Source organism: Nicotiana tabacum, chromosome 8 (assembly GCF_000715075.1).
Source record: "Nicotiana tabacum cultivar K326 chromosome 8, ASM71507v2, whole genome shotgun sequence".
NCBI classification, from domain to species: Eukaryota; Viridiplantae; Streptophyta; class Magnoliopsida; order Solanales; family Solanaceae; genus Nicotiana; species Nicotiana tabacum.
In genome coordinates, this window is record NC_134087.1 from 145,918,344 (window position 1) to 145,990,432 (window position 72,089).

At 39.8% G+C, this 72,089-nt stretch overlaps 2 protein-coding genes across 3 annotated transcripts; one reads left to right on the plus strand and one right to left on the minus strand.

The window, feature by feature from the left end:
- Window positions 1–4,283: 4,283 nt before the first annotated feature.
- Window positions 4,284–6,869, plus strand: LOC107810356 (uncharacterized). Its single transcript, XM_075220623.1, has 6 exons — window positions 4,284–4,553; window positions 4,599–4,904; window positions 4,999–5,238; window positions 5,386–5,550; window positions 5,694–5,839; window positions 5,957–6,869. Exons 1-6 carry the CDS (start codon window positions 4,284–4,286, stop codon window positions 6,867–6,869), a joined length of 2,040 nt encoding a protein of 679 aa, XP_075076724.1.
- Window positions 6,870–37,258: 30,389 nt separating this feature from the next.
- LOC107825224 (cell division cycle protein 27 homolog B-like) lies at window positions 37,259–53,145 on the minus strand. Of its 2 annotated transcripts, none has more exons than XM_075219733.1 (16): window positions 52,849–53,145; window positions 52,034–52,106; window positions 51,800–51,909; window positions 51,619–51,665; window positions 50,526–50,623; window positions 48,084–48,382; window positions 44,516–44,671; window positions 43,209–43,425; window positions 41,739–41,953; window positions 41,581–41,646; window positions 39,967–40,086; window positions 39,765–39,841; window positions 38,914–39,033; window positions 38,557–38,776; window positions 38,191–38,472; window positions 37,259–37,636 (listed from the first exon to the last, which is right to left on the minus strand). In XM_075219733.1, exons 1-16 carry the CDS (start codon window positions 52,951–52,953, stop codon window positions 37,586–37,588), a joined length of 2,256 nt encoding a protein of 751 aa, XP_075075834.1. In that variant the 5' UTR covers window positions 52,954–53,145; the 3' UTR covers window positions 37,259–37,585. The 2 variants fall into 2 exon arrangements, with proteins under 2 accessions (XP_075075834.1, XP_075075835.1); XM_075219734.1 differs by having other exon boundaries at window positions 51,800–51,903; window positions 52,849–53,134.
- Between the last annotated feature and the right edge of the window lie 18,944 nt (window positions 53,146–72,089).

Sequence of the window (72,089 nt, forward strand, 5' to 3'; positions counted from 1 at the left end):
ATATATATATATATATATATATATATATCCCGCCTTGTCATTAATATTATACCCACTTAGTGTCCAAAATTTTAGTATTTAAAGTTAGCTACTCAAATTAATATACAAGAGCAAAGCATTAAAGAAAATCATAAAAGCTTACAATAAAGACAAAGTCTTGGAATCTCTCCAAAAAGCTCCAAAACAAGTGGTGTATTCAATACTCTCAATGTAGGACCTTTTTCAAACAAGCTATTCCAAAATAACCCTAGTTATTCTATTTATAATAGCCCAAAAGTCACAGATAAAATGTGACAAACATAGCCCTTCAGGTTAGTTCGTGGTCTCAGAATGGATTGCGGATGTGATCCATGGTCCGCACAACAGTAGCAATGCCACAAATTCGATCTTCAGTCTTTTTTCCATCACATATCAGTTATGTCGTCCGCATAATGATTCCACCGCCGCATAATATATTTCAGATTCGTCTTCACTGGAATTCCTCTTGCATTCGTGCGACAATTCAACGGTCCGCAAATAAGTTATGCGACCGCATATTGAACCACATATTTGACTATTGAAACTGAGTTGGATCTTCAAGTCCGATTTCCTGCAAAACACCAAAACTACATACGAAATGACTCACAATGCTTAAAAATATGAGCTAATGTCTATGAAATTAGTATCAAAAGTGTCGCATTTCTACATCACATCAACACCCCCAACTTAGACTCTTGCTTGTCCTCAAGCAACTAAAATGTTGCCCTACTAGGAAACTAATCTAATTCTGATTGATCACAAAATATCAATTACTATGGATGGATCTAACTATTAGCTAACAAGCATGTAATTTCATTTATTTACCCTTCAGCAAAGACAAGAATCATTTGAATGTTCAGATAATCAATTTGTGAGCTCCGAGCCTCAAAAGCAATAATAGAGTGCTACTAGTAGCTAGATATGCACTTGCATCCTACTTCAAGAAGCCTAAGTTCTGCTAACTCTTGCAATTCACGCATTCTCACAACAAAGAAAATCCCCAACTCAACAGATTTAAATATGTAAAGGGATACAATCAAACACTCTCGCACTACCCTAGAGCCTCCGTTGTTGCTCTCCATTTCTTCCTTCGGATCTGAGTTGGGGATAAGGACTATGGCATTAACTTATATCAAATCATTGAGAAATGTTAACTTTCCCAAGGAGGTTATTCAAATAGAAGGCTGCAAAACATTTGTTGTTGGGGGTGGTAAGAAGAAGGGTGGAAAAGGTGGCGGAGCTTCAGATGCTCCAAAAGCATCATCGATTAGCAAAGAAGTCAAGGCCAGTACAGAAGCCGGGGCAAATATTCTCAAGGATGGAGCAGATCCAAAAGTGTTGGCTGACTCAAAATACCCAGATTGGTTGTGGCACATACTGGATAAACGCCCGACACTTAGTGAACTAAGGAGGAAGGATCTCGAGTCTCTCACTTACGATGACCTCACATGTTTTGTCAAGCTGTATACCCGAGCTAGGATCAAGGAAAACAACTCTATTGGGGCCAAGAACTGAAATTTCTGCAGGAAGTGGTGTATTTCTCTCTCCGCTCTCCTGCGATCAATAGTTTACGCCGGCGACTACCCTTCATGGCCTCCACGGCCGGCGGCCAGCCTCTTCCTAAGGTTGGTCCATTGTCTTCCTCCCCCCATCAGCCGTTACCAATCTCTACAAACCCTACCCTAATCTACCTAAAACCTATGCAAATTTATTAAACCCTACTGTCATAAATACGCCCATGCAAACCCTAACTACGCTACCATTGAAACCAGTTGAGTTCCTTCATAGAGACTAGTTGTGAAGTGGAAGAAACAAGAAGTGAAGCAATCCATCGTACAACAAGGGCTTCAACTTTCAGTTCTTGGAAAATTTTCATATGGGAAGCCTGTTATTGGTGAATTGCGTAAAGTGATTCCAATTCAATGTGAGATTAAGGGTCATTGTTCAGTTGTCTTGATTGAAGACAATCATGTGTTAATTAGACTATGTTTATTGGAGGATTATGTTCATCTTCTCTCAAAGCCAGCTTTTTATTTAAAGGCTCAATCAGACATGTGGCAGATGCGTTGTACAAAATGGAATCCATGGTGGAAACCTGATAAAGAGACTCCAATTGCCATAGCGTGGATTAGCTTCCAGAACTTCCTCCATATTTCTTTGGTAAGGAATGTGTATTTTCATTAGCTCGTGCAGTTGGTAATCCATTACATATAGACCTAGCAACTCAAAATGGGACTAGACCGAGTTGTTCTAAGGTAAAGGTGGAAGTGAATTTTCTAGGTAATTTCCCAAAACGTATTAAGATTGTTGAAGAAGCTGATGAATCTCGGCCAGAAGAATTTAAATGGATTAGGATTAAGTATGATTATATGCCTAAATATTGCAGGCCTTGCAAGAAACAAGGGCATAGTGAGGCAGAATGCTTGGTAATTCATCCTAAATTACACAAGAGATTTGATGAAGATGTTAGGGATCAAGGCAAGGAGAAGACAGTTGTGGTGAGCATTGAAGCAATTGGTACAGCTTCAAATTCAACAAAGGTTCTATCAAGTGGAAAGGTGGTTGGTAAGCCTGCTACTAATTATGCCTAAGCAGGAATGGATACAGGCAAGTAAGAACAAATACCCAAGGGATAATTAGGGTCACATTGCTGATAACAAACAAGGCAAGGAAGCTTACAAGGGTAAAGGGAAGGCCAAACTTGAGGAAGTAGCAACCAACAACACATTTAATGCACTAGAGGTTGAGGAAGTTCATCAACCTACTCTACAAATTACTAAAGGCAAAGGTGAAGATCATAGCAATTGTAAGAAGAAAGAACATGGGGAAAAGCAATCTAACAAGGGCCATGAGAAGGAAAAAGAAGGAAATACCGGAGTGACAAGCCCTAATCCAAAGGTTTCTGGGGTTAGGGTTGGGAAGGATGCTAATACTAAACAAGCGTGAGAAGGTAATCAATAAGAACTTAAGCATGTAAAGAAGGAAGCAGTTGAGAAAGTGTTGGAAGATTAGCATAATAGGAACTTAGCTAAGGCTAATCCTATAGTTCCTAGTGATCAAAGTACTGATGAAAAGGCTAATAAGGAATCCACAATCGACTGGGTTCATAGAAGGTTTGGAACTAGAAAAGAGGAGCTAAGGCAACTCAATGTGACTACAAACCAATCATGTCAAGATATTCCGTCTCAAATATTTACATATTCTCGGCAGCTTGAGATCCTTGATGAGATAAACTCAACAAAAGTTGTAGGTAGTTATGCAATTTAGGTGGAGGATGATTAACTAGGCACGACAAAGATAACAGGAGACAAAGTGAGGGACATCAGCCCACCTGGCGATAGGCTGGTGACGCCAGGCCTAAAGCCAGGCTCCCCAGGCGTTAGGCTGGCGATGCCAGGCCTAAATCCAGGTACTCCAAGCGTTAGGCTGGCGACGCCAGGCCTGGCGCCAGGGTCACCTGATGAAGCATCGAAAATAAACCTTATCCCTAGTGCAACTGGAAAGATTTTGGCCTATGTAGATGATGTTTCGGTGTATGCATTGGAGAACAAACTTGATGATAATGTGAAGGTTAGGGATGATACAGTATGATCAGAGAATAGCAAGGAAAAGAATGATGAGCACGCAATCGTTCCAAGAGTATCTGGGGAAATAGAGGAAGTGCCTATGGAATATGGCAGCGATCAAATTATGCAGCTGCATCCCACTGAAGACTCCTCTACAATATTTACATGATTTAGTTACACATAATGTGGCACCAATTGATGAAGACTTAATGAGACAAAATCCTATGGAGGATGAAGGAGATGATGAATCAACAGCAGAAAACTTCAAATAGGTGGCTAGGGATGGGGATCTATCACCTACAGCTAGTGCTAAAGGATGTAGGAAAACAAAGAAGAATCAGAATAAAGAGCCACAACAACCTTCAAGAATTATGCCCAGGAGGGCAGCTTCTCTATCTAAATGATGATCAAAACACTAATATGGAACATAAGGTCTGTGAATACACAACAGGCCTTTCCTAGGGTGATCAATATGAATAGGGAGCATAACTTTTGTGTAGTTGCATTGATGGAACCTTTTCAAAAGAAGAGATTAATTAATAAATATAGAAGAAGGTTGAATAAGGAGACGGCTTATGCAAATATTAATGGGCAAATATGGTTGTTCTTTGATGTAGTGGTGGAATAGGAATTAGTGGAGGATACAGAGCAACAGGTGACTGTGAGAATGCTTTACCATGACCTGGGGCAGCACATGATATGACATTTGTTTATGCAAAATGTTCAGCAATTGAGAGGTTGGAATTAAGGGATCACTTGTATTACTTAGCAAGTGATATGAAATTGCCATGGTTTGTAGGAGGGGATTTCAATGTGATATTACATGAAGATGAGAAAATAGGAGGACTACCAGTACACCCACTTGAATATGAGGATTTTGCATTTTGTGTATACTCTTGTGGTTTGTTTGAGCAAGGATACAAAGGAAGTCCATTTACATGGTGGAATGGGATATCCAATGTTGCGTGTGTATCCAAAATATTGGATAGGATCTTTGTGAATTTTCCATTTTAGAACATGTTTCCAACTATTGAAGTTAAACATCTAATCAAAACTGGATCAGATCATGCACCATTGTTAATGACATATAGGGAGCAGACCACCAATTTTGTCAAGCCTTTCAGGTTCTTGAACTTTTGGACTAAACATGCTACATTTATGGATGTGGTGAGGCAGAATTGGGAAGTTGATTTCATAAGGGATCCGATTTTTATGTTCAAGCAGAAGCTCAAGAGGGTAAAGGCAGCACTGTCAAAATGGAGCAGGGAAACATTTGGTGATATCTTCAAGCAGTTGGCTATTTTGGAAGACATTGTTAGGGTAAAAGAGATGTTGTTTGAAGAAAATCCTACTATTGAGAGAAGGATTGTGCTTCAAAAGGCTCAATCTGAATTGAAGAAATACTTGAGTATAGAGGAGCAGTATTGGAAGCAAAAAAGCTGGGATGACTTGGTTTGCTGAAGGAGATAGGAATACAAGTTTCTTTCTCAATCATGTCAATGGCAAAAGAAAGAAATTGCAATTGAAGAGGATCAAAAGTGGAAGTAGGGTATGGATTGAAGAATATGAGAAATTGGCTACAACTGCAGTGGACTTCTATCAAAAACAGTTCACAAATGAAGGTGATACATCTGACTTTTCCTTTCTCAATAATGTACCTTTGGTGGTCACTATGGAATAAAATTTGGAACTTAGCAAATTTCCAACAATTGAAGAGGTAAGGACAACAGTTTTTGAGCTTAGTGGGTAGAGTGCTAGTGGTCCAGATGGACTCACTAGCCTATTTTATCAAACATGTTAGGATGTTATTGGTGCTGATATACACAACATGGTGCTACACTTCTATGGAGGAGCTGCACTACCTAAATCCATCACTCACACCAATATAGTGTTGCTGCCTAAGAAACCTAGAGTTGAGACCTTTTCTGACTTAAGACCTATTAGCTTGAGCAACTTCATTAACAAGGTCTTGTCTAGGGTGTTACATGATAGATTGGAAAAAATTTTGCCTTCTCTAATATCTCCTAATCAATCCGAATTTGTGAAGGGTAGGAGCATACTTGAGAACATCTTATTGACTCAAGAAATTATCATTGACATAAGTTTAAGGTAAAGCCAGCTAAGGTGGTGATCAAGCTTGATATGGCTAAGGCCTATGATAGGGTTTCATGGAAGTACTTATTGCATGTACTAAGGAAGATGGGATTTTCTGAGCACTTCATCAATATGGTATGGAACTTGGTGTCAAATAACTGGTACTCAGTATTGGTGAATGGGCAGTCCTTAGGGTTCTTTAATTCTACAAGGGGTGTCAAGTAAGGGGATCCTCTATCACCAGCATTGTTCATTCTGTCAGTTGAGGTACTTTCCAGGTCTTTGAATAAGTTATTTGAAGATAGGTCATTTGTGGGATTTGGAATGCCTAAGTGGTTTGATCCTTTGAACCACTTGGCATATGCTGATGATACTATAATATTTGCTTCTGCTCATCCTCCATCCTTGAGGAAGATTATGGCAGTGTTGGGAAACTATGATAAGATATCATGCCAGATTATCAATAAAGATAAGAGTTCATACTACATGTATTCAAAGGTTCCTAATGGATTGTGTCAGGCGGTTGGAACTATTACAGGATTTGCAAGAGGTAAATTCCCCTTCACATATCTAGGGTGTCCTATTTTCTACACTATAAGGATGAAGGAATATTATGAGGATCTTATCAAGAAAATAAAGGCTAAATTGCATTCATGGAAAGAAAAGTTGTTGTCATTTGGAGGAAAGGCAACATTCATTTCTAGTGTGTTGCAAAGTATGCCAGTCCATATGTTATCAGTCCTGCAGAGACCAAAAAATGTCCTAGAGCATCTTCATAAGATTTTTGCTAGGTTCTTTTGGAGCACAAAGGAAGAAGGGAGAAGCAGATATTGGGCCTCATGGAAAAATCTTTGCCTTCCTAAAGAGGAAGGGGGCCTATGTTTTAGGTCCTTACATGATGTATCGAGGGCATTGTTTGCTAAACTATGGTGGAGGTTTAGAACCACAAAATCTTTGTGGTCTAATTTCATGTGGAATAAGTATTGCAAGAAGGAGATACCAATGGTGGTGCAGTTTAGACAGGGGTCTCATGTTTGGAGACAAATGTTAAATGCTAGGGAAGAAGTAGAACATGAGATCCTATGGGAATTGAATAGTGGAAAAACTAATATTTGGCATGAAAATTGGACTAGATTGGGTGCACTTTATCACGTATTACCTGAAGACTTTCCGATCAATGAAGATCTTTAAGACGGGGCAAAACTAAGGCAAGGTGAAACATGGGATGATCAGCTGCTAGATCAAACCTTCAATGAGGAAATTGCAGAACATATAAGGCTAAATGTGCATTATGAAGGCAATTAGGGATACTAGGATAGGCTATACTGGATGCCAACCCCTTCAGGCAAGTTCAGTGTTAGCAGTGCTTGGCAAATATTAAGGCATAGGGATGATCCTAATCAGGAATTCAGGTTAATGTGGATTAAAAGTTTACCATTCAAGATATTCTTCTTCTTGTGGAGATTATAGAGGCGGAAAATAGCCACTGATGACATGATGGTGATGTCTAGGTATTGGTGTTGTCAGCAGCCCCAAGAAGAATCTGTTGAGCATATCTCTAAAGTATGGAACTTGTTCATGAGGGCTGCTAGAATTACTGTGCCATTGATTCAATTGAAGCAAGTTATAAGGCATTGGTGGTATGCTCAATGTTGTCCAAAGTTAAAGCCATTGTTTCAAGCAGTACTAGCTATCATCACTTGGGAACTTTGGAAGAGAAGAAATGTAGGTAAACATGGGGGTTCAATGTCCACAAATAGGGTGATTCATGAGATCAATAGGACATTGCATCAACTGGCAAGGGTGAGGTATGCTTGGATGCCTAATATTCCATTGTTATGGCCAGACATAATTCAATATTTTGAAGGATATAAAGCTATATTGATCACTATCGACGCCCCCCTTTTTCCCTCCTAAAAGAAGGCGAAATCGAGTTTACGACATTATGGACAAAACAACTCTTATTCCCCTTTCGAGGAATCGGGATATGGAATTTGAAGAGTCGTCACCTAATTATTATAGTGCATTAGGACACTAAAAAAAGAGGATTTTGAAAGATAAACCAGAGTTCGGGTAAGGGCTTGAGATTATCTCGAGGGGAAGGTGTTAGGAACCCCTCAAGATCCACTAGTATGGTTCCCGACCGTGCTTAATTATGACTTTAACAAGAGTAGGAATAAACAAGCAAAGTTTGCATATAACAAGTTGAAAAATTTTGAAAGAAGAAAGACACAAGTTATTTTAAAAGGAGAAAGCTTAGTTGAAGAAAACACTAATTTAAGAAAACATTGATAACTAAAGAAGGAGAAAAGGGGTCCTAGGTTTAAATATAATATGAATCAGTTTGGTGGAATACCCAGCAATCATTCTCGCACGAGATATTAGCGCACCGTCATCATCTCCATATTCTACCCTTCCCGCCCCGTAAAGGTTAATTAAACGTGTGGATTGGTCGCGAGTGCTTATTGCGTGCTATTACTCGTCCCGTCCTATAAGTCCTATAGGGTATTTAGGACCATTATTCCTATAAGGTAAGGACTAGGTTGAACCCTTAGGTTTGAAGGTCAAAATACTAGGCGACATACAAAACAAATAAGACTTCATGTAAGGGATCACATAAAGGCATGTAAGAGGCTCAAATGTCCCTCCACGGATAGACATATAATTAGCACGTCTCAATCACATTTAAGGTCTAAAGAAATGAGAGATAAAAGCAGGAATATTAAAGATAGGTTTTGGCAGAAATCAAAAAGTTTGATCGAAATTTTCAGAAGTATAACTAAAAAATGGCAGTAGGTATAAAATAGTTTAGGAATTAGTAAAAGACATATTGAAACACTTTCAAAATATAGTAATGATGTAGTAAAATAGCACGATTCTGGACAAGCAAACAACCCAGTAGAAGACATGATAAAACATATGCTTGATTCCGAGAGTATGTCAAAATGGGACTGGAGTTTTAACAGAAATCAGAGTAATCCTCAGCGAGGCAAACAAGGAATGGAGTTCAGTAGTTTAAGAAAGAGACGGAGTAGTCTGAAAACTGGCAAAACAAAATCAATCAATTTTATTAGGCCTAAAGCTTGCCTAGGCGTCGTATGTATTGCCTACTTGAAAGGTGAGCATGCATATTAATCCAGTTTTAAGGAGAGGAGGCATAGTTCATCAGACTTATGTTGTTAAATTAGACAAATTAGTGAGGCGTTCAGCAATTGCAACTCAAACGAAGATCCTAAGTAACATGATGTCTAATGCACATAAAGCTCCTAAAACATGGTCCCTAAATGCAGTAGCAATTTGTATAACAGGTTGTTAATTAATCGTGATTACAAAGTGAGTATAATAACGAGCTGAAAGTAAAAGAGCCTAAAACATGATTTCTAATCGTGTGAGATGCATGTCCTATGCAGGATATCTATTGCACAAATAAGTAAGTAAAAAACTATAGACATGTTCTCTACCCATTAACCAAGCATGCATAATCCCACCCAATTTCACTATAGCCCCAATTATTCATTACAAGTTATTACAGACGAAGTAATCAGATTACAGTAGCGAAGAGTAGAAAAATAAGAAGTTATTCTATTGGGAGCCTTCAACCAGGCCCAAGTCTCCAATCCTCACTTCTTTCGAGTTTCACAACCTTTACCAAGGTTTGGGGTGCGGCAAAGCTCCCTAAAGGCCCATTGGGACCCTTGGCCAATACCAGGCACCCAAAACAAATTAACAAGACAAGTGCAAGTGTGGAATTACCCGCCTTGTGCATCAAAGTTCAGTGGGTACTCAAGGTACCCAAAGCAATGCTTACACTAAGGTGGCTGACCCTAAACTTCTAAGAGTAGTGAGATAGTGATGGAGTTTCAAAAGATTGAATTGAAAAGAAGTTTGAAACAGAAGATACAATGTCAGGTAAGCACAAGCTGGGGCAGAGGAGAAGGGGACAAGTAATTCACGAGTGAGAACACAGTTACATAAACATCAAAGAGAAGCACTTCAGCACTTAAACAATCAGGCAGGTTTCAACCAAAGAGGTCAGAACTTCATATTGATAACTACATTGGGGTTAGGGGATAAGGAAAGACATGCATGAGACATATAAGGGGAGTAATGGGCATGCCAGATTAAGATAGTCATGTTAATCAACATAGAAGCATGCTAATTGCAGCAGGAAAAATAAAAGCATAAGTAGAAACATACGAGAAACAAAAGGAAATGCAATACCCATAGAAAACATATTGCTTTGAAGTTGTAAATCAAATAGGAGACATACCAGTTGAATGAAAAGTAATGCAGGACAGTAGTGAGTTATAATATGCAAAGTGGTGAAGTGAGCAGCAATATAGAGAGTGTGCAGCGATAGTAGTGAAGTGAGCAGCAATATAGAGAGCAATGGAACAATGAAGCAGCTTGAAACTCAGCCTGAGTTTCAAGCTAGTTGAGCAGCCAGTAGTCACAAGGGGAGAGAGATTGTGTGAAACAAAGAGAGAGTATTGAATTACTTCTTTTGTGTAAGAGAGAGTTCAGAAAATGATTCCCTCCTCCTATGCTAAAGAGAGGGTAGAGTATATATAGTCTTCAAATAAGTGAAAAATAAGGTAACACATATAGACTGATTATAATTATAGAAAGAAAACCTATTAGAATCAATTAAAACTCAAATTGCCTTCAATTAGGGAGTCACAACTCAAACGGTAAAGAAAAATGCATCAAATAAGGAAGGTACAACATAATTACAAGTAAGTAAAGTAAATAAGCATATAGTGTGCATATAAACAGACTGATTTTGAAAGCAATTAGTTAAGGAAAATCACGGGTGAGATGGAAAATCACAGGGAATCATCCTTAAGTAAGGAAAGCATCTCACAATCAAGGAAACAATTCAAATCAGTGGAGCATCTCCAAGGAAATCATATACGGATAATCAGGGATTCAAAGAGATGCACAGAATTATTTAGAATAACAATTAGACCTATAAACACAATAGGTGTGAAAATCATAGAACACTAAGCGAGAAGATCACAGTTTCAACACAAGACAGGAGCCCTAATAGAAACTTAAAGCATGGAACTAGGATTAACCAGAAAACCACACAAACAAGCTCATAACACAAACATAAACAAATAATACAGGCATAAGCACATAATACTCAAAAAGAAGCAGAAGATATAGTGATTTTTGAAAGGTCTAGCTTTTGAGAAAAGAACAAAACGTTTAAAATTTGAGAATCAGGCAGAAGGTAGTGTAAAACACAAAAGGATAAGTTAAAAATGCTTTAAAAATATAGAGATCGAGAGACTTAGGCGGAAATTAGGGTTTTTTGCAATAAATCGGTGAGGTAAGGAACCTGGCTGTGAAACTCGTTAATAATGGCGTTCATAGTGCCATCGGACTGAAAACCATCGGAGAAAAGGCCGGAGATAAGCCAAGCAAGGCTTCCAGTGACCATCTTGCATGGTGGAAGTCTCTGGAGCCTCAAAACTTAGAGAAGATCAGCGAGACACAGCTCCATGGCGACTGGTGGTCGAGAGAAGTGAGGACGGAGCATGGCCGGAGAGGCGATGAAGCTCGTCGGAGAACGAGGAGGGAACTAGAGGGTTCTAGAGAGAAGGAGGAGACGAAGAGACCAAGAGAGAGACCGGTCTCTATGAGAAATGAGGGGTCAAAGGGGGGCGTTTGATTTAATTTGGGAAATAGAATCTGGGCCGTTGATCTCATTTGATCAACGGCTCAGATCAGATCAAGACTGGATCGGGTAAATTAATTGGGTATGGGTCGGGTAATCTAGGAATACGGGTTGGGGTTGAAATTGAGGGTGCAATTTGGGCTACAATTGAAATAAAAAGGGACTACAATTTAAATAGCCAATTTTCCCCGTTTTGATTTTATAAAAATAGTAAATAGAGTTTAAAAACAAATTAAAAATACCAAGTTAATAAGCAATGCATAAGTATTAATTTAAAAATATTAGAAATAATTTTGTGATTACGAATGCTATTAAATCGAGAAATAGGCTAAAATTGCAATTTCATGCAATTTTAGTTTAAAAATACCAAATGGACTTGTAAAATTATGCCAAAATCATGTAAATTATATTTTGTGTAAATTCAAGAATAAAATAAATTATTCTCCAAAATGACAAGTTTTTTGGGAATAATTATTGGTTTTTTATAGTGCAAAATAGGCAATAAATTGGTTTTAAAAATCATTAAAAATTTGGGAAAATACCAAAGCCTTTGGGCGTGCTTGTATATGCATACATATGCTATTTTGAAAGTATTTTGAGTATAAAAATACATAGAGAAAAATTGGGTATCAACAGCTGCCCCTCTTTACCCGAGGAGGATGAAAGAGTTGTCGGATAAAGACAAGATGGCCAATTTTGACCGGAAACGGCAATTGTAAAAGAATTTTGACCGTTCTTTGGATTCTGAGCTGCCTACATACCCCTGGTTTTACAGGAATCAGGCCACATGTAGTTCAGGAACCATTGGCGGAATATGCCGATGGAAATTTAAAAGAACGGTCGCGACGGTCAGGTTTGAGAGGGTGCTTGGAATCGGACAGGCTGCGGAGAACTGGAGCGGGATCGCTGAGACAGCCGTGAGCCAGTCGGAGTACCTGCAAGTGCGTGATGTGCGTATATATTTGCGTAATTTAAACTTGATGCAAGTTCTCGTTGGACCATGAATGTTGTCTTCGGACGGTTAGGATGACGTCCTCAGACTATGATGTCTTGGGCCATGAAAAGCATAAAATAAAGATTCACAGGCCATGAAATGGTGTTATCGGGCTATGCAGATGGTGCCTTCGAACTATGACGCCTTTGAATAAGTTGGCGATTTTTCAGCACATGAGAAGGTGGCAATCTTTCAGCTGAATAAATGCAAAGAGTGGCGATTTTTCAGCCAAGGCGTGAATTTGAATGCAGGTGGCGATATTTCAGTCGAAGCGAGAATTTAAATAAAGTGGCGATATTTCAGCCATGCAGGATGGAGACAGAGCTTAGTCTCGAAAGGCAGATAGATAGCCTTATGCAATATGGAGGTAGAGCTTAACCTCGGAAGGCAGAAGATAGCCTTATGCAATGCGGATGGAGACAGAGCTTAGTCTCGAAAGGCAGATAAGTAGCCTTATGCAGGATGGAGGTAGAGCTTAACCTCGGAAGGCAGAAGATAGCCTTATGCAATGCGGATGGAGACAGAGCTTAGTCTCGAAAGGCATATAAGTAGCCTTATGCAGGATGGAGGTAGAGCTTAACCTCGGAAGGACGAAAAGTGGCCTTATGCAAGATGCAGATGGAGACAGAGCTTAGTCTCGGAAGGCAGATAGATAGCCTTATGCGATATGGAGGTAGAGCTAAACCTCGAAAGGCAGATAGATAGCCTTATGTAAAAATGCAGATGGAGATAGAGCTTAGTCTCGAAAGGCAGAAAGTAGCCTTATGCAGTATGGAGGTAGAGCTTAACCTCGGAAGGCAGAGAGTAGCCTTATGCAGAAATGCAAATGGAGACAGAGCTTAGTCTCGGAAGGCAGATAGATAGCCTTATGCAATATGGAGGTGGAGCTTAACCTCGAAAGGAAGAGAATAGCCTTATGCAGAAATGCAGATGGAGACAAATCTTAGTCTCGAAAGGCAGCAAGTAGCCTTATGCAATGCAAAAATGTAAAGAAACGAACAGTAGTAAGTTCTCTTAGCTGATAGATGATTGCGCTATCATGACTGCTGGGAAATGCTGGGTGTAGATAGTAGACTTTTGCGAAATGAGTGATTGCTTTGAGAGTTTCGACTCTAAAGAGTGGGTGCATTTTGCTTTTGCGGCCTGAATTCTGGTGGGCGGTTTGCGCTATTAAGACTGCTGAGGAGTGTCGAGTGCGGATAGTGACCCTCTGGAGGGTTTTTGATTCTGAAGAGCAAATATACTTTGATTCATTGCCTGAATTCCTGCATCCAAAGAAAAATTGTGAGTTTTATAGGGGGAGGTTAGTTCGTATCCTCCGGCTCTTGTTGTTGCGTATCATTGGGGTAGCGTTGCTAAACGATGCGATCCAAATGATATTCGGGCATGACCTAGTGAATATAAGGCAAGTGCATGTATATATATAGGTAAAAAGAATGCCTTGATTATTTCGGGATGAACCAACAACTGCAACGTGGTTCAAGATACGACAACCTCGCTTGCTCCGGAATTTTGAGGGTCCTCCTCAAAATTCTGCCCCAGTTTACTGGGCTGGCGCTGCTGACGGCTGTGCTGGATGACTGAACGCGGAACAATCCCAGAATTTTGAAGGCCCTCCTCAAAATTCTGCCCCAGTTTACTGGGTTGGTGCTGATGAGAAAACTAACGACTAACTTCGGAATTTTGAGGGTCCTCCTCAAAATTCTGCCCCAGTTCCAATAGCGGGGGGAAAGATGGAATTTTTATTAAAATGTGACCAAACCCATAGGGCTGCCTACATATCCACTCTTAAACAAGAATCAGGTCAGGTGTAGTTCAAAATATATCATGAAGGAAAAGCGTACGATCAAATGTAGTATTGCTTCACTACGTCTGCGTTGATAGGCTTCGGCCAAACTTCTCTGTCCATTTCCGCGAGAATAAGGGCTCCTCCGGTTAGAACCCGATGCACCATATACGGACCCTGCCAATTAGGAGAGAATTTCCCTTTGGCTTCATCTTGATATGGAAATATCTTCTTCAACACCAATTGTCCTGGTGTAAACTTCCTTTTTTGATGGTGACAAATGTACGCTGATACGTGTTTCCTTGACATTTTCTGCGTTCCCCAAATTGATGACCTCAGTTTCGTCTAAGTTAGACTTGGGCCTGTTCTCGAAATTCTTGACCTCTCTGACAACCTCTTCTGGTATCTCATCCTCTTCTGAGTCTATATCCGTTTGTCGCACTGTCTCGTTGCAAGTCACAGTCGTTGGTTCATCATCAAGATATGTAATAGTAATGCTGTGTAAAATAAAGTAAATGGTAGAGAAAATAAATGAGAGTGAAACGTAAAGATAAACTTGGAAAATGCTTTTTCATAATCGTTTAAAACATCGGAGCTCTTTTCAAAAGTAAAGACAATGCGGAGAAGTAAAATCAACTAATGTAAAGTGTGATACATATGCATCATTTAGCCTTGCTACCCCGAGGCTCTCCGGGCACTGGTGATCCTGATTGACCAATTGGCGAGGTGCTCTCCTTGGTTCATAGCTTGAATGGAAGGGCCTTCCTCCACTTCCTCCTCGAAGATAACACAACAATCCATATCATCTTCCAGAAACAGGTTATTTATTGCTTCTAGTGCCTCGTCTTCCTCTGATCCGTACAAAGTGTCGGCTGGCTGAAAAATCTGCTCCAACTGAGGAATAGGGTGCTCTAGCGGATAGTATGGTCCGCGCCATGGGGGTGACCAGTGGTTGAACTCCTCCTAAGTGTACTCATACCCTAGGCCAAAAGTGGTACCGTGCTTCTTCAGCTTGATAGGTTTAGTGATACCCTGCAGGTTCTTGCCAAGTCCTTTTCAGGGTTCATACCCGCTCCAATTCAGGATGCTCTCAATTTTGTCATCCCACCACTTGTCTTTGTCTATGGCGTTGACTCGCTCGATGTGATGGTATGTTTCTCCACCGATTTTCCTTCTACCTCCGATCATCGGGATGGCCTGGCGACTATATATAGGGTTGCTACCGTCGCCATGAATGATTACTTCCTGATGATTCCATTCAAATTTTACAGCCTGATGCAAAGTTGACGCCACAGCCCCAGCAGCGTGGATCCAGGGTCGTCCTAGCAACAAATTGTAGGATGCTGGTACGTTAATGACTTAGAACTCAACATCGAACCAGGTGGGTCCCATCTGCAGGCATAAGCTAATTTCTCCAATGGTGGACCTCTGAGATCCATCAAAAGCTTTGACACTGATAGCCCCGTCTTTGATCTCATGCAATCCCTTACCCAATGTCCTGAGAGTTACCAACGGACAAATGTTGAGGCTGGATCCCCCGTCGACTAGAATCCTGGTGACAAAGTGATCCTCGCATTTCGCAGTGATGTGCAACGCTTTGTTGTGACCAAACCCTTCTGGCGGTAATTCATCTTTATGGAAGGTGATCTTATGGATTTCCAGTACCTGCCCCACCATGTTTGCTATTTTGCCTCTTGTTATGTTGCTGGGAACATAAGCTTCACTCAGTACTTTTATTAAGGCGTTTTTATGTGTCTTTGAGCTTTGTAGAAAAGACAGAATAGAAATCTGTGCTGGCGTTTTGTTCAGTTGCTCGACGACCGAGTACTCTTTGGCCTGTACCTTCCTCCAAAGGTCATCGAGTCCAGTTTCAACAGCCCGCTCGGAGGCCTGCTTGCTGGACTCAGCCAAGTGTTCCGGGGTGTATACCCTGCCTGTCCTGGTCATGCCCTGTGCGGCAATCGCTTCCCCAGTATATGTCTTTCCCTTCCTTCTAGCCTCAGCGGTGTAATCCCAAGGTATAGCATTTGCCTTGAATGGGGTTACGTCTGTCATGGAGACTGGAATTGGTGCCTTAGGAGGTAACACGGTAACTTCAAATGGCGTAGGCGCCCTTGGAACTCGGAACTCAACCTCAATTGGTTTTGGCGCCTTTGAAGGTGGTGCTTCAAACTCGAATGGTACAGACACATTTACCACATCGCCCTCAGAGGGCTGAATCTGGACAACAATGGGATTGAGAGTAACTATTGGCTTTTTAGGCTCGTCTCCTTTAGCTATCAACCCGATTGACCCCTTGGGGTCCCAATCATCGTCGATCTCAATCATGTGGATGTCTCTACCCTTATGGTCAGGCAGAGGGTTGTTGCGGACATTAGGAGCGGGCTCCTTTGCTATAATGATCTTGTTGTCAATCAGGTTCTGAATCTTATCTTTCAACGAGCGACACTCGTCGATGGTATGGCCCTTCATCCCGGAATGGTATGCGCAAGTCTTGTTTGGGTTGATCCACTGGGAAGGATTTTCTGGAGTTACGGCTGGGTAGGGGTAACGTAACCAGCTGCCTTGAGTTTTTGATATAATTGGTCAATTGGCCCGGCTATGGCGGTATATTATCTGGGAGGTTTGCAGTCGAAGTTTGGTCTAGGTCGAGGGAAGTTTTGACGGGTAGGAGGTGATGGGTAGTGAGAAGGTTGGGAGTTATATGCTTAGTATATAGGTGCGGGTTGGGAATATCTGTGTGAAGCGGGTTCATACGTAGGTGGTGGAGCAGGTGATGGAATTTGGTAGGTGGGTGATAGTGCTTGGTAATTTAGGGTAGGTTGATATGTGAGTGGAGTTGAGGGATAGGTTTGGTACTTCATAGGGGAGTTGTTCCTTTGCGCAGCCATCACATAATTCACATCCTTTTTCTTTGATGAGCCACCAGACTGTAAAGCCTTGTTGGTAGCTTGCAATGCCTCGAGGTTAGTGACCATACCATTTTTGATGCCTTCTTCGATTCTTTCTCCCAACTTGATGATGTCGGAGAACTTTTGCCCTCTATTAGCATCAGCCTCTTGTAGTACTGCGGATCCTGAGCACGGACGAAGAACCTGTTCGTTTGTTCTTCCTCCAAGGCCGGTCTGACCTTAGCAGCTTCTGACCTCCAACAAGTAGCATACTCGCGAAAGGTCTCTGTGGGCTTCTTCTTGAGATTCTGGATATAGAACACATCTGGTGCGTTCTCAGTGTTGAACCTAAACCGATCCATAAAGTCAGATGCCATGTTCACCCAACTAGTCCATTTCTTTGCATCCTGGCTAATATACCATAATAAAGCATCACCCTTCAAACTCTTCATGAACAGCTTCATGCGAATCTTCTCGCCCCTTCCGACTCCTACTAGCTTATCACAATACATTCTAAGGTGGACCCTGGGATCACCTATACCGTCGAATAGTTCGAACTTGGAAGGTTTGTACCCTTCCGGGAGCTCAACATCTGGCTGAACACAGAGATATTCGTAATTTAACCCTCCAACACTTTTGTTACCTTCGAAATCTTGGACTCGGCTAGTCAACTTCTTGATCTTAGCGGCCAAATTCTGAATAAGGGAGCTCTTGTCATCTGTCTTGATTGCACTGGCGATTGGCTGATTGTAATGTGGCATGGTGTCCACAAAGATTGGAGTGTTATGGTCTTTTGTGGTATTTTGTGTTTCAGGAACGTGCAGTGGAGTGTTGTTGCAGGTGTTGCAGGCTTGGGCATGAGCGGGTTGTGCTGGTGGTGTAGTATGGTTCTGGTTGTTGGCATCAGTAGCGGCAAGAGTGATTGACAGACTTGCCAGGTTTCGAACTTGTTCCAATTCTTCTCGAAATCTCAGCAAAGTTTGCTCAAGATGAGCAGCAGTTTCCTTAGTGATTGAAGCGTTCTGAGAGGTTTCCTCGATTTCCTTTCTAGCACTTGTATCTCCCATTTTGCCTTTGTTCCTGTTTCTGGTAGGACTTGGAGGAGGAGGAGGTGGAGGACCCTTGGATCTTGTTGAGTACGCTGAAGGTGCCAGAATGCATGAACTAACATGTATTTTCACGTTCATAAAGTAAAGATTATAATAAATGCTCGGAAATGAAAACGGAATTGAGATAATGGTAAAGCAGTAAAGGGGAAAGCAATTAAAGGAAAAGAAAGCACGAAGAGTCAAGTTAGTATTCACGGAGAAATGATTAAAAGCAGGAAATAAAGGTAATAAAGGAAGCAATAAAGTCATAAATAGAATGTAATGGTAAAAGCCTTAAAGCATCTCCCCAGCAGAGTCGCCATGCTGTCGACGCCCCCGTTTTTCCTAAAGAGCGAAATCGGGTTTACGACATTATGGACAAAACAACTCTTATTCCCCTTTCGAGGAATCGGGATATGGAATTTGAAGAGTCGCCACCTAATGATTATAGTGCATTAGGACACTAAAAAAAAGAGGATTTTGAAAGATAAACCAGAGTTCGGGTAAGGGCTTGAGATTATCTCGAGGGGAAGGTGTTAGGCACCCCTCAAGATCCACTAGTGTGGTTCCCGACCGTGCTTAATTATGACTTTAAAAAGAGTAGGAATAAACAAGCAAAGTTTGCACATAACAAGTTGAAAAATTTTGAAAGAAGAAAGACACAAGTTATTTTAAAAGGAGAAAGCTTAGTTGAAGAAAACACTAATTTAAGAAAACATTGATAACTAAAGAAGGAGAAAAGGGGTCCTAGGTTTAAATATAATATGAATCAGTTTGGTGCAATACCCAGCAATCATTCTCGCACGAGATATTAGCGCACCGTCATCATCTCCATATTCTACCCTTCCCGCCCCGTAAAGGTTAATTAAACGTGTGGATTGGTCGCGAGTGCTTATTGTGTGCTATTACCCGTCCCGTCCTATAAGTCCTATAGGGTATTTAGGACCATTATTCCTATAAGGTAAGGACTAGGTTGAACCCTTAGGTTTGAAGGTCAAAATACTAAGCGACATACAAAATAAATAAGACTTCATGTAAGGGATCACATAAAGGCATGTAAGAGGCTCAAATGTCCCTCCACGGATAGACATATAATTAGCACGTCTCAATCACATTTAAGGTCTAAAGAAATGAGAGATAAAAGCAGGAATATTAAAGATAGGTTTTGGCAGAAATCAAAAAGTTTGATCGAAATTTTCAGAAGTATAACTAAAAATGGCAGTAGGTATAAAATAGTTTAGGAATTAGTAAAAGACATATTGAAACACTTTCAAAATATAGTAATGATGTAGTAAAATAGCACGATTCTGGACAAGCAAACAACCCAGTAGAAGACATGATAAAACATATGCCTGATTCCGAGAGTATGTCAAAATGGGACTGGAGTTTTAACAGAAATCAGAGTAATCCTCAGCGAGGCAAACAAGCAATGGAGTTCAGTAGTTTAAGAAAGAGACGGAGTAGTCTGAAAACTGGCAAAACAAAATCAATCAATTTTATTAGGCCTAAAGCTTGCCTAGGCGTCATATGTATTGCCTACTTGAAAGGTGAGCATGCATATTAATCCAGTTTTAAGGAGAGGAGGCATAGTTCATCAGACTTATGTTGTTAAATTAGACAAATTAGTAAGGCGTTCAGCAATTGCAACTCAAACGAAGATCCTGAGTAACATGATGTCTAATGCACATAAAGCTCCTAAAACATGGTCCCTAAATGCAGTAGCAATTTGTATAACAGGTTGTTAATTAATCGTGATTACAAAGTGAGTATAATAACGAGCTGAAAGTAAAAGAGCCTAAAACAGGATTTCTAATCGTGTGAGATGCATGTCCTATGCAGGATATCTATTGCACAAATAAGTAAGTAAAACCCTATAGACATGTTCTCTACCCATTAACCAAGCATGCATAATCCCACCCAATCTCACTATAGCCCAAATTATTCATTACAAGTTATTACAGACAAAGTAATCAGATTACAGTAGCGAAGAGTAGAAAAATAAGAAGCTATTCTATAGGGAGCCTTCAACCAGGCCCAAGTCTCCAATCCTCACTTCTTTCGAGTTTCACAACCTTTACCAAGGTTTGGGGTGCGACAAAGCTCCCTAAAGGCCCATTGGGACCCTTGGCCAATACCAGGCACCCAAAACAAATTAACAAGACAAGTGCAAGTGTGGAATTACCAGCCTTATGCATCAAAGTTCAGTGGGTACTCAAGGTACCCAAAGCAATGTTTACACTAAGGTGGCTGACCCTAAACTTCTAAGAGTAGTGAGATAGTGATGGAGTTTCAAAAGATTGAATTGAAAAGCAGTTTGAAACAGAAGATACAATGTCAGGTAAGCACAAGCTGGGGCAGAGGAGAAGGGGACAAGTAATTCACGAGTGAGAACACAGTTACACAAACATCAAAGAGAAGCACTTCAGCACTTAAACAATCAGGCAGGTTTCAACCAAAGAGGTCAGAACTTCATGCTGATAACTACACTGGGGTTAGGGGATAAGGAAAGACATGCATGAGACATATAAGGGGAGTAATGGGCATGCCAGATTAACATAGTCATGTTAATCAACATAGAAGCATGCTAATTGCAGCAAGAACAACAAAAGCATAAGTAGAAACATACGAGAAACAAAAGGAAGTGCAATACCCACAGAAAACATATTGCTTTGAAGCTGTAAATCAAATAGGAGACATACCAGTTGAATGCAAAGTAATGTAGGACAGTAGTGAGTTATAATATGCAAAGTGGTGAAGTGAGCAGCAATATAGAGAGTGTGCAGCGATAGTAGTGAAGTGAGTAGCAATATAAAGAGTAGTGGAACAATGAAGCAGCCTGAGTTTCAAGCTAGTTGAGCAGCCAGTAGTCACAAGGGGAGAGAGATTGTGTGAAACAAAGAGAGAGTACTGAATTACTTCTTTTGTGTAAGAGAGAGTTCAGAAAATGATTCCCTCCTCCTATGCTAAAGAGAGGGTAGAGTATATATAGTCTTCAAATAAGTGAAAAATAAGGTAACACATATAGACTGATTATAATTATAGAAAGAAAACCTATTAGAATCAATTAAAACTCAAATTGCCTTCAATTAGGGAGTCACAACTCAAACGGTAAAGAAAAATGCATCAAATAAGGAAGGTACAACATAATTACAAGTAAGTAAAGTAAATAAACATATAGTGTGCATATAAACAGACTGATTTTGAAAGCAAATAGTTAAGGAAAATCACGGGTGAGATGGAAAATCACAGGGAATCATCCTTAAGTAAGGAAAGCATCTCACAATCAAGGAAACAATTCAAATCAGTGGAGCATCTCCAAGGAAATCATATACGGATAATCAGGGATTCAAAGAGATGCACAGAATTATTTAGAATAACAATTAGACCTATAAACACAATAGGTGTGAAAATCATAGAACACTAAGTGAGAAGATCACAGTTTCAACACAAGACAGGAGCCCTAATAGAAACTTAAAGCATGGAACTCGGATTAACCAGAAAACCACACAAACAAGCTCATAACACAAACATAAACAAATAATACAGGCATAAGCACATAATACTCAAAAAGAAGCAGAAGATATAGTGATTTTTGAAAGGTCTAGCTTTTGAGAAAAGAACAAAACGTTTAAAATTTGAGAATCAGGCAGAAGGTAGTGTAAAACACAAAAGGATAAGTTAAAAATGCTTTAAAAATATAGAGATCGAGAGACTTAGGCGGAAATTAGGGTTTTTTGCAATAAATCGGTGCGGTAAGGAACCTGGCTGTGAAACTCGTTAATAATGGCGTTCATAGTGCCATCGGACTGAAAACCATCGGAGAAAAGGCCGGAGATAAGCCAAGCAAGGCTTCCAGTGACCATCTTGCATGGTGGAAGTCTCTGGAGCCTCAAAACTTAGAGAAGATCAGCGAGACACAGCTCCATGGCGACTGGTGGTCGAGAGAAGTGAGGACGGAGCATGGCCGGAGAGGCGATGAAGCTCGTCGGAGAAGGAGGAGGGAACCAGAGGGTTCTAGAGAGAAGGAGGAGACGAAGAGACCAAGAGAGAGACCGGTCTCTATGAGAAATGAGGGGTCAAAGGGGGGTCGTTTGATTTAATTTGGGAAATAGAATCTGGGCCGTTGATCTCATTTGATCAACGGCTCAGATCAGATCAAGGCTGGATCGGGTAAATTAATTGGGTATGGGTCGGGTAATCTAGGAATACGGGTTGGGGTTGAAATTGAGGGTGCAATTTGGGCTACAATTGAAACAAAAAGGGACTGCAATTTAAATAGCCAATTTTCCCCGTTTTGATTTTATAAAAATAGTAAATAGTGTTTAAAAATAAATTAAAAATACAGAGTTAATAATAAATGCATAAGTATTAATTTAAAAATATTAGAAATGATTTTGTGATTACGAATGCTATTAAATCGAGAAATAGGCTAAAATTGCAATTTCATGCAATTTTAGTTTTAAAATACCAAATGGACTTGTAAAATTATGCAAAAATCATGTAAATTATATTTTGTGTAAATTCAAGAATAAAATAAATTATTCTCCAAAATGACAAGTTTTTTGGGAATAATTATTGGTTTTTTATAGTGCAAAATAGGCCATAAATTGGTTTTAAAAATCATTAAAAATTTGGGAAAATACCAAAGCCTTTGGGCGTGCTTGTATATGCATACATATGCTATTTTGAAAGTATTTTGAGTATAAAAATACATAAGAAAAAATTGGGTATCAACAATCACTACAAGAGTAACATGGAAACTTCCTTTTCATGGTTGGTACAAATGCAATACATATGGAGCTTCAAAAGGAAATCCTGGTCCTAGCTAATTAAGCTTTTGTGTGAGGAATGATGAAGGTGATGTGGTGTATGCAAGGGCAATATACATGGGGGTGACAACTAATGTGGTGGTTGAAGCTAAGGCTATTCTTCAAGGATTGGAATATTGTGTGGAGCATGATCTTTACCCTCTCATAGTGGAGACTGACTCATTAGTGATGAAGAAAGTGATAGAAGGGGAATGGGATACTCCTTGTATAATTACAAATGATATGAAGAAAATTATAGAGATGAAGGGCAACTTCAATGTGATCTTTCAACATGTGTTCAGAGAAGGCAACTCAGTAGCGGATTTTATAGCTAATATTGTGTTTTCTTTTGCAGGTACATTTGAGTTTCACTCATTTTCTGAACTGCCTAGTGCAGGGAGGAGGTTGATTAATTTAGACGAGTCTCAAACTCCTAACCTTAGGGTTAGAATAGCAAAGAGAAGAGCCCCAAACTGATGGTTTCACATGATTGGAATCTGCACATTCCTACGTGTTTCTTTTATGTCTCATTCTGTATGCTATTAAGGTACTTTCCAGTGGTATTAGCATGGTCACATGCTCATTCTGGGGGTGCTTTTATAGTGTACATGACCAATGTGATAAGCAGGTATTGGATGGTGCAATTTATTCTACTTTCTGATATGTTCAAATGTTAAGGAAAATGTTGAATCTGTTATGTGGAATTTGTGGAGATTGTTGAATCATTTCTCAGTGGTATTAGCATGTCTTCATGCTCAATCTGAGGATGGTTTAGTAATGTTTAGAATGATTTCTACATTAAAGGTTCGATAAGAGAAGGATCTGAGCTTACAAGATCATAAAATCCCCAGCTCCACAGGCCTGGTGGCACCAGGCTAAAGCCTGATACCCTACGTTACCCTGGCATCGCCAGCTTAAAGCTAGCTCTGGCCTATATTTTGCCTTGCAAATCCACCTAAAGCCAGCCCCAGCCTGGCTTTTGCCTTGTAAAGCCTGCTTAAAGCCAGTCCCAGCCTGGCTTTTGCCTTGCAAAGCCTGCCTAAATCCAGCCACAACCTGGCTTTTGCCTTGCAAAGCCTGCCTAAAGCCAGCCCAGCCTGGCTTTTGCCTTGCAAAGCCTACCTAAAGCCAGGTTCAAGATAGGTGTAGCCAGGCTCTTTAACATGATAATATTGATGATCGACAACATGATTTATACTTGGATAGAGTCAGTATACTGCTTATGGAGATCATATTGTAGCAACTCTAATGATTGGAAGATTATGCTGGCTTCAATTCTGTGGTGGAGATGTTTGGAATTCATTTTAGCCTATGGACTGCATACCCTGGCACCTGGTTAGAGCTTGATAGGTGTTGCTTGGTATTTGCCACTGGCAATTCGATTCACATACACTGACAGGAGAAGGAAGCATTTAGTAGATAATGTTGTAATAGCTAGTTCATTAGACTTTAGCTTTTCTATCTTTTTAGTAGCTAGTAGCTTCATTCAACTTCTATTTTGATTTGGACATCTTGTAAGCTTTGGACCCATTTTGGGATTTTTTTTTATATATTAGCCACTAGGCATCCCTACTAGTGGTATATTTGCTGAAAACACTCTCGCACTCAAAAAGAAAGCCAAGTGCTACAAGTATAGTCCATATGTTTGCCCTTATTTTAACTCATTGCTAGCTCAAGAAGAAATTGGTTGTTGATCAAAAAGGACTTTTCACGGTTTGTAGTATAGGCTTGGGGATGGATTGGATGAATATTTGGGAAATTAGTGACTATAACCTCCTTAAACGCTAAACGAATTCTTTTTTGAATAGCACACATTGCCCTTGTTGATATCTAATTGCTACTATCAACCCACCTTGAAGTTCATGACCATCCGCTAGTTTCTTGTCGTACCACATTTCCTCAACACTCCATTTTTCTCGTGTTTGTTGAAGATTGAGTATTTTATGGTTTAGGATGACGTGAAATCTTTGGTTTAAAGTACATTGGCTCTCAACTTAGCGACTCGCTTCACAAGACACAACCCTGAAAGATTGGCCTTTACACATAATACATTCCTCTATTGTTTCCCAATTGATACCAACACCCCAATTTAGGCTTTAATGTCATTCATAACATTCAAGGAGGGACGGGTTCAAAAGAGGGAGTAATTTCATAGAAAGGGGTAAAGGTTTGTAATGTGGTAGGCAAAGGAAAGGTTAAAGGCTCCACGGGGGACAACTAGGGTAATAAATGCACAAGGGAGGTCAATTTGGCCAAAAATTAGTTAGCAATCACAAGGAAGGCCTAAGATCATTTCAACAACCAATCATCAACCTAAGATTTGCATTGATGAACCAACCGGGCAAGTTCTAGGCAATACAAGTTAATCACATGCATTATTCATAAATTCTCACCACTCATAACGCATGAAATGCTCAAATCGGTATATTTTCATCCCTGAAATAAATACAAGGCAATTCAAAACTTTATAATATGATATTGAGATTATAAGTAAGGACAAAGTCAAAGAACGAGCCTCAATTTCACAAAAATAACTATTTATTCACAAAATTTGAAGGGTACAATTTATTTCACAAAAATTTATCACATGCTGGAATCTAGAACAAAAGAACAAAATATGTCAAAACATTTCATGACTGTGGCAGTGGTTCAACTATTACACCCTTGGAAAAGAACCCGGCAAAAAAAACAAGGGGAATTCATTACTATCTACACTGCCAAGACTAATATCTATGTACAATTTGCAAAAAAGTTCTTTCTAGACCACCCCCAACATAGAAGCATGCATTGTCCCCAATGCATTGAAAAAGTAAGAGAAACATTTAGGGGCTACCTGAAGCGCACTAGGAGCTTGGAGGGGTTGGACTATCTGATGCAGTCGTAGGATTGGAAGCTAAAATTAGAGGGTCAGTGAGGTGAACCTCCTGCTGGACAGTGGTGTCCGAGACCAAAGTAGTAGGCTCCTCAAGCTGCAGAGCCGGGTCCCAGACCTGGGAGCTGCCGGCCTCACCTAGTGAGGGCTTTGTGGTAGTGGTGGTAGCCATGGTAGCCATATCCTCAAGGGAATATGCAATATCCCTCTGCATGTCTGCCTCCTCATCAACTTGTTCCTCTGTAGAGGCAACTTGTTTACCTTCGTTGGTTATCTGATTGCTTCAACTGAAGGAGGAGATTCAAAAACACAAAACCATGACTTTCTCTTGGCATTAATGATGGTACGCTAAGGTACCAAAGGTGATTATGTGTTTCGAATGTAGATGATCTCCGGGAAAGAATCATGATCGAGGCTCACAGTTCCGTGTATTCCGTGCACCCAGGCTCTACAAAAATGTACCATGATCTTAAGGAAGTTTACTGGTGGAATGACATGAAGAAGGATGTAGCGAATTTTGTGGCTAGATGTCTAAACTGTCAACAAATGAAGACTGAGCACCAGAAGCCAGGGGGCTTGGCACAGAATATAGAAATCACAATGTGGAAGTGGGAGATGAACAATATGGACTTTGCGGTAGGTCTACCTTGCACGTTTCGTAAGTTTGATTCGATTTGGGTGATTGTGGACTGACTCAAGAAATCAGCACACTTTTTACATGTTAAGGCTACCAACACAGTAGAACAATATGCTAAGTTTTATATCAAGGAAATAGTCAGGTTGCATGGCACTCCAGTTTCTATCATCCCAGATCGAGGGGCACATTTCACAGCTAATTTTTGGAAGAAACTTTAGCAAGGTTTGGATACTCAGGTGAATCTTAGTACAGCTTTCCATCCACAGAACCGACGGGCAAGCAGAGCGCACTATTCAGACACTTGAGGATATGTTATGTGCTTGTGTTCTTGACTTCAAGGGTAGCTGGGATTGATCATTTTCCATGGATAGAATTTTCTTATAACAACAGCTACCATGCCAACATCCAAATGGCATTGTTAGAAGCTTTATATGGTAGGAGAAGTAGATCTCACATTGGTTGGTTCAAAGTTGGGGAAGCATAATTGGTAGGGCCAGACCTCATGTATTAGGCTATAGAGAAGGTTAAGATCATTAAGGAACAGTTGAAAACTACTCAGATTCGCCAAAAGTCCTATTTGGATGTGCATCGTAGGGATTTGGAGTTCAAAGAGGATGATTGGGCATTCTTGAAAGTTTCCCCCATGAAGGGTATAATGCGATTTGGAAAGAAAGGGCAAATTGAGCCCAAGGCATATCGGACCGTAGAGAATCTTGCAGAGGGTTAGCAAAGTGGCCTATAAGTTGGAGTTACCTCAAGAGATGTCCTTAGTACACCTGGTGTTTCATGTGTCCATGTTGAAGAAGGCAGTTGGATACTTGTTGCTCCTTATTCTGGTAGAGACTATTGAGGTTAATGAAGAATTGACTAATAAGGAGATTCCGGTTTCCATTCTTGATAGACAAGTCTGAAAGTTGAGGGATAAAGAGATTGCCTCCGTGAAAGTGCTATGGCGAAACCAACAAGTTGAAGAGGCCACATGGGAGGCCGAGGAAGAGATAAAAAAGAAATACCCTCACTTGTTTGTGTAACCATATTGTTGTGCTTTAAAAGAATGTTAGGGGTTTACTTTTTTATGAGTTATGATCAATCTTGTACAATTTATGCTAAAAGGCCCTTTTTGGTTACATAATGCCTATGGCGTTATGGTTAATGTTATTTTCATACATTGTTGTGTTATGGATATGTTGTTAGGACTAGTTTCTGGGGCTCTCTAACAGGTGGATAGGCCCAATTACAGAGGAAATTTTGCCGAAATGTCCAGAAATTTAGGGAGTGATCCAAATTTGGAGCCCTTGGGGTATGAGGGAAGAGCTAAATCTTGTTGGGTATCCGTATAGACTCTATTACTCATTCGAGGACGAATGATCTTAAGCGGGGAGGATGTAAGGCCCCGTAAAATTTTGCCACGGAATTAAGGTTTTATGGTGCCGAAGTTGGCAAATGTGTTGGAAGGTTATACAGACTTTTTGGGTAGTGCAAAGCATTGTGGAGTTGGTGGAAATTATTACAGAACATGGCATTTCTGCGGTCTATTATGCGACCGCAGAACTGCTCCGCTGGCCCCAAAATTGCCGCGGAGTTGAACAGGAGAGGCTCAATTTTGAAGGTCATTTTGCGGTCACTTATGCGACCGCATTACCATTTCGTGGGCCACACTTCCATCATAGAATCGATATGAGGAATTTCGGAGGGAGGTTTTGTGGTCTATTTTGTGGCTACAGAAGTGATCTACGGACCGTAGATCTGTCGCAGACCAGACCATGCCAACCCAAATTTTGAAGGCCATTTCGCGGTCCATTCAGTGGACCGCACACGTGTTTCGCAGTCGCATCTGCGATCGTAAATATAGTTGTGAGGGTCCATTTTGTGTATTTTATAACCTGACCCAATTCTAATGAAAGACATAAGGGGGGATTTGGGTGCAAAAATTTGATGTTTTAAGAGGGAGGGGAGGAACTAGAGAGAGAAGGAGGAGCTCCAACATCTTCCACTTCAATTTCTTGCTCAAGCCTTAGAAATTCAACAAGGAAAGATTGCATAAACGTCTACTAAAGAGGTAATGTTCTATCCTTATCTCTAAATTTCGAAATTGGGATGAATATAGGTAGTGGATGGGTATGGTTCTTGAGAATAGAAGTTGGTCAATTGTGCATGCATGTGCCAATGAAGGTGGTAGGGAGGTTGTTGAGCAAACATGAATGACCTGTTGATGTAGGAATTGGTTGTGATGTGAAGAATCACCACCATAGGACCTTATAGACGAATTTTCACCCCTAATGTTTGATGAATTGCCTAAATGAGTTGGACCTATGAGCACCTTCCTAACTATGGCTCAACTTTGTTGTGCCTCTATAGATTGAAATTGCTAGGAGTCTTGAAACTTTGTAGTAATTCTAAGGAGATATTACTCGAGGTACGTTGGCTAAACTCCCCTTGTAGAATCGAATTCCACGAACTTATGTAAGCTCCAAGCATGGTTCTGTTCAAGGTCCTATTTATGTTGTTCTGAATTGCTTTTAATGATCTATTTACATAATTGCTTATGTACCCAAGTTATATTCCAATTGCCTCCATTACATCACTCTCATTTGAAAGAATGTTTCAAGTATGGTTAACGATCCAATGCTTATGATTCTTAATTCATATTTCAAAATTGCAAATCATTATGCTCTCTTTTGGGAAGAAGATACAATGTGTTTAAGACACATATCACTCATGTATTTAAAGTCATGATTTTTAAATGTTCTCTATTTTGATGACCTATGATGATCCTTGAAAGTGAAAGAATGAGATTATGAAATAATTGAAATGCGGCCATCGTGTCAAGAACAATGTATTACATGTATGGCCAAGGATGCCAATGAAGTGAAAGAGATTGAAAAAGACTATGAAATGCATTGTAAATCTTTTATATTATAAATATTTTTGGGAGTATCGTTAAGTCATCGAGGAAGGCTGGGTTACAAATGCCCAAGCCTGAAACTACATGTGCCGGTTAGGGATTGTTTAAGGGACAAGTTTTCGTTATATTGTGTTGAGATTATTTCCCTTGATTGGGATGAGTTGATACCTAGCAAGGACCATGTCGAACCAGATGGCATTGTGGTGAGACGGCTTAGCGGATTGGGCGGAGATCGAACGCCATGCCGCGCTCATGTGGAGTTGAGTTTCTATGTCAATCCTCATACTTTGGGGTAAAATGGCTTAGCCGATCGCCGTAGATCGGACTCCATGCCATGTGCATGGTGGTGTATCGGTACTAAGGATCTACCAACATAAAATATTGATACTTACTTGAATATTTATCTTGCTCTTAACTTGGCACTTTTAATATTATTTGGGGCTCTCATTGATTTCATGTCTCTCTCTTTTTATATTGTTACTCTATTCCATGAGATGGTATTTAGCTTTACATACTAGTACTATTCAATATGTACTAACATCCCTTTTGCCAGGGACGCTGCATCTTTAATGAATGCAGGTGGTTCCACAGCAGGCGACATCGATCATTGATAGTGATATACCCTCTTCTCAAAGAACTGATCAGAATAATTCACGTCCAGTCGCAATGGATAATGTTATTGCTATAGTTGATTCTCAAAAAACTGGAGAAAAAGAAGTGCAGATAAGTGGGGATCAATAGAAAAATTTGGAGGCTGGGCAAAATCTTATGAAACCTATAGGTGATCACTCAACTGTTGACAAAGATCAAGCTAAACCTACATGTGATATCCCTGTTACTACAGCTTTGGTGAGGTTGTACAAGGCTGTGAGTTCAGCTCTACAAACTAATACTACTTTGGATGTGATTGGTGATCGAGCTAATACACTTATCAAAGCAGTCGAGGTGCAGCAACAGGTGGTTGTTAAAGAACTTGGGAAACCTAATCCTAGATCGACTAATTTTGGTAAGGATGCATTAGCTCATCGACAAACTGGGCAGATTACTCTGGTACCTGATATTGTTGGTGCCACAAATTCGAATAAAGAATTGGTAGTAGCTTTGGATGTGAATGAGGAAGCTGGACATTCTAAACAAGTGGCTGAAAACCCTACTAATAATATTCTTATAGCTGATCCTACTGCTACAGTTGTTACACCGGTTTTTAAAGGGTCAGGTGTGGTTCTTGAGCAGGCTGGAGAACTGATGCAGCACATTGAAGCTGCAAAAGAATGGTGCAGGTACAAAAAGTGAGGAATCTGCTGTTACACCAGGTGCAACAGGTGCACAAGATACTCATCTTGAAGTTGTAGTAGGGAAGGATGAATCTGATGTTGGACAGATGGTTTGTGAGGGGCAGCTGACTAGAAAATCCACGGGTGAAGGTTCTTCTAAAGGTACAGGAGACACAAAGGGAGTGCTAGGAGGGGAATGGTCTGTGGTACAAAGCAAAAGAGGGTCTCCAGGTCGTAACAAAATACCCCAAAACCAGCTTCAACTAGTTGAAGATAGTAGTCCACGTGCTCGTTAGAAGGCAGCAAAAGATTGCCCAAATGCCTTTTGTGCTTTAGTATTCCATTTGGTGGTTTGAAACTTTGAGTAGCTTTATATTATGTATTATAACTTGCATGTATGGTTGGTTTCAGTTTTCAAACGATTCGGGATTAATTTGGAAGAATGATTTTCGTTTTAGAAACTTTAAGTTGGAAGAGTTGACCAAGGTTTCACTTTTGGGTAAACTGACTCGGAATCGGGTTTTAATTATTTCAATAAGTTTGTATGATGATTTTGGACATGTCCACAAAGTTTGGTTAAATTTCGATGAGTTTCGGATAAGTTTGGGTTGTATAGTGATTGTTTTCGGTTTCAACGTCAATTTGAGCATAAAGGTTACCATATTGAGCAAACGACATTTGATTCATGTTTTGACTAAACCATTATATCTGTATCGTAATTTTGGAACCATAAAAACTGGGATCATCAAGTTTCGACATTGTATAAGAAATTTTTGATCATTTTACTAAGAATTGGGTTGTTAGATTTTTCAGATTAATTATGAAATTGCCACTGAATTCGTATTTAAAAATCTGTACTATTTTCAAATATTGAAACCAATATATCTCCTTCATTATAAGGTCAAATAGAGTGATTCAAAAGCCTAACTTGACTGGAATTTCATGAGGAATCCATTGAAGGAATCAAAAGCGAGTTTTGGGATCATTATGCACAAGAAATGAGGTAGAACAGTTGGGCAGAAGCTTATAATATCGAGGGTTTGTTCATTTGGTCATATTTTGAGTTGGGGAGCTCGGATTTGGGCGATTTTGGAGGCTATTTTTACCACATGGATTGGGATAAGTGTTCTACACTCGGTTTTAGTTATATTTCATGAATCCATCTTTATTTTTGGCATTTGATTGATGATTCAAAGTGAAATTTAGGGGGTTTTGTATAAAATTTCATAAAGTGAATTTTTGAGTTTTGAACATCGATTCGGAGTTGGATTTGAGTGAAACCAGTATGGTTAGACTCGTAATTGAATGGGTTGTTAGATTTTATAAGTTTCATCGGATTTCGAGGTACGGGCCTAGGTATGACTTTTTGGTTGACTTTGGGCTTTTTGATTAAAGATTTCAGCTTTATCGATTGGGTTTGTTTTTTTGGCATTATTTGATTTTCTTGAGTTGCTTTTGGCTAGTTTCAAGTTATTCGGAGGTCGGTATACGCGGGATGGCATTTCTAGAGTATTGTTTGGCTTGTTCAGTATTGGATTCGGCTTGTTCGAGGTAAGTAACTCGTCTAAACTTGAATTTGAGGGTACTTAACCCTGGAAATTGTGTTATAGGAGATGTATTGAGGTGACGCACATGTTAGGTGACGAGAATATGGGCGTACACCAAGGAAATCATGATTTTAGTCGACTATTAAACTATGACCAAACTTTTTTTTACTATTATATCTTGTAACATCTATGTTCTCCCTACTCGTTTGATCGTATGAGTTGTGAATCATGATAGAAATCATGTTTAGGCTATATGCTTATTCTGTTGGGACCTACTAAGGTCTTTTATGTTGTTGAGTTATTTGCTTAAATTGCAATTACATACTCAGTCATATTCATTCATTTGCATATCATATCTCAGTCTCTATTTTCATTGTTGTCACATCATATTATCATTGTTTGGGTTGATTGAAATGAGATTTGTGAGCCCGAGAGACTTGGAGAGATCGATGACTTAGTTGGGGTCTGAGGGCCGATTGTGAGTGAGATTCATGATGGGATCTGATTGCATGCTGTAGCAAGTTTTACTGATTCATGATAGGATCGGGTTGTACGCCACAGCAGGTTTTACTGATTCATGATGGGATCGGGTTGCACGTCGCAGCAAGTTTTATTGATTCATAATGGGATCGGGCTACATGTCGGAGCAGGCTATGTTGGCTTATATTAGCGCTTGGGCAGGATCCTCCTGCCACGCCCCAAATCTGGGGAGGCGTGGCTGGCACCCGGTGCCATGCTGGCCCAAGCGAACCACTTTATAACTCATTTTTTTCTTCTAACTATCATGAGTCAACATGGCCACAACTTGTAATATATAACTATAAGGTGGCAAGCATTGTATCAATGAACCATCGTTCTTAAAACATACATACATATATATATATATATAAGCCGTCAAGACCTCTGATATACTGTACAAAATGAACCTCTGTCTACAAAGCCTCTAAGATTATTTGACATCAAATGGGATAGAGTACCAGCCTACCCATAAATCTGTAGCAAAACTCTAAGAAAATGAATTATAGACTCGGATGCACTCCGAATAAGGTGGAGTGTTACCGATCATTCACTAAATGCTAACCTCGTCTACTATGAGGACTCGTCAAACTGATTATCTATACCTGCACGCATGAATGCAGCGTCCCCAACAAAAGAACGTCAGTACGAATAATGTACCAAGTATGTAAGGCAGAACTGAAACATAACAATAAGTTAACATTAATTAAAGAGATATAAGAATCAACCTGAATCTTTGTATATATTCATACTTATTATACTTATATATATAATGCTTCTCCTTGAGACTATTATCCATATCGCATAATGCATGGCTGCCCAACTGATCAGTGGTAACTGCTCAACCGGCCTTCGTACAGTGGTAAAAGTATGACTGTCCAACCGACCATAGCACGATGGTAAATGCATGACTGCCCGACCGGTCATAGCACGGTGGTAAACGAAGATGCATGTCTGCCCAACCGGTCGTAGCACGATGGTCAATGAAGATGCATGTTTGCCCAACCGAATGTAGCACGGAGGTAAATGAATATGCATGACTGCCCAACCGGACGTAGCATGGTGGTAAATGAAGATGCATGGCTGCCCAACCGGCGTAGCATGGTGGTAAATAAAGATACATGACTACCCAATAGGCCGTAGCACGGTGGTAAATGCATGAAGATGCATGTATCACTATGTTATGAACATTAACATCTTTATCATATACCTCAATAGAGATTTAGGAACATACTTAGATATGCTTGAATATCACTTTACAGGAATGAGTAACGTAGACATCCTTAACTGCTAAGAGTAGAACCATTTATGGAATAGCATTACGCTTACGTATTGTTACTTGGATCATGCCAAAAGAAAGAAGGGATAGCCTTAACATACATGAGTTAATTCTCTTAACAATCCCTCTAACTCACGTCTTTTGTGAAAAACACGTAATGGATGATTGAAGTAGGGAAAAATCTGTATGATATTCTTGAGAAAGATTATATCGTGCTCTCTTAGAATTTGCAATTCACGCTGTTAAAGCATTGTAAGGTTTCATATGAACTCCTTTTTGATAATTCCATTCGTTACTTAGCAAGCTATACATCTTACATTAATGTAGGAAAACTCTTAAAATTATAGGTTGTGGGCCCCACTTGGTATGATGACCTGGCCAAAGAATTCCCTAATCTTGCCACCTAGCTCCAAGACTTGCCTAGTTAATATTGAATTCCCTACTTGCTGCCAGGTAAATGCTTATCCACCCCAATAATTAACCACCAATTTTCTTAATTAACTTGTTAATCTTCTACTAACCAATAATTATCTAATTATCCACATAATTAAGAATTATCTCAAATTACTTAAAATACTACTCACTTTTAACATACTTTACACCTTACTATCATGGTCATGTGGTACCTTGTATGGCATTAACCCATAAATACGGGGTATTATAGCTCGGATCGTTTTTTATCTCAAAATGTCAAACTTCGACCACCCTCATTTTCTTCAACTCGTTTACCCTCTCACCTTCACGACTTTACTTATCACTTGTTATAATTATCATAAGTACTTATAACCTCAAAAATAGTCTTGCCATTGAATTTATATCAATTGTCTTACGACAAACTCAACGTACAAAAGTACGGGATATAACACCGCCCCTCCTGAGTCTGATCTACCAGCAGTGAGCGCAGGTACCATACAGTGCTGAGTGATTGAGCGTAATGAGTGGGAGTGAGAGACAGTGAGATTGAGTACTCCGAGAGTGTTAGTGTATGAGTTCATCACTGTGATGCATTACATTTGACATGCATACTTGGTATATAGGAATAGAGATGTATTTCCTCGTGCTAAACGGTATTGTGACATTCATGGATTCAGATGCACATTGACATGTAGGCACACAGGTGTACTTTCCTCATTCTATTTGAGAATGGAATATCTTATCTGTTGTTGAAAGTTTTTGGGAAAAATCACTGTTTTCTGACATACTCATATTTTGGTGATTTTGGTAAAAGATTTGGATTTTACTATTATACTTGAAAAGCATGCCTATTTTCCGTAACTGCGAACGAGCTGAGCATCATATCTTTGAGTTATTACTTATCCTGTTTTTATTATATTGTTACGAGTTGTTCTTGGCTATTGGTGCTGGACTTTGACCGTTGTTCAAGCTCGTCACTACTTTCAACCTAAGGTTAGGTTTGTTACTTATTGAGTATATGGGGTCGGTTGTACTCATACTACAGTTCTATACCTTGCATGCAGATGTTGGAGCTGATGTTGCTACATGTGGCGGGAGCTGGCCTTGAAGATGTATCTGCATTCTGGTTACAGCTACGTCTTGTTCTTGTTGGCTTTAGATTTATAAATCGGTTCATGTACATTTCGAACAAATGATGTATTTATTTCATGCCAGCTTTTTAAACTCTAAGTCTTACAAGCTCATGATTTGTATAACCAATCCTTGGGATTTTTGTATAAAAGTTCAGTTATTTCATCACTTATTTTCTCACTAAATCTCATTTGAATTGGATGATTGTTAATTGGCTTACCTAGCGGGTTGGGTTAGGTGTCATCACCACTAGTTAGCTTTTGGGTCGTGACATCTTTGCTGCTCTCTCGACTAGTCAAGAGCATAACATAGCTTGTCTAGTTCTGCAATTTTCTAATCCGAAAGTTGAAAAAATATTAAAGAAACCCAGGCAGCCATTTTAGTGAATTCTACTCCAAAGATCAAGCCACCTCGATTACATTGAATATTCGGTTTATGAGAAAATAGGGTGACCTAGGGTGACCTATGAGAAAATAGGGTGACCTTTGGTTATTTCTAGGGAGAAAATAGGCACTAAAAGTGCTCTTAGGCGGGCTGATTTGGTTGATGAAGAAGCGCGAGTTACTTCTCCTCCTAGGAGCATGTTAAGCCCCCAAGCACCTGCTTTTGTGCCTTCCAGTAAAGCCATAATTTCAGCTCAAGAAAGGGCTCTTTTGGATGCTTTGGAGACTCCAAACTTGAGGAAAAGCTCACTCTCAATTGGTGCAATGACAAAGGCACAAGGGTTGCAATTTATTGGGAATAAATTCAAGAAGACAACTCAATTTCAAACCTCCGAAATTAGACCTATTGGATTGGTTGCAAAGAGATATGAACCGGGTGAAATTGTTGATCAAGAAATAGCTAATGCAATAGAAAATGGCGAATTAGGAGTGGATATTGATATGGATGATGATGAAGCTATTGCAACAGGTATGGAGAGAGTCTATAGGGATGGAGACCTCTCTCCCATGCATGGAGGAAAAAAGAATAAGGCACATCGAAGAAAGAAAAGCTGGGATAGCATTATTACTGGAAGAACTCTCCCTATGAGAGTTGCAAAGCAGGTTTCTCTATCAAGATCATATAAATGTTGAATATCCAGTTGATATCGAGTACGGTTGAAGAGGAAGACAAGAAGAATTTGGCAATCGTTAAAGGGCTTCAGATTGTAGAAGACTTCACACAAGAAGATAAGCCTGGCTCAAATTTTCTTATTGTATTTTATCATTTTATTAGTATTATCATTTGTATTATCATCATAGAGTATGCTATAAACTTTATGAAGATCATAGCTTATTTGATTGTCTCTCATTCTTATTTTCTACATGCCTAATAGGAGTAGAGGTACTTGACCTTATTAGCATTAGTGAAGGCCTAACCCCCCTTACTTGTACTTATTCCTTTTTGAGGTTTTATTATTAATAATAAAAAGCCACTAGGCACACTGCCTAGTGGTATATTAGCTTTAAAACAAATAAAAAGTAGTAAACTCCTCTTTAATGATTTTACCTGTGTGATTCTATCTGATGGTATTACAGGTGTATTATTCTACAGGACGCCTAACTAGAAAAAGAGTCTTTCCGGAATCACGTAATAATGTAACTTTTGCACTTAACCAATTAATTTTCAAAATGGATATTAGTATCGCAAGGGTGAAAATCACTACCCACGCAACTTACTCAAATGATTGATTCATTTTTCAATTGCTTTTTCTGTCCTTTTCTTTCGCTGACCAAGAAAGAAGGCCGCATCGAACCACTTTTCTGCTCTATGTTGAATTTCCGACGTAATTTTCTGAAGATTGATGAAAAAAGTGTGCGTTCGACAGAAGCCTCTTTTGGCACATGCTACAGCTATTCTCACAGGAAGTACTCAACTTACAACTTGATATTGTTACACAGCGTCCTCTCTGAGTGCGAGACAAACAATCCATGAGATCCATTCTGAACTGCATAGAATTTTCACGGAAAGTGTGTTTTCTCTGCAACTCGTGGAGCCTTTTCTCGAAAAGCACAAGCATACCGAAACTTCAAGCAGTTGATATTTCGAGCTGGATAATTTACAGTTTCATCTTCTCTTTTTCCAGTTCATTCAGATAGATTATAGCTCATCTTCCATCTCATCTGGTACATGCAACTTTTCAATGGCAGCCTGATAGAAAATGAGGAACAATGAACAGAACTGATATCAGCCTCAACTTGTCAAATCAGTTTGAGAATAAAACATGTATGCTAAAAAAATATGAAAGACTGCGGGACAAAATCATCAGAACTATTCAGAGAGCCAGAGAGGAACCTACACTGTCAAGAGGCATCCAGAGAGAAGTGGAAATACCACAACAATTCAGGAAGTGCTGGGAGTTAGTTTTTTTTTTTGTGTGTGTGTGTGAGGGGGGGGGGGGAAGAGAATGAATAGAAGGGGTAAAGGTGAACAGGACCAGGGAAAAAGAAGGCAACATAATACAAATCTTTCCAGCACCAGAGTAACGTAGAAGGTGATTTCAGTAGATGTCTGAATCTTTTTTCTTTCTGGTACCAAGTCAGAAGTAGAAATACAATACAGTAAAAGAGGGACGAACAGAAACCATCATGCTCTGACATGTTAAAACCTACTTCACATTCAGTGGTAAAAAACTTTACCAGGCGCACATTTGAAAACATACATATGTATACATGTGTAGGTACATACATACTGTAGCCAATCACCTTAATGGTTGCAACATCAGTTGCAGATGGTTTTAAATCCAATGCTACTCCAAAATGAAGCATGGCTTTGTCGTACATATTACGCCTCTTGTAAATCCTGCCCATCAAAGCATAGACACTGCTCTCACGAGGAGCATGCTCTTTAAGTTCCTCTAGGACTCCTAAAGCTGCATTAAAACTTTCCATGCTCACAAGGATGTTAGCCTTCTGATACATGGGAAGAGGATTCTTCTTGTCCGCTATGATAGCCAACTCCATCACTTCCAATGCCTCCTCATTTTTCTGTACATCCATAAGATGCAGATTAGAGTTTTAAGGTCGACATCCTGTTTCAGCATGAAAAATCAGAACAGGAAACTACCACACCTTCAGAGCGTGTAATGCAGTGCCAAGATATGACATGATAACAGAAGAATGTGGATTTATACGCAAAGCCATTCGAAAGTGATGTTCTGAAAATTCAAACTTCTCCTGTCGGAGATATATCATCCCAAGCCCATACCAGGCATTGTAATGCCGGGCATCCACACGAAGCGCACTCTGATAGCTCTTAATACCATTTTCAAAATCTTCTAAAGCAACATATCTGAAAATATAGACAGCAGGAGCTTACAACAAAAAAAATTAATGATGCACCTCATAAATCGAAAAGAAAGTAAGTTTCCAATCCACATTTCGCCAATAAGAAGGGAATGATGAAGAAAGTGGAGGAATGTGCCATACTCATGACCACAAAGCGTGTGCCCATATGCAAATCTGGGATTTAGTTGTACAGCTCGCTGAAAATTTTTAAGAGCAGTTTCATGATCTTTCTGTAAGCTATAGCAATTACCCATAGCACACCTGCCACACCATGGATAAAGAACATTACCAACTATGCTTCATATCATTAAGAGAATAGATGATATTAGTTTTTCTGTTTAGCTCCAACTATACTTGCTACAGTCATTTTAGAAACATCATTTGGCACCGTGACAGATCAAAGCTTTACTTGGTCCAAGAACTCCACAAACAGTAAACTTATAACCAACTTTAAATGTATGGATGCATGATAACCTGTGGCAGATGCAGTCTCTTGATTACATATCAACATTATGTTTCAACGTGCACTTTACATGTTATATTCCAGGCAAGAATGAAAAAGGCCCCTCCTAACAATCCAACTTTAGTGAGGCATTTTCTCTTCTAGTATAAGCAGCTTCAAAAAGAATACCAATTTTGACTAAGTCAACCATTTCGGTAAACTTCTTGATTACTTATCCACACCCTTGAGTGCAAACAGTGAAGACAATATTTTCACACAGAAGGATATAATTCCAACAGGTGAAGCAGTAACAACGTAACGCAGCAGGAAAGAAAACCAAAATATAAGAAGTTACATTGTCAACAACTTGATCAATGATCAAAAGCAAACATGGCGATGGCCTGGTGATCAATGGTATAATCCATGAGTAAAATAAACTAATACTGCTATAAAGAACCCCATATAACCACATATCTCTGTACAGAAGCAATAAACAGCTCTAGTAAAATCTGCATAACAGAGTAATATCTTTGGATTTTACAGGAATTACCAAGATTGAGAAGCTAATCTATCAGTCGATACCAGCTCCTGAGCCAGATAACTCAATTTCATGTCCTCCTTGAGATGCTAAAATAAAAATCAAATAGTTTGTCACGAAAGAAAAAGGAAGAGAGGACATGAAGTAAAATCTGCATAACACAACAAAGCATAGAAGTTCTAATTGAAAGACCGAAAGAGCAAAGAAGACTCACATACAACACTGTCGAGTACATGTCCATTCCTTCTAAACTATAAGGCGAGGCCAGACGAGCAAGGCCAAATGCATTATCTGCTTCTAGATAATCGACCATTTCAAAGTATGCTCTTCCAATCTGGCATTCAAATTTGCACATGAGATACCATAAATAGAACGATACCAAGAGAACTTTTTTTATTTTATAAGTAACAGATACCAAGACAACTTGAGAGCAAGTCGGTGTAATCAAAGGCAAAAAGCTCTAAAAAGCGCTCTAGGTCTATTTGGGCTTTAAGCGCAAAGCGCACTTAAAGTGTGACTTTAGTTAAAAAAGACGCAATGAAGGAAAAAAATAAAATTCAAGAACAAAGCAACAAATTCATTCATAATGTTTCCCTTAGGAGCTAACACACTTATTTCGGATTATATTTGTTGTTCAGTGCCGCTTGATTCAAGAGAGAACTCATGGGCAATGAGACACGCTTTAGTGCTTTGCCTTACACTAAAGCACAACTTAAGCAAGGTGAAGCGCCCTCCTTGAGCTTTTCTGAGCTTCAGGGCTTAAGCGCGCCTTAAATGAGCCTTTGACAATACTGGGGCAAGTTAAGCTGAGAGATAAGTAAAAAGGAAGAACTACTCCTATACCACTGTAGAAAAGGCAAAAGATCCTAAAAACAGAATAATGGTCCTGAAGATAAAACAGCAAGGTAGACGTTCTCCAGACCATGCAAAGCAGTGCCTACAACCTTGGTCGTTGACAAGCAATTTGACAAAATCACAAGAAGAAATGCACTTAGGGTGACTGTTGAGTGTGTTCACATTTAATGGACCTCTCAAATCCTCCCAGAAATATAGGATGTCCTTTTAATTCTTACCCAATAATCTACAACAACAATAACAACAAACCCAGTGTAATCCCACAAGTGGGATCTGGGGAGAGTAATGTGTACGCATACCTTACCCTACCCTTGTGAGGGTAGAGAGGCTATTTCCGATAGCCCCTCGGCTCAAGGAAAGTACTAAGTGGGATTTGATCCCTGCTCCTCTAGGTAAATAACTCTGCATTCAACCAAGTGCACTATTTAGTCTCTATCCCAACAATCTAGACTCTGTAAATGACAGTTCCATGTTCCGTCCAAAGGATTTCCTTCAGAAACTCACACGGCAGTATCAAGATCCTAGATAACCACCACTGTTGGAAAATAGTGCTCCCTGCTAATCGAAGAAATCCGCAGAAGACAAGCATATCTAGTCCAGGCCACCAGATATTCTTGCTGTGTACTCAAACAAAGCTAGTCTAAACGATATTTCTTCTACTGTATCTATATATCTATGTAACAAATCTAAATGTTGGACTTACATCATGAAGGACCAAGAAAGATTCACAAAATCAAGGCAATAAAGAAAGGAGCATGTCCAGCTAGGTAGGAAAGGAATTTGTAAGCAATGTCAATTAAACAACAAGCAAATAAACAGAAAAGGACAAAACAAGTGGATATCTCCTATTCCTTGAACTAACACAAAGGGAAAACTTAAATCAACAGGACTTTAAACGATCAGAAATATAAAAAGACAGCCATTGCCTCCAAGAATATTGGGAAAAAGTAATGAAAACAAACAGAACCTTTACCTGGGAAAGCACCCATCCAGTTTGATAATGCTTGTGTGGTAGTTTGTTATAAACATCTAGTGCATCCTGTTCCACCAAAAAGCATCAGATTCAATCAAATCAATGCATTATCACGAAATGAACAATGGATTCATCCATTCAAAATCAAAATGCAATACCTGGCATCTATATAAACACGAAAGTCTGTAACCTTCCCCAAGAATCCTGAAAAGGGCCAATATTTCTGCAGCACCTGAGAGGATAGATGTGCTACTCACATTAACCCCAGAGGCAGAAGTTGTGGGCCCTTCTTGTTCAAGAGGTCTAGCATCTCCAGATGGGTATGACGAAGTCATATTTAGCCGAGAATCATCAGAAATGTCATACCGAACCCCTGAGATGCAGACGTAACACAGTTGAGAATAAAACACATCCCAAAGGTAGATGTCCTTTTGCTTAGGTAGCACAGTGCACAAACACTAGAAAGAAATTCCACAGAAATTTAGCTATGGATTTCTAGTTTTCTTGTTTTTCTTTGGGTTGATAGCAGTTGTGTCAGATGAAATAACAATTCATCTGTACTCTTGAATTCTTTCAAAATGATTAATGCATCAATCATCTACTCCAACAGCCAAATTGCAAATAACTAGAACGGGAAATTACTGAACTAGAGTTTCGTTTCAACAAAATAAAAAAGAGGAGAGAAAATGGTCAAAAGAAATAGAGGAAGAAACCCAATCTACTGAACCAGTAGAATATACGAGCATGCACAAGTCTATTCGAAAGCAATCCATTCGGAGCACAGGTGGAGACAAGGTGGGGTTTGCTGCATCCCTTAAGTTTTTAGAAAAAATATGTTAAGAGATTATATGTCTTTATAAGATGATAAAAAGTTTCCAGCAAAAACCAAAGTCTAGTGATAGGAGGGTGTGGAGGCCGAGAATTAGGATAAAAGGTTAGTGGGTAGCCGTGTGTTTTACTTGTCCATACCAGTAGTATTAGTGTTAGTTTTGTATTTTCTTATTTTTAGATTCCTATTACTACCTGTTGTTTCTTTCGCTTCGGTTTTCTTGCTATCTTGCTGACGTTACTGCTTGTTGCTACTTGCTACTGCTTCTTTTTTCATCTTTCCTTGAGCCAAGGGTCTATCGGAAATAGCCTCTCTACCTTCTCAAGGTAGGGGTATGATCTGCGTACACACTACCCTCCCAGACCCCACTTGTGGAATTACACTAGGATTGTTGTTGTTGTTGTTGAAGAGATGATATGTCTTTATAAGATGATAAAAAGTTTCCAGCAAAAACCAAAGTCTACTTGACTAAGCTACAATTTAGCTCCATTCAGGCTTGGATGTCAGCAGATGACCAGCCAACTGCTGTTCAAGTCCAATAATAACTTCTGAAATTGGAGAATAAATAAGAAAGAAAGGAAAACATTCCCCAACAATCTGTTTTACTCCATGCATTAGTGTTAACTGGTTACAGTCAAAAGTTTTGTAATAATACTTCAACTTCAAGCAATTATACATATCAAATCTTAAGATTCATCTGAAATATTTATGATAAGTGTCCACCAACAAGGTGGACAATCCTTAGACTGAAAATACAATGAACAGAACTGCCAAAAGAGCAGGCAAAAATATCAATTACCTTCACCATAGGCTTCGGTAGCCCAAGATTGTGCCTTTCGACTTGTCATGGAACGTAAAGTCATTGAGCTCAGCTTCGAACTACCATAATATTTGGAAGTGTTATTGGTGCCATTTCCAGAAGCAGCTGATACATTTGAATTTGTGTTTCCAGTAGATTCCCCAGAAAGCCTTGAATTTCGTCGAGGGACAGAATCAGAAAATAACCTCCCAGATATCTGGAAATATAAGAGATAGCGAACTCAGATCCAAAAAATGGGGAATGGAAATCAAAGGAGATAAGGTGCGCATTCAAGGTGCACAATCCTCCAGCTCAGATGGATCCACCAAACAAAACACCAGAATTGTAAAATGTGTTAGTGCTTAAAACTGATATAAAGGAGATCAATGCTACAAAGATGAATATAATCAACATTGTACTTAAATTATAGTTAATTTTTTCCGTCTTTTTAAACAAAAATAAGTACATAAAACAAAATAAGAGGAAGGAGCCTTAAGCTATACCAAAAACCCTAGCATCTAACAACTGACTTCTACAGGTGGAAAATTGGAAAAGGAAAGACAGCAGCTTGCACCAAAAGTTTCACAGACTGAAAGTTTGCTTCCAAATTAAGACAGAAGAGAAAAATAGTAATACTTATATGGTTATTACCAAAATAAAAGCTTTTACTTTGTAAAACATTTATTCTTACATGAGAATTCGCTATATTTTTTTATCGATTTGGTAACCACAAACACCATCGACATATAATAATTACCTTGAAATTCTGAAAGCAGCAATCGCTATAACCCCTGATTAGCAAACGTTGTGTTCTTCAGATAAACCCGACAGGAAAACCAAGCAAAATACCAAAAGAAGATCTTTCAAACCAGTGGACACGTCCGAAATTCAGAGAGGAAAAGCTAAACTAATCCAGGTGAAAACAGAGAGCAGCAGCTAAAGGATAAAGCAAAATTGAAAGCGGCAACCGCCCAGGAGAATAACCACGAAATTACCAAAAAATATTTTATCCAACAATAGAAATGACCAAAATGTCCCTTGTGCAAGCAGGGATGTCAACAAAGACCTCCCTGCTTCACCTGTTCCTACGGCTCTTCTTATAGGATATAATATAATTGTTTTGTGAAGAACCATATATAGGCCTCTTGATTGACAGACATGCTGGAAATCATGCTATGGCATATTAGGAAGTATGACATTACTTCAACGGAATAATCAAAAAGCTAACTATGTCTTGTAGCAACTATACAGAGAAAAAAAGTAATATAAAAATAGTCTAGATGACTGAAACCTATGTATTTGCAGACCTTTCTTAACTTCCCCTCGTCAACAAACTTTCTCCTAGGGGCCTGAATGGTTGAATTGACAGTTGATCGTGAAGAACTATCAGCACCAGCCACAGATGCATTATTCCCGTTTTGCTGAAAATTTCTACAAACTGGAGGTGGAACCACTCCTGACAACTGCAAAGAAGCTGTATTTAACAATCTTTCTAAAAATCATACAGAACAGAAATGCCAGTGTTTCCAAAGTGCATATAAGAATGTCCAATTGTTCCCTGACGCTTTCTTTAGTGTTAGCCGAATTAGTTGCTCTAGTAAAGAACATTACTTGTCTGTGTATTCTTTTATCTTGACTCTTAAGTAGTGCCTTTAAGCTCTAGTCATTATTCTTTTCTTTTTAACTCTTTGCTTGTACTGTGGTAGTGCTTGCTTAATATTCCTATAGTGGCAGTGTTAACAATGGTAGAGTAAGGTTATGTCCTCGGGTGGGACAGGGGATGGAAGACAAGGGCGGTAATGGTGCCTCTAGGTTGAGAGTAGGGTCATGGAACGTAGGTCATTGACGGGGAAATCTAATGAGTTAGTGAAGATTCTCCGGAGGAGGAAGATCAGAAGATCAATATAGCTTGTGTCCAGGAGACTAGATGGGTGAGTACTAAGGTTCAGGATGTAGAGGGGTTTAAACTTTGGTACACAGGAGGCGGGAGGGGCAAGAACGGGATAGGTATATTAGTTGATGGGGAACTCAGGGAACTAGTAGTAGATGTTAAGCGAGTGAACGACAAGTTGATGGCTATTAAGCTAGTTGTTGAAGGACTTATTGTTCACGTTATTAGTGCTTACGCACCTCAAGGGGGCTTGGACGAGGAGGACAAAAGACACTTCAAGGATTTGGACAAGGTTGTGCGAGATGTTCCTCATAACAACAAGCTATTCATAGGTGGAGATTTCAATGGGCATATTAGGGCTTCTAGGGGATATGACAAGTGCATGACGGCTTCGGTTTTGAAGTTAAAGAAGGAGGAACTTCGATGTTGGACTTTGGTAAAGCTTTTGATTTGATTATAGCTAACTCATGTTTTCATAAGAGGGAGGAGCATTTGTTCACCTTCCAAAGTACGGTGGCCAAGATCCAGATTGATTACCTCATCTTCAAAAGGTGTGATAGAGGTCTATGCTCGAATTGCAATGTTATTACAAGCGAGAATATCGCAACCCAACATAGGCTGTTGGTTATACATTTTGAGATTAAGAGGAGGACGACAAGGGCAGCGTACGGTCAACCAAAGATCAAGCGGGGAGCCTTGACTAAGGATGTAGCCTAACAGTTGGAGGAGAAATTGGAGGAGAAATTGCAGGCAATGGGGGCCTGGAGGAGTAATGGGGACGCGAATAATATGTGGACCTCGACAGCGAATTGTATTCGGAAAACTGCTAAAGAGGTGCTAGGGGTCTCGAAGTGTTACCCTAGTAGACACAAAGGAGATTGGTGGTGGAATGGACAAGTTCAAGGAAAAGTGAAAGTCACGAAAGCGGCATATTTGAAGTTAATTGAGAGCAAAGACAAGGAGGAAAGGAGTACAAATAGGGAAGGATATAAGAAGGCTAAGAAGGAGGCAAAGTTAGTCGTTAAGAAGGCTAAGATTGCAGCGTTTGAACGTTTGAACGTTTGTACGAAGAACTTGGGGTCAAAGGCGGGGACAAGAGACTGTACAGCTAGCCAAGGTAAGGGAGAGGAAGGACCGTGACCAAAACCAAGTGAGGTGCATAAAGACGAGGATGGTAATGTATTGGAGGATGACGCACATATTATACGAAGATGGCAGACGTACTTTCATGGACTTTTGAACGAATAGGGGGATAGGAACATTGTGTTGGGGGCTTGGAGCACTCCGAGGGTCATTGAGATTTTGGGTATTGCAGAAGTATCAACGTTAATGTATTGGAGGATGACGCACATATTATACGAAGATGGCAGACGTACTTTCATGAACTTTTGAACGAATAGGGGGATAGGAACACTGTGCTGGGGGACTTGGAGTACTCCGAGGGTCATTGAGATTTTGGGTATTGCAGAAGCATCAATGTTGAAGAGATAGTGGGGGCTATGTGTAAGATGAGCAGGGGTAAAGCGACCGAGCCAGACGAGATTCCTGTGGAATTTTGGAAGAGCGCGGACAGAGCAGGCTTGGAGTAGCTTACTAGGTTGTTTAATATCATTTTTAAGACGACGAAGATGCTTGGAGAATGGAGGTGGAGTACGATGATTCCAATGTACAAGAATAACATTGATATCCAAAATTGCAACAACCATAGGGATATCAGCTGTTAAGCCACACTATGAAAGTTTGGGAAAGGGTGGTGGAAGTAAGGGTGAGGAGAAGTGTGTATTTTAGAGAATCAGCTCGGATTCATGCCGGGGCGATTGACTACGGAAACCATTCACCTTATTAGGGGACTAATGGAGCAGTATAAGGAAAAAAGAGGGACTTTCACATGGTTGTTTATTGACCTAGAGAAAGCTTGCGACAAAGTCCCGAATTGTTGAGTCCTATTTTAATAAATTGAAAAAGATCAGAAGCTTAAAATAGTTTTAGTTCCTCACTTTATTAAATCAAATGAATAAATGCCCTTGGACAAAATAGTTTTACTTCCTCATTTTATTAAAGCAAATGAATAAATATTGTTGAATCATTCTCTTTCAACTGTATTAGTTGATTTTCCAATGTTTACCCCTTTATGTAGCCAATCAAATAACTAAGATAAGCATTTTCTATCATCATCTCAGTTAATGAATCACAAAACGTAATACTTTTAGCTTTTCTTTTTTCTTCAAAAATTACATACAGAATCAGTCAATGTCTGGTTGTAGACTGGAATCATTTTAGTTTAAGGGAAAAAAAGTTATTTATCTTTAAAGAAACATACAAAATTAAGCATCTCCACTGAAAACACAGAGCCATAGCTGGCAACAACAAATGACCCTTTTCTTAAGTTAGCGCCAGAAGAAACCAGTTCCTGATTGCCCATATAGAAAAGAAGCAAAAGAAAATTTGTCACTGAACAGCCAAGCTAACAATAATGGTGGTCAGCACTGACAACCGCATTTTGATAAACAATGTAGAATAGTTATGCGGAACAAATACAGAACTGGATAACCATAAAATAGCTTTATGATTGCAGACAGAATGCAAACCATGCCAGCAGCAGCATAATCTTAAAAAGTAAGACAGTCACCTGACGTTTGTGGAGTAAATAGAAGCTATCCCTAAGATTAACAAACGGATAAGCTGTTATCCTATTTCTGTGGCACTCTAAGCTATCTTCACGTATAAAAGGACTTCGTAAGAAAGTGCCAAAGAGCAAGGTAGAAGGTTCAGACTTGAGTATGATAACATCTCCCCAAATTGTTTTATCAAAAAGTGCCACTTCTGATTTAGGTGAAACCAATTTTAAGCTCTATTACAATAACCCCCAAGTGAAAACAATTGGCACCGTTTAAAATTGTTTAAAGGCTTAAAAAGTATTGTGTTCTACCTCTCAATTAACATAAATACAGTTAAAGAGTCAGGCAGTCAGCATATCGAATTACCTGTGTAGCCATTGGTGAGGGAGTGCTGTAGAATGACATGTTAGTAGAACCCCCACCTATATTCTGGGTAGCAGCTGCTCCATTATAATTTCCAGAAATTTCTCGAAGATTATTGCTGTGGGTATGTCTTGATTGCCTAGGACTGATGTCGTCCGAGACAATATTCCTTGCAAAAACTACATTCTGATCACCAGTAGCTGCTTCAAATGTTTGGGACTGGGTTCCTTGGTACAAGTGTTGTTTCTGAATGCAGAGAGAAGATGCTTCCCCGAAAACTGCAGCTGCTTCTTCAGCAGCACCTGGTATATCATGCAACATAAGGACGCAAAAATTAGAATGGTAATCAACGACAACTTTCCTCAAGTAGAAAATAGTCCGAAATATGAAGCCTTACTGAGAGCATTTATTTGAAAAACAAATAAATTGCATGTTCAATCATTCTTAACAACAACAACAACAACAACGACCCAGTATAATCCCACAAGTGGGGTCTGGGGAGGGTAATATGTACGCAGACCTTAAGAATGTTCAATCATTCTTAAGTCAATGGAAATTTATGCAAAAGTTTTCAAATTCAATACACCACTCTAGTTCATTTTCTTTATAGGTAAGTTTTCCAACCACTCAAGTTCACAATGACGGCAACAAGAGAAATATCCCAAATTTCTGCAGAAAATGTTAGAAACTATAACAATTAGCTGAAAACACTTCATTTGTTTCCAATTACTTTAAAAGGTGGTCGAAATGTTTCCGACTTTCAAAACAAAATCTCTGGTGACTTCATATGATTGTATCATATTGTAAAATCACTCTAAAATAAAACAATGTTATCTACTGAGAATCTGACTGCTGAGAATCTGCGAAAGAGGGGAATTACACTTGTTAGTTGGTGCTATATGTGTAAAAGCGCAGGGGAAGAAGTTGATCATCTTTTGTTGCATTGCCCTGTGTCCTCGACTTTGTGGAGGGCGATCCTGAACCTTTTTGGTGTTCAATGGGTGATGCCAAGCACAGTAAAGGAAATGCTATATAGCTGGCCGCTTTCCGTAGAAGAAGAAAGCAAAAGGCGTGGAAGTTCGCCCCGTTAGCTCTCATGTGGATAGTTTGGGGAGAGAAATAGGAGAGCTTTTGAGGGGATTGAGTCTCCTTTTTCACATGTTAATTATAGTCTTTTATCTTTGATCGCTTTTTGGTGCACTCATATAGCCCCTATTTGTATAGAAGATTGGGCGTCTTTTGTAGAGAATCATGTTCTGATGTAAATTCTCTACTTTTTGGTATACTTCTTGTATACGGGAGTTCACTCCCTTTTGATTAATACAATTTACCTTATCAAAAAAAATAAAACAATGTTATCTACATATTCCTAATCACTATCAGTTAATAATTCTTTTTCTGATTGAAAAATGTGTCAAATGTGGCATGTGTCAATTACAGTAAAATTATAAGGTAATGCTAGGGCTAACAGGACATAGGTTAAGTTTCATCTAGTTGGAATATCTAATAATTTTTGTGGAGGTAAACTGTAATCCCTACAATTCCTCTTTCAGCCCTTCTAAGACCAAAAATAGTATTTGCATTTTTCTAACTTGCGTAATTGGTCCAAAATATGCTATGCTAGTTTGAACCTTAAATTTAAAATGACATGCATATCTAATATGAAATGTTTCGTTAAAAGAGTCATTATTACTAACACTGTAAAAGTAATTCAAAGCTTTTTTAAGTCAATCCCTAGGACGTTATCTATACATGATCATTCTTGAAAGAACTTGTCAGGGTTTTTTCGCCAATTACATAAAAAAGATATTATCAAATTTATGACATATCCAATGGTTACACCTAAATATAAGTGTCAAACCAAGACACGTGATATTTGTCCAATGTTTGACAATGTCAAACTACGAACTTAGCTGTTCGAACAATGAAGACTCAACTCCAAGTCTCTAACAGTACTAATACTTACTACAAGTATAAGGGAATTTTACTTATTCTTTATGGTCACATATTCTCATTGCCTGTTCATGGTTAAAACAAACATAGTTCAACAACCAAAACAGTTTTAAGACTGTTCGTTTAATCACAAACTGTATCCGAAATTCTAGCTTAAGAAATTGATAGAACAAGGTCTACAGGTAGTCACAAAATTATATCACTCAGAATTGATCATTAAAGTTATTGTTTGTATAACCCAGAAATTAACTTTTCTAGCTTTAAAACTCTGGGTGGGCGGTCCAATCATCTACTCTTCTCCACTTAAATACCAGACCAAGTGCACAAGTCAGGATTTAAACCCATCAATTGCGCCACCGCACATCCAGCACTGTATTACTTTTATTCTGGGGGCAGCATTGATTGTTAAGCTGTTCCAATAACAAATATTAAAACACAGCCAAATATTCCAAATAGAACTTAAATGTTTGTTAAAATTATTCTAGCACAAACCTAATATACACAACTCTTCATATGCAGCCCATAGCAATGGATCCAACAACAAAGCCTGATTGAAATGCTGGATGGAACTATTTCTTCTATCTGTATACCTGAAATAATTATCCAGTTAAGAGAGTACCCTGGAGTAGTGCAATCCATGTGCAGCTATGCACAACAGCAGATCACCACTATCATAACTCGTCTTATTCTCCATCAATTGTTAATTAACAAAAAGTTTAAGGGAAAAAAAGAAACAGAGAAATATGTTCAACAACCTTAAGAAATAACTCAAGAGACATCATTTATGACAACACACCAAAATTTGAGAACGAGTTTATTAAATTAAGAAAATGAAGAAAGAGTTATCATCTACAAAATAGGTGGTTATGAAGGAGTATTCAGCAAAGTCCAAGGTCATTTATAAGAATATCAATCTTCAGTTTGGTTTTTGAAGAAACTTGAATGCATAGTGGTGAAAAAATTCCTCCACGAGTATAAATTATAATGACCAAGTTCCAAACACTGAATCTAATAGAGGTAAAAAAAGAAATTGAAGAAACAGGGACGGAAGGATTGTATTGATATATATAACCCTTTCTGCACTTCAATAAAGTGCTAATTTTCACATTAGAATAGAAGAATCAACATTCTTAGGGTTAATAAAGTTTGGCGTAGTTCACATATTTAAGGTTGCAGTTTCTGTACCAGTCTTTACTAGTAAAAGGAAAAGATGTTGTTCTTATGCCATACCATCCTTCTCCATCATAGTACGCTTAAATACAATGTTAATTATCACAGTAGAACAGAAGGATCAAAAATTTTGAAGTTAATGAAGTTTGGCATAGTTAAAATATTTGATTATGCAGTTTCTATACCATTCTTTGCTTTACAGCAAAAGGAAAATACAGGATCAATGAATTTTATCAGCATGAAGAAGCTTTCATGTGTACTAAACATGATGATGACAAGTGGAACACTACCAAAATTCATTGTTGCAGTGAGAAGTATTAACTTCATACATTCCAGATACATCAATGCAGTTTCAGTATGAAGAAGCAAGGCTAGAAGTTAATCCTCTTAAAAAAGACAAATTAAAAATGTGAACCTGTAAATAAGCCCAAGAAGGTAATGCCCAGCTGCACCATTTGGAACCTGCACAACAATCATTTAGCTATAAATTGAAGAAGCATGTCAATGGCTAAAAAGAATAAATTAACTGGGGGCTACAACACTATAAAATCTGCAAAGTGGATAGATATTTGGAACAATGGTTTTTATAACTCTACCTCTGCAGCTGGTTCATTAGGGGGGCAAAGTGCTGTCTCGGCTTCATTGAGAAGACCCATCTGAAAGCATGATAGTGCAAACAAGTAGCGAGATTGAGCCATACCTGTCCCTTAATATCATAATGATGATTATGAGCATAATCTCAAGGACAAAGGATATCAGACATCCAAAGATAATACTCAACTAACAAGTAACACAGAGGCATATTCATTGAATTATGTAAAAATAAATACCTTTTAAAACATGGTATGCAGCATAAGCCTGTTGGTTCTGCAGGTAGCAGCCAGCTAAAAGCTGCATATTTGTCTGCACTCGACATAGAATATTATAGTAAACAAGCGAAGTATTATGAACAGCTTTCATAGACAATATTAAGAGATTTCAACAGAAGGACATCCCAAATGTCAATAATGTGTCTAGTTAGGGACCAGTAGTAATTAAAATCATCAGTGCGGAGAAGATTGAAAAGGCTTGGAACTGGGATAATACTAGTCTAGTTCCAAACCAGTAAACTATTAGAGAAGCTTACCACTCCATGTTATTTCACAAAACAAGACATTGATGAACCTCTAAAATGAGAAGAGAATTTTTTCATTTTGATTGAGACTCCAAAAACCGTAAGTTTCTTTGCTATATACAAAGAGTGGTAATCATAGTGCCTGTAGCTTTTCAGTAATTTTAAGCACAATATTCTCACCCCTGCTTAAATATTCAAGAAGCTAATTGTTTGATATCAATCGGTTAAAAAAAAAAGTTTGGATATTGTGTCATCCATATGCAATTACTCTACTACGTTACTAAACCCTTTTCCCCAAACACTTCAAATAGAACCCAAATAAATTTAAGGAAAGAAAAAAGAGAAACACGCGCTAATTACAGTAGAGCAACAAGGAAATAAGGGGGAAAACCCCAAAACCTAATCACGGCATTTCTAGAAACCAATCTAAACTCATTCAAAACCTCAAAATAGTGGAGTAAGAGTTTTCTCCGACCCGATGAACTGAAGAGAAAAGAGAGCGGGTGGGTGAAAAAGAGTGGAGATACCTACCTCAGAGGGGAACTCGGCACAGAGGCGTTCGCACATGAAAATGGCGTTGCGGTGCATAAAATGCCGCAGGCTGTTCTGCACACACTCTATTAGTATGCTTTCCATTGATAATTTTGGGTTCCAATTCAGAGAGAGACAGCGATTCCTAAAGCTGAGGTTTTTGTATACATTTATTTAGAGAGAGAGAGTATGTGTTGCTACACTCTAGTGTGTGTTTGTGTGTGAGGTTCAATTTTTCAAACGGGGGAGTCACAAATGTTGCATACGAGCGATCCAAAACTCGAGCACCTTTTGTTCGTCCATCAATTCCCAAAAATCTAATATGTATTTTGGTTTGAGGATGAAAATAAGAGAGAAATTCAAAAATAATCAGATTTATAATTGATCATTCAAAAATAGCTCAGTTTTAAAAGTAATTGAAATTTAGCCACTTTTTATGTAAAGATAAATTTGAGCAAAAACACTGTTCAAAACCCGAAAAATACGCATTCCAGCATAAGTACACTATAACTCCAGCATAATATACTAGAGTTCCAGCAAGTATACCGGTCCAGCATAATATATTGGAGTTCATACACAGGGGCACCGAACTCCAGTATATTATACTGGACCAGTCTCTGTTGCAGCAAAATAGTGGCTATTTTTCATTGACTTGGTAAACGCTAACTATTTTTGAAAGATCAGTCCGAAAACTAGCTATACCGTGTTATTTTTACTGAAAATATGTTTGGACATCAGTTTTCAAAACATATATTTCGAATTTATTTTGAAGAAACATGAAGTATAATTTATACCCACAAGTTCTAAAAACTATCACAAATACCCAACAGTACCATTATCAATAACATTCATTATATTATCGCAAATCATAGTCTGAACATAGATAAATTTGGTATAAAATTATCATTTTTATAATGAACTACATGATACACTATCAGATGGCCGAGAAGACGAAACAACATTGTTACAAAATAATAAATGGTAGGCTCTTTTATAAAATACAAAAGTTTGGGCAATTTTAAAAAAATATAATAGTGATATTTTGGCCCAAATGAGTTGGTTTTGGGATTTGAAATTTTGTCAAACTGTAGGCAAAATCTATGGCCAAGCATGTGTTTGCCAAATAGAACCCAAATTTATTTTGGCAAAATCTATGGTCAAATGGGTCATTCGTTTGATTGCAAGTAAACTAGGGAGTTCTCTAGAGTTGTGTTTGGATATGAATACAATTTAGGTTATTTTTGGAGTTTTGTGTATGATTTGAGTGAAAATTTTGAAAAATAACTTTTTGGAGTTTTTCAAATTTACGAAAATTTTCAAAATGCATCTTCGAGTGAAAATTGAAAATTTTATGAACAACGCTAATTTCGGAAAAAAGTGAAAAAAAATTGGAAAAAAAGGGAAAATTTTCTTATGTCCAAACGTGCTCTAATTATAACGAACAAACTACTAGTTATACCTGCGCGATTCGCGATCAATATTAAAAATATTAATTAAATTAAATTTTGATCAAACTTGTTTAAACATATTAGATCGTATTGCTTTAATAAATTTCAACTATCATCTTATTTGTCAATACGATATACTCAATAATAAAATTTCTATTAAATTAAAGGGACTTATATAGTCATTGAATAATTTTTTGTTCTATTAAATTAAAGGGACTTATATAGTCATTGAATAACTTTTTGTTCTATATTTTTTTAATTATATTATTCAATGTTTAGTATTATTACATTATTAAATTTGATACTTGTTAATTTTTGTTGCTACACTTGGCATCATCACATTAATTTGCTTCTCCTATTCTATATAGATATAGATAGATATTGTCTGAATTTTAATGAATAAAATCTCTATTAAATTAAAGGGATTTATGTAGTCATTGAATAACTTTTTTATGTATTTTTTTTATAAGTATATTAATTTGAACCAATCTCTTGTAAGGATAGAATAGTCTTTACATACTAATGTATAATCTATATATATCTCATATAAATTTTTATATGATTAATGAGAATCCCGGTTTGTTACATGGTATCAGATTGCTTAAGTTCCTTTTGTACGTTTTTCTCTTTTCCGGCTTCATGTCATCATCTTCATCTCAATCCAGTTCTTCAACCTTAGTGTTATGGGCCTTATGGCTGCCTCTTCCTTCTTCCAGTTTCATCTCAATCTGCAATATCTCTCTCTAACATCAAAAATCGTGTTCCCGCTGTTCTTGATTGCACCAACTACATATTATGGAGAGAACTCTTTTTACCCGTATTCAAATGCCATGGAGTTTACAGTTTTATCGATGGGAGTTATCCTTGTCCTTCACCCATTATTCTTAATGATATTTGGACTTTTCATATCCCTCGTTTATTGGTTTTCGCTATTACATATTCTTTCATGATGATTTCACAAAGTTCTCTTGGGATTTTCCTATTAAACGCAAAAGTGGAGCTTTCACAATGTTCAAGAAATTTTATGCCTATGTTCTAACTCAATTATCTTCTAAGATTAAAATACTACAATGTGATGGTGCTGCAGAATATGTTAAACTTGGTGATTTTCGTTCTTTTCTTAATAACAATGGTATTTCTCTCCGAATTTCTTGCCCACATACGCACCAACAAAGTGGAAAGGCTAAGCGTATGCATCGCACTATTCTTAATATTATATGCTCTCTTCTTTTCCAAGCATCCCTTCCCTCTCAAATTTGGGTACTCCACACTACTGTTCATTTCCTCAATATTCTACATTCTTCTGTAATTGATTATAAAACTCCGTTTGAACTTCTATTTGGTAAGTCACCTTATCCATCCTCATCCTAGGGATGCGACGGGCAACTGGCTCTAACCACCGGTTACCGCTAACCTGCTATCTCATACTCATACATAAACTACTAAAATCATAAATAAAGCTTTAAAGGGGAAACATACTATACACAGGGATTTCATACAACTGGATGGCCGATAAGACCTAACGTGACTGTTATACAAACTATATCTAAACCACATGATTCATGTCTACAAGCCTTCTAAGAATAACTGCTTAACTGAACATAAGAAAGGGACAAGGCCCTGCCATACCCATATATAAAACTAAACATACCCCTGTACTCGCAACCCCGGAACATAGGAGTGCCTTCAAATTTGCTACATGTTGTCCTACTGATGTTTGTCTTTTCTCAAATAACCAATACCTGCGGGCATGAAAACGCAGCGTCCCCCAAGAGAAAGGGACGTCAGTACGACTGATGTACTGAGTATGTAAGGTAAAAATACAATCATAAGGAAACTAAGTAATATCATGAACAGTAATAATGTAACTCAAATACAAGCACTTATCTAATTTTTTTATATATTAGTTTAGAAAGGCAGTACAAGAAACAAGAAGGTAACCGAAGTATATCAGAAGGGCTGAGAATGCATATGAAACATATGGCATACTCTGGAACTGCCATCCTTACTGAAATGAAGAGTAACATAAAGAAACTCGAAATATAACTGATGTGCATTGCTTACTTTTGAATCTGTAATCTTACTAGTAATACCAGATCTATTTATGTGTTGTATCTCATATCTATATACATACTATCATAATCTATATAACTGTCTGAACGCTATCTCACTTAATGGCTTATGCACACCCAAACATGTATGTCCATTTGAACGGTCTTAATGCGTCTGAACGCTATGTGTCTGAACATTCATGCGCCTGAACGCTATGTATCTGAATGCTATGCGTCTGAACATTACCGTCTGAACGGTTACCATCTATATTTATATGCATCTAAAAGTTTAAATATCTATCTCATGTATAACCATAGAGTGGTAAACCAATATACGGAACATGCTACATTCACCATCTACATATGTCTAAACACTTACACATCCATATTATCCATGCACACATATATACATAATTGTCGCTTAACGAAACCATCGTAGACTTGCGGGTTGATCATGGTACATAAACAGACCTTTTCGAATCTCAAATTCACTCCTGGACAGAGAAAATTGCCGACCTCAAAGGCTCCATTACACTCCACAATGGGTTGCACACCTCAAGCAATGGCCAACACTCACTCAATTGCGAACCTCAGAGCTCAAGTACGTGGAATTTCCAGTGAACTGGGTATTGAAACTTACAACAAAGCACAGTCTATTCAAACACAATCAAGACATAAAATTGAGCTTCTAAAATAGATTATAAATGAGTTTGAAAGCTCACAACTCAGCCAGAAACAAGGAAAAACTCGCAATCAGATTCATATGGATCAATTTTACCGTATTTGGCAAGTACATGTCTCCAAAGATGAAAGGTGAACCTTACATACAACAAAGTCTTGAAATTGAGATTTATAAATGGATTATGGCTGAATTTCAAGGCTCATATCTTAAGAAAGAGAAGGAAGGATTCATACTTGAATAATATTTTCTCAAGAATCATATGAAGCAAATGAATTGTAACTTGACAAAACTCATGCCTATAAAGAAAGAAGTTAAACCTCACAGACCTTAGCCTTTCCTCGCTTCAAATCCTCATCAAAAGTAATGCTTGAAATCGTACAGCAAGATTTCCTTCAAATTAAGGTTGACTTCAACAAGAAAAGCTTCTTAAAGTAGGAGATACAACATGAACACCTCCACACCTCTCAAGTCTTGCGTGAATTATTCTACCCAAAGTTATTGAATTGTTTGGATAATTTACAAGAAAAACATGAGAAAATATTTGGGGACTTATTTGTCTCAAGAGGTGATAGATATGTTCTGCAAAACTTGAGAACAAACTCATATAAAAAGCCACCGCCTCACTAAACTAGTAGGTGACAAAGCTGCTTTTTGGCAGCTTGAGTGACCCTGCTTTGAACTTTCGTTTATCTCTACTCCGACGTCATATCAACAAACGGTTTAATATTTCTGAAACTAGGTTCAACAACCTCCAACTTTCATGTTTGAATTTTCTTCAAATTCCTTATGGATTGGGAGAAAACTGGCCCCCAAGTTGGCCTAGTAACCTGCCTGCTTTTGCCGTAATACTCCAGTGACGTTGTGGCAGCCCTACTTTGGACGCTCATAACTTTTCACTCCGATGTCGTATTGATGTACGGTCTAAAGCAATGGAAACTAAATACATAGGCCTTAGATTTCATATATAATTTATCCCAGAAAAGCTTCATATGCTAGGAGAAAATCTAGTCACAAAGTGATCTAGTTACATGTCGTATCTTAACTGAAATTGCGGCAACTTTTCTAATACGACATGTTTGGCTTATATACATAATGTATAATTAAAGTACAGTATATATGGCATGTAAAATAAATTTCTAAACACGTCAAATCTTTTTAAATCATACTTTTAACATCTTGCGTAGAATAAATAAAGTCGGAAAGAAAAAAAATTGGGATGTAATACACTTATGTATAATTATTTACGTGTTTTTGGTTGTTCTTGTTATCATAATTTAGGTGACTATTGTCAAAATAAATTAAATTCTCGTTCCAAATATTCTATTTTTCTTAGTTATCCATCTAAATTAAAAAGGTTTTCGGTATTTTGTTCCTTCAAGTAATAAAGTTTTTATTTCACGACATGTACGATTTGAGGAAAATTATTTCCTTATCCATATCTAACTTCAGAACTTTCTAGTTCATCCTCCGTATCTCCCCTCAAATATCCTAATAAAATTGATCTTTCTTTGCCTACAAAGTTTTTAGTTTCTACACGATATTCCACATTAGTGCCTAATATTTCTCAACCATGTTCTTTCTTATCCTTATCTTCTAATCTCAATTCAAATTCGATGACCCCTAACCACACCCCCATTGCAGATTCTTCTCAATATTTTACTCAATCTCCTAGTAACCAACATCTTCCTTCTACAAGTCAAATTCAAAGTAGTGCATCTACATAATCTTTATCCTTAGCCAGCCAACCAACCATACAATCCTAATTTTACTCAAATTCCAGCTCTTCTACCAACTTCATCGATTCCTCCTATCCATACTACACCTAGAATTTCTGAAAATTTACTACCTGCTCCTATCCAACAACTTGCACCTCCAAGCCCGCAACATTATCCCAGTACTTCAACTCAACTTATCACTCTACTCCAACTATTAAGATTTATCATATGGTTACTCGCAGGCAAACTGGTTCTCTTAAACCATGGAACTCCCATCCTTAATCTCCCACATCTCTTCTCTTCCATCTAAACCATCTTCTTTTACATAAGCTAATAAATGTCCTCATTGGAGACGTGCGTTGGCTGAAGAGTATATTGCTCTCATGGCCAGTCACACTTCGGATTATGCCTCCACCATCTAATGCCAATATTATTGGTTGTTGTTGGGTTTCTCGAGTTAAACAAAAATTGGATGGGTCACTTGAGCGTTGTAAAGCTCGTCTTGTTGCTTGATAACGTTCAAATCCACTACTAAAAAGTAAATGGATATGGAACATGTTTGGCTTAGCTGATTTAAGTAGCTGATAAGCATTAAGTGCTGAAAACCACTTTTAAGTGTTGAAGCTGATTTAAAAAATAAACAGTTACGTGTTTGGATAAAAGTTCTGAAATTAATAATAAGCAGCTGAAGAATTGGGTATACGAAGAGTTTTGTTTAAAAAGAATTATTTTAGGGATAGAATAGTAAATATTTTGGTCAAACCTAAAGTGCTTATAAGCTGAAATTTGATAAGTTGAGGGAGACCAACTTATAGTTTTTGGCTTATTTTTGGCTTATAAGCACTAAACTTATAAGAACTTTTAATTTTACCAAACGCGTAGATAAGCCAAAAAGTGTTTATAAGCCAGTTTGACCAGTTTATAAGCTTAGCCAAACACCCTCATGGTCGCATGCAATATAATATACCCAACTATGAGTCTCAAATCCCACAGAGAACAATATGTAGGCGATTAGACAATGTAAGAGAATTATGCTTATTATGCTAAGCCAACCACTCAAAAATATTTGAGAAAATATTCATAACTAATTGTGAAAATGTAAACTAACCTAGAAAGTGAGCAAAATGATCAATGGCTACAAGCATGGATAGACGAAAAATTACACTCAAATAACGATCTAATGTATTTCACGATTTTATAAATATGAGCGACTTTATTTTAATTAGCCTCGGATAATAATTCTATATTAGCTTCTTTCGAGTACTAACAAGACTTCCTAATTGAATTATCCATAAAACCATTAAGAGATTAAGCACATCCGAATATGGCTATAAGTAGTTCAATCTTATTTCTAGGTAGTGTCACGCCCCGACCTGGGGAGCATGACTGGCGCTCCCTGGTCAAGCAAGCCTGCACAATGCCTTCTACCCAACTGTCACGACCCCAAACCACCCCGGTCGTGATGGCGCCTATCACAGTACTAGGCAAGCCGATTCAACATTTAACAACATCGAGTTCTTTTGTAAATTTATTTTTCAATTAGATAAATCTCAAAACTCTCATTTTAATATATAAAAAATACGCGAAAAAAGTACGTAAATACATCAACACAGCCCGAACCTGGTGTCACTAGTCATGAGCCACTAAATACAACTCAATATTGTCTGCTTAATACAAGATAAGACTGAAATATAAAATACTAAGGATAGGAAGGAGAAAGGCAGGGCTGCAAATGTCGTGCAACTACCTTGCAATCTCCGGATAATACTCTGAAAGCAACGATCAACTCTTACTCGGGGGCTTTAGCACCTGGATCTGTACACAAGGTGCAGGGAGTAACGTGAGTACGCCAACTCAGTAAGTAGCCAAAGTAAATAAAGGCTGAGTGCAGTGACGAGCATTTAAAATCGTGTACATACTCTATCATGGAATCTCAATAGAAATATCAAAGTCAAAATCTGTAGTTCAATAACCGAATATCTCGTAAAAATTTCAGTTTCAATGAAAGTTCCTTAAAAACTTTTATTCAACATTTTACAATAGAGGCTCAGTATAAAAAAAAAGTAAAAACAGTAATTTCATAAACAAGCTCCTCGGGCAAAGTATTACTCATAAGTATAGCCCATCGGGCAAGCCTCTCAGTCACTCGTGACTCAACTCTCGTTAATCAATACTGTTTACCGTGAAAATGGTAATAACAATGAAATTTGTTGGTGGGACTCTAAAAATACGTGATCTATTTTTATGCTAGTTTGCTAAGCAGTTGATGCTATGTATGTGAAACTTAGAAACAAAATAAGAATTAAGGATAGGGCGAAAATCAAACTGTTAGGCCAATAATCGGGGCCTCGAGCTCGTCGATTCTGGGCCTCGAGGTCGATCCTGGAGCTCGATTACGAGCTATCGAAGACAGTTGGTATGTGATTAATAGTTATAATAAAATTAATGGAGGCTCTTTATAGACAATGATAAGCAATAAATGATGAACAAATATGAAGTTAATAAATGAAAACAATAATATCAAGAGAGTGTATAAGAGAGCAAACAGAATGTTCTTCTATATTTCTTATGGAGCAGCTGTGACAACAACCGAGTCTTACAAAGTGTCAAGAATCCCCTTTATATAGAAGGGGAAATCCCAACATAGTACAAAATATGTTTAATGATAAAGAAATCGGGATGAGACAACTGGCTAACTTCATGATGCAGACTCAGACTAGCTTCAGACTAGCTTGCCAGATTATGCCGGCCCTGGTTGTACTCTTTGGGAACTCCCCATATCTGTCGGGGTTGCGGCCAACGTTATCCCTAGGTCGAGCATCGATGGACCTCGAGGGAGGGTACTCGGTTCATGGTCTCGAACCTTCGAGGTGATCTTCTGAGATGCCTTATCAACGAGAAATTGGTTCCTCCGATTTTGCCATATACAATAGTCCCCGCATTTCTTAGAGAGGAGCGACAAGAAATGATTTTGACATCCGACTATTCGGACTTCCCATGATGATGTCATACTGACGATGCAAGCCTCCATGATTACCGAAACGTTCCTTCGTTTCTCTTATCCAGGATCATTCAACATATTGCATTTTCTCATTCTCCAAAGCCATAATGTCACCGTTGATTCAGCTCTCAGGGACGCATTAAGTATGCCTATCATTATGTTTTTCAAGGGCGATAATGGCATCGTCGGTTACGTTGCACCCTTCCCCTTTCTATAAATGAGGGCCTCATAGGATCAGCATTTTATCCAAGTATCTTCCCGTACCTATCCATTCCTCCTTTCTCGCTATCTTTATTCTTTGTCGTTCACCATGTTTGAGGCCCATGGCCTCAAGATTGCATGGCGGTACTTCTATTAGGCATGTTACGGCCTATCTCCTGGAACTTCTCTGGTCAAGCGAGATTATGTTGTTTTTATTGTTGTTGTTGTTGTTTCTGTCATCGTTGGCTCGGGACAGCGAAGCAGAGGGCCGATTTCCTCCAACTCGAGGAAATATTTGGATTATACACCGCTGCTCAAGAGGGGGCTCGGACTATACACCGCCGCTCACCTCTCCTGATTACTCGGTGCGGTGCCTCACTCCATTTGCTTTCCGTTGAGTGAGGTGGTACCATCTACTAACTGTTGCATCCCGCACCGGGGCAACGTCTCAAGAAGTGGCTTTGCAATAATAGCCTGGCAAAATTCATACTAGCCAGATTTTTTACCTAGCCACTTATTCGTTCCTTCCTGCCTCTTCTGCGTCACTTTGCTCTTCTCCATCGCTTTCCTCTTCGTTATCTCCCCTTTTGAAGATGTCATTCTAGGAAATCGAGATAAGACTCCCAGGGGGATTGTGCTTGGAAGATATTGTCTTTGAGGACGCGTGCCTGAGGAGATGATACCCGAAAATATTGTTGTCGGGGACGCGCCTTTGAGAATAGGCTAGGCTCTTAGTCTTTTACTATATGAACGTCTTCTTGCTTCCTTGTTTCTGTATAAGGACCCCTTGTGGGCTTTTGTAATCACGTGTAAGGACCCCTCGTGGGCTTTTGTAATTGAACTTTTATGAATATGAAGATGTTTCCTCAATTTTGTCTTCGATGGTTGCTATATTCTTTTATGTTTGTGGAGACTCTGAATGCATGACTCTGTCTGCTGTTGCCAATATCAAACCCAGGTGTGAGTATTCTTTCGAGCCTTCGGTTGATTAATACGGCCTCACGCGGAGCCTTCTGCGATCCCTTGGATCGAACCTGGATTGGGCCGATGAACTCGGGTCGTCGGGACCTCGACTTCGAGTAGAATGAAAGTAATGTTTTGGGCCTTGAAACCATGATTTATTACTTAAACTCTGCAGTAACCTTTTAGAATAACTTTGCTCGGAGGCCTATGGATAGGGACTGCCTTTGATCTCTCGAGGACAGTCCCCGAGCGGAGGTTCGTTCAAATTCGAACCACCTTGAAACTCGCTTTGAGCTTAGTGTAAATAGCCTTAAGGCGCTATAGATAGATCATGAAAGAGGGTTTGTCCAATATCAGACGGTACCCCGGGGCCAAGCCCATACGGGTGGAGCTTAAATGCTTATTTCCTTGGAGCCTGATTCCATTTTGACAAAAAAACCTCGAGGTTGGGTACCACCTCGGGTATCGTAATGATGTCCCTAGCTTCCTGGAGCCTAACCTACCCTTTGATGGAGGCCCTCGAGGTCGGGTACCACCTCGGAACTGGCGATGGTGTTGTTGGCCCTTCAGAGCCTAACTTCTTTTTGATGGAGGTCCTTGAGATCGGGTATCACCTCGGTGCTGGCGAAGGCGTCATTGGCTTCCTAGAGCCTAGCCTCGTACTGTTGGAGATCCTCGAGGTCGGGTACCACCTCGGGACTGGCGATGATGTCATTGGCCTTTCAGAGCCTAGCTTCTTTTTGATGGATATCATCAAGGTTGGGTACCACCTCGGGACTGGCAAAGGTGTTACTGGCTTTTTAGAGCCTAACCTTTTTCTGATGGGGTCCTTGAGGTCGGGTACCACCTCAGGACTAGCGAAGGTGTTACTGGCTTTTTAGAGCCTAACTTTTTTCTAATGGGGGTTTTTGAGGTCGGGTACCACCTCGGTACTGGCGACGGTGCTTTTGATCAGTTTTGAGGCAGGCAGATCGTTGCCGTTTTTTCCATGAGTATATATACAAGGATGTTTTGCCTTTTTGGAGATCCCACTATTTTAAGTAGTTACCCTTCTCTTTCCGCGTCAATCTTTTTGTTATTTCAGTACTAATGTACTTGCACAGATTCCTGCTTTAGTTCTCCAATTTTGCCGTAATCATGAACGCTGCATCGGGGTCTGCCCAGCAGAGAGGGGAGAGCTCCGCCTCCGGCATTCAGGACCAACGATAGTCTGCCTTGAAAGTTGCTTTTTTGATAGGAGAAGAACATCTTGGGTTAGTGAGAAAAGACTGCGGATGGGGGGAAAGGTAGTGTTACAAACACTCCCCCCGGGTGAGGGCATCATGGATCATGCTGATGGATTCTTGAATGTGTACACATACCCTTTCATAGTGGGCCTCATTGATCGGGTTGTGCTCGACTTCTGCCTAGAGTATCGGGTTACCCTGGCGCAGATCTATCCGTCGTTTTGGCGAACAGTGATGATAATGAGATTTTTCGCGGAGAGGGAGAGGCTTGATTTTACTCTTAGTCATCTTATCAGGTTGTTCCGACCCTTTCTCCATCAGGGTCTGCTGACCTTGCGATGCCGATCGACCATGCCCTTCATTGTTGATGATGAGGAAGATAGAGATCGGGGGTGGTTGAGTCGCTTCGTCCGGGTGCGGACCGCTGATATTATCCCCGTGGAGCTTGCGTCATTCCCTAAGGAATGGAACTATATGCGTAAGTGGTGCATCTCGTGCCTTCTTAGTTCTGCCTATGATGAAAACCTGGTTTCGTAACCGTGCCTTCCTTTCTTTTCTCGCAGCGGTTTCATGGGCGCCGGGCGACGTTCTTGATTTGCCAGATTGGGTCCGAAAGTTGGCGACCCACTCGACATGTGATGAGCGCAAGTGGCGAGCTGTGCCCCGGGGCAAGTGGGAAGCGAAACACCATGGTGAGTATTGTGTTATACTTTCCCCTCCCTTCTTTCATTTGAAGAGGCATTTTCTCTTCATGCGTATTAAGCTTGCTGTTGTAGGCATTGAAGAGCCTTTCGAGGTGAGGCCGCGCCCCTCTAGAAAGGGGGAAGGGTTGCCAACTCCCAGGCTAAAGAACGACAACAATAAGCGAGAGACACTTTTACAGGGCGATGGTGCTCAAAATAAGGTGGAACGGGATCGGGGCTTCAGAGCGGAAGCGTTGTTTGAGCCTGCTGTGTTCGCGGTTCCTAATTCTGGGAAGAGTGTTTCTCTGTTGTTGTTGCCCTCTTTCTCCACCGATAGTACTTCGGGAGATACTAAAAATCCGGGGTCGCATACACTAAGCGACCGCGCTTCGATTGGAGTCAACTCTCTCAGGGCCGAAGGAACTGGATTGGCAGGTGTGCACTCGGCCTTCAAGGAAGCCCAGCGGCTTCACTTTGCGGTGAGTTTCTGCATAGGCCTTTCGAGCTTTGCGCCTTTCCTTCCTTATTAGGCTTTCTTTTGTAGGCGTTCGACAAGCTTAAGTCTGGGATGCTTCATTGTGAAGCTAGGCTACGGAAAGCTCTGGATGAGGAGAGATCTCTTAGGCTCCTTTGTGATAAAAAAGGAAGTCGAGCTGGTACACTTGTAGTATGAGGTGGGCCGGAGCTTGAATTACGATACCTATCTGAAGGAAAAGGTGATTTTCTATCCTGGGCGAGCGTGCATTCCGCCTCCTAGTTCATGAGACTAACGCTTAGTCTATTTCAGTTGCAGAAAAAGACGGAGGCCCTGGAGCGCCTTCGAGATGAAGTTGGCCGGGCCAGGTGTGAACATGATGAGCTGAAAGCTCGGGTGGAGGCTCAAGCTTTAGAGGGGAAGGGCGTTTTGGCCAAAGTCCCTACTTTTGAAGCTCAACTTCGCTTAGCTTGTGATAATGCTTCGGTTCGGACATGAATGATTGCGAAACTCAAGTCCGAGCTTTCGAAAGTCAGGGATGAGATCGTTAAGGCCCGGGCAGAAGCTGCAATGAGCCAGACTAAGGCTTACCAGGAGATAACGATCTATTCAATGGATGTTGCCGATGCTCAAGCTGAGCTGAGAAGGATCATCGACTGTGAAGGGAGGATAGAAGAATATGCTCGCTGCAAATCTCGAAGAAAGACCTTCGAGGAGATCTGCACTGGGGGTTTTACCCTCTCGGAAGAATTGGCGCTATCAAGGGCGGACGAGCGTGATTCTTGGTTGCTTTTGCCCGATGCCGAAGAAAGCGAAGATGAGGCTAGCAGGCCGTAGCCCTTGGGGGGCATAGATTTTGTTGTCTGTATGCAGCACTTTCGTAGCATGTTTGTAGATGGATATTGCACTTTTTCGCACGTGTGTATGAAAGAAAACCTCGCAGTTTATTTCTTTTGTATCTTTTTTCTGCCTTGAATTTGGCCAGGTCGACTGGCCTTTGAGTTGGTACGGATCCTTAGAGTCGTGATATAGCCCCGGGGCTCGTTAGACTGGCTCGTAGGCTCTTACGTACTTTTACTCTTAGGCATATTTAGTCCACCTATTTGGGCTCAGTCCCCGAGTCGGGCATCGACTCGAGCTTATCTGACCTTTAAGTGGCCGAAATTTAGGCTGGCGACAGTGGATCTTATGCTTTCGAACGATGCGACCCTTTGGTATATATGGGCTGGCGACAATGGCTCTTACGCCTCGGGCCGATGCAGCCTTTTAATGTAGGGCTGGCGATAATGGCTCTTATGCTGTGGGATGATGCAGCCTTTTAGTGAGGGTTGGTGATAATGGCACTTACGATGTGGGCTGATGCGGCCTTTTAGTGAGGGCTGGCAATAATGGCTCTTACGTCGTGGGCCGATGTAGCCTTTTAGTGAGGGCTGACGACAATGGCTCTTACGTCGTGGGCCGATGCGACCTTCTAGTGTATATGGGCTAGCAACAGTGGCTCTTACGCCTTGCTCTTATGCATATTTAGTTAACTATTTTGGGTCTGGTCTCCGAATCGGGTTACGACTCGAGTTCATTTTGACCCTCAAGTTTTCAGATTTCTAGCTGGCGACAATGGCTCTTACGATTTTGGTCGATGCGACCTTTTCTGTGCGTGGCCATAAGGCTCATTAGGATGGCGACAATGGCTCTTACGCACTTGGTTGATGCGACCATTTATGTAGGCTTTATTTTTCCTCTTGTTAAGGGCTTTTGAAGTAATTTTTGCCTGACCCATCGTCGGTTCGGGAAGAACCTCGATTTTGGGTAACTTACGGTGATGTTCGAGCATCTCGGGAGGTTTGGCTCAGAGGCTGAGTAGCTCGAAGCCTATGATTTGGAGCTGACATGGTCGAAGCTCTTTTGCCTATGCCGAGGGTAGCCTATTTAACCGGTTCTTCCCAAAGTAGATTCAGAGTAATTGAAGGCCTGTGTGGGCTTGCGACAATGGCTTTTACGCCTTGTAGCGACGGTCGGGCATCCTCAAGTCGCGTTAGTTCGGCTGGTACAGCCGTGTGACCAGAGTCACTTGTGTTCGGCCGGAGCCTTTGATTCCCGAATGAGGTAGTTTTGGCATCTATATCGAGGGTATGCCTTTTTAGGGGTCTTACAAGTTCGATATATAGCCAAAACTTTGGGATCGGGTCTATGCCTTTAGTGAGGTCTTACAAGTTTTACATATCGTTGAGGTCTTACAGTTTTTACATGCCGTTGAGGTCTTACAGTTTTTACATGCCATTGAGGTCTTACAGTTTTTACATGCCATTGAGGTCTTACAATTTTCTCATGTCGTTGAGGTCTTACAGTTTTTACATATCGTTGAGGTCTTACAGTTTTTTGATGTCGTTGAGGTCTTACAGATATAGTTGCTGCCTTATATAGATCTTACGAGACTAAGTTTGCTCGCTCGAGGTCTTATGGCCTTAGGTTTTGACAAGTCGATGGAGGTGGCGCTTGACAGCAGTCCCCGAGTCCTCAAAGATTTCCTGACTCGGAAGCCATTATTTGCAGACTTCATATTGCCTCGTCGAGGGCTTATGATTTTGGAGATCCCGACCCTAAGGTCATGCGTTTCTAAAGATTTTGACGTCAGTCCCCGAGTATTCGGGGTACTTTCGACATTGGAGATGTTTTGCGATTGTTGCCTCATCTGAGGGCTAATGATTTGGAGTCCCGACCCGGAGGTCATTCGGGCATTGAATCGTTGATGCTAGTCTCTGAGTCTTCGGGATGTTTCTGGCGGAGAAATCATTTTTGCAGAGGTGCTGAGCTTCTTTTGGAGTGCGAGATGCTTTGACAAAAGATATTCTTTAATTATTCGGTACAAGTGTCCATGCTTTCTCCGTCAGGGGTCCGGTTATACGGACACGGTTCGTTCGATCGTTTGGCCGGGTACATCGTTTTCCTACTGGGACCCTATTTGGCATTTCTTAGCTTTTTCGATTGTATGACCCTCCAGAGGAATGCCCCCTAGTGTTCGGGGTCGATTGCAAAAGAAGTCTTGAACACTTGTTGGATCTTCCTAAGGTAGCATATATATGTTGCCTCGTTAAAAACCTTGCCGGTAAAACCCTTTTCGGGATAAAAAATCGGTCGAAGAAAAAGAGTGCAACAGATTCTTTGAAACCTTAAGGTCTTCGAGCTGGGTTAGCGTTTTGACTGCTCCAGTCGGGCACCTACATAAGGGTTAGTACGAAATAAAAAATGAAAAGGGAGATGGTTATACCTTAGTGTAGGATGTGCCGGCGACGTTTCGAGGATCGATATGTCCTAGTTATTCGAGACGAGGACACGGTACAGTCCTTTACTTTGTTTGATCAGGTTTAATCGAAGGTGTGGCTTGGTTACCCTTTGTCTCTTTTGCGAGCGGAGGTGTTGATGTCGGTGCCACGTCGTGCATCACAAACATCTCCCCTGCCGCATGTTGTTCTCCGTAGATGATTTTAATCCCATCCTTTGTCAGGAATTTCATCATTTGGTGTAGAGTGGATGGTACTGCTCTCATGCAGTGTATCCATGGCCGTCCGAATACGGCGTTGTACCTCATGTCTCCTTCGATGACATGGAATTTGGCATTTTTGGTCGTGCCGGCCACGCTGACTGGGAGGATGATTTCTCCTTTTGTTGTTTCACTTGCCATATTAAATCTGTTGAGGACTTGAGTGGCAGGAATGATTTGGTCAAGCAGTCCAAGCTGCTCTATCACCCTCGACCTGATAATGTTGGCCGAGCTACTTGGATCCGCGAGTACACGTTTTATTTGAAAAATTTACAAGGAAAGAGATTACCAGTGCATCATTATGAGGTTGAGACAAGGTCTCGGTGTCCTCTTCGCTGAATGTGAGGACATCCTCGGGAATATATCCCCGGGTTCGCTTTTCTCTAGTGATGGATATTTTTGTCCTTCTCATTACGGGCTCCTGCAGGGCATCAATGCCTCCCAAGATCATGTGTATGACATGTTGTGGCTCATTTGCTTCGTTCTTCTTGGCCGCCTATCTTTCTCGGAACTAATTTTTGACTCGGTCGCTAAGGAATTCTCGGAGATGACCTTTGTTAAGTAGTCGAGCTACCTCTTCTCGGAGTTGGTGGCAATCCTCGGTCCTGTGGCCGTGCGTTTTGTGAAACTCGCACACTAAGTTATGATTCCTTTGTGAAGGATCCGATTGTACAGGCCTGGGCCACCTAGCGTCTCTGATTTTACTGATGGCGAACACGATGTCCGATACATCGACATTGAAGTTGTATTCTGATAAGTGGGGTGCCCCCGCGTTCCTATCAAATCTGGCTCTATTGATGGGTCCCCAAGGATCCTGTCCTCTGTCTATCCTTCGATCATTGTGAGGTGGATTGCGCCTCGGGGTGTTTCTCCTGTCTTCGGTGTACGGTTGGTACCTTTCTTTGTTCGACTTCGGTTCCTTCATCGGAAACCTGCTTGGATATACTGAGCCCGAGAGGGCTCCCAGCTGGTCGTCTTAGGCCCTGATCTTCGACTGGTATCGGTTGTGGACGTTCGACCAGGTCATAGCGGGATATTCGATCAAATTCTGTTTCAATGGTTTTGAAGCCGCCGAGCTTCGTTCGTTCAGACCTTGAGTGAAAACCTACACTGCCCAGTCGTCGGAGACTAGTGTTAGCTCTATCTGTTCCATTTGGAAGTGAGATATGAACTCTCACAGCATTTCGTTCTCTCTCTGCTTGATTTTGAACACGTCGGATTTCCTCATTGCTACTTTGATGGCACTGACATGTGCTTTTTTGAAGGATTCTACTAGCATGGCAAATAAATCTATAAAGTTAGGAGCTAGGTTGTGATACCACATCATGGCCCCCCTCGAGAGTGTTTCCCCGAACTTCTTTAGCAAGACGGACTCGATCTTGTCGTCCCTTATATTGTTGCCATTCACTACACAAGTGTAGACAGTAACGTGTTCATTGGGGTTTGAGGTCCCGTTGTACTTTGGGAGTTCTGGCATTCTGAACTTCTTTGGGATGGGTTTCGGGGCTGTTTCCTCTGGGAACGACCTTTGTATGAACTTCTTCGAATCCACACCTTTCAAGACCGAGGGTGCGCCTGAAATTTGGTTGAACCCGGAGTTGTAGGTTTCGACCTTTTTGTCGTTGGCTTCTATCATCTTCTCGCCCGACTCGATCCTTCTCGTGAGGTCCTCGAGCATTTTACGATGGCAGGATCAGTCATCAACCCGTTATTGCTTGATCTCTCCGGTACCTATTCAGCTGGGGGAGTTGTCCTCGGTGCTACCGTGCTAGGAGTTTTCTGGTGACTTTGCAGCTGAGAAATAGCTAGTTGTTGTGCATGCAACATTTCAAAAATAACGTGAAGACTAACCTCACATTCTTCCCTGGTCGGGGTTTTCTAAGCTTCTTGCGGATCTCCCTGACGCACGCTCCTATCAGTATGCGAGCTTATATTGATGCGTTGGGCGTCACGCGAAACAGCGTCCATAGGAATTGGTTCAGGCACATTCCCAGGGTTTTGTGGTAGCACACCAACACACATAACATCCACACCGTTCTCCCCGTGGTCCTCGAGATTGTTGTTTTTGCCTCCATTCACTGAGTTAGACATATTGACCTGAAATCGAAGATCTTGGACAAGAAAAGCGTGAAAGATAACTTGCGTTGTGTGACGAAACCAGCAAGAAAATAATCACTATTATTTTTAGCCACACGGTGGGCGCCAAACTGTTTACCGTGAAAATGGTAATAATAATTAAATTTGTTGATGGGACTCTAAAAATACGTGATCTATTTTTATGCTAGTTTGGTAAGCAGTTGATGTTATGTATGTGAGACTTAGAAACGAAATAAGAATTACGGATAGGGCGAAAATCAAACCGCTAGGCCAATAATCGGGGCCTCGAGCTCGTCGATTCTGGGCCTCGAGGTCGATCCCGGAGCTCGATTACGAGCTATTGAAGACAGTTGCTATGTGATTAAAAATTATAATAAAATTAACGGAAGCTCTTTATAGCCAATGGTAAGCAATAAATGATGAACAAATATAAAGATAATAAATGAAAGCAATAATATCAAGATAGTGTATAAGAGAGCAAAGATAATGTTCTTCTATATTTCTTATGGAGCAGCTGGGGCAACAACCGAGTCTTACAAAGTGTCAAGGATCCTCTTTATATAGGAGGGGAAATCCCAACATAGTACAAAATATGTTTAATGATAAAGAAATCGGGATGAGACAACTGGCTAACTTCATGATGCAGACTCAGACTAGCTTCAGACTAGCCTGCCAGATTTTGCCGGCCTTGGCTATACTCTTCGAGAACTCCCCATATCTATCAGGGTCGCGGCTGACGTTATCCCTAGGTCGAGCGTTGAATGACCTCGAGGGAGGGTACTCGGTTCGTGGTCTCGAGCCTTTGAGGTGATCTTCTGAGATGCCTTATCAACGAAAAATTGGTTCCTCTGATTTTGCCGTATACAAATACTCACACTCAGCACTCCCGCTCAATATATATCTCATAATAATAACTGCTGCGGCATGCAGCCCGATCCATAAATATATATAGTCATCTACGCTCACTGGGATTGTTTGATTCAGTTTCATTACTCTACTTTCAAATATATGGAAACTGTTTGGGGTAAGTTCCCTGATTTTTTTACTGAAATGCCCAAATGGCTGTGAGGTTAATGACTGAGAGAGGTCGAGGACCTAATGGTGAGGATTATATATATTTATGGATCGGGCTGCACGCCGCAGCGATATATATATCGCTGC

Coding starts and splice junctions, on each gene's coding strand:
- LOC107825224 (XM_075219733.1), bottom strand. CDS start 52,953: ATGGAAAGCATACTAATAGAGTGTGTGCAGAACAGCCTGCGGCATTTT. Junction 41,647..41,738: donor CGTGTTTATATAGATGCCAG/GTATTGCATTTT, acceptor TTGGTGGAACAG/GATGCACTAGATGTTTATAA. Junction 40,087..41,580: donor CTGGATGGGTGCTTTCCCAG/GTAAAGGTTCTG, acceptor TTTGAATGCCAG/ATTGGAAGAGCATACTTTGA.
- LOC107810356 (XM_075220623.1), top strand. CDS start 4,284: ATGACATTTGTTTATGCAAAATGTTCAGCAATTGAGAGGTTGGAATTA. Junction 5,239..5,385: donor ACTTTTCCTTTCTCAATAAT/GTACCTTTGGTG, acceptor CAAACATGTTAG/GATGTTATTGGTGCTGATAT. Junction 5,551..5,693: donor TGAGCAACTTCATTAACAAG/GTCTTGTCTAGG, acceptor CATAAGTTTAAG/GTAAAGCCAGCTAAGGTGGT.